The following is a 72,089-nucleotide window of genomic DNA, read 5'->3' on the forward strand; positions in this document are numbered from 1 at the left end:
ACACGTACTCCAATGACTAAAGCTTTTCTGAAAGGTCGCAGGGTAGCTGATGCGCTCCACATGTTTGATGACATGGTGGCTCGAGGTGTTCTGCCAAATACTGGGGTAATAACATCATTTATCGAGCCATTGTGTTCATTTGGACCACCTCACGCTGCTTTGATGATCTACAAAAAGAGTAGGAAGGCTGGTTGTGTAATATCCTTGAAAGCTTATAAGCTTTTGCTCGAAAGGCTCGCTAAATATAGGAAGAGTGGAACTGTTTTGGACATTTGGGAAGACATGCAGGAGTGCAGATACCAACCCCGATAAAGAGATTTACGAGTTTATTGTAAATGGGCTTTGCAACATGGGTAAGGTTGATGCTGCTGTGTCTGGTGGAGGAATCACTTCGGAATGGATTCTGTCTTGGGAGAGTTACTTACAGCAAACTGAACAACAAGCTGTTGGAGATTGACAAAGTTGAGACCGCATACAATTTGTTCAAGATAGTTTTTTTTAAAACAAACGCGGGGGAGCTTCCCCACCTATGATTATTATGATAGCAGCCTCCAGACCTCCACTTAAACCGTGGAGGTAGCAGTTAAGTTACAGGAGCGGAGGTACAGACGCCAGTGCTTGAGGCCAGCGAATTGGTCAGCATTAAGGCGTTTTTTTCCCCCAAATAACAAGATCATCACAAACTCTAAAATTATACGCCTATCACATGAAAATCAAAGATGCATGCATGTGCACTTACTAATGCATGGAACTATTGCCGTGCGAATGGTTGGCATTCCTGAGCATAACCACTTGACCAGTTTGTGTTTGGATGGTAAATCAACAGAAGAGCTGCAGAGAGTAACGCCATTGACGCGCACCCAGGTCATCCTGCAGCCAACAGCATGTGGCCTAACAGCTCAAGTTGAGGAGCAGAACGGTGATGGAGTTTGTAGAATGTGAGCTGCAGTACTTGAAGGCCAAAATGACAGCTTTAAGCAAGTACTCCCTCCGTACCCGTAAAGCATGTCGTTCTGGGCTCTTGGCCCGTTTTCGCAAAGCATGTCGTTGTACGCACGCGGGGTCGCGTTTGGACGCGTTTGCCCCTGGCGCTCGCCGCCCGTTCCGCTTCACTACGCATTAATCGCCATGCAAAATCACGTTCAAGCAAAAAAAAGCGTCAGCAAGGGGATTCGAAACCTGCCCACAGGCCTCGGGACGCAGCAGCCTAACCAATCCAGCTGCCAACGTTTGTTGTCTAGGGGATATGCGCAACCCTATTTAATGAGGGTAAACCGGGAAAAATACCCCCCTAATTAATCACTCCTTGGTAAGCACAATCATGTCCTAAACGACTTGCTTTACAGGTATGGAGGGAGTATCTTTTAATCTGTGAGTGTTGTAAGTTGTAACCCTTTCTTGATGTACCCCAGCTGGCACGTGGCAGAAAAAAGTTAGTATTAGTACTAACAGCTCGTTCGCTGATTGGTTTTTGGGCTGATAAGCCCGATTGATGCTGATTTGTTGTAAGAGAAAAATATTATACCATGGCTGATAAGCCATGGCTGAAACCAACAAGCGAACATGGTGTAAGATAGTAGCAGTCCGCATTAATAATAAGAGATGAAGCCTGACCGAGGTGCATTGACTTCATCATGACCTTTGTATTTTTCATCTTGCATTCTGTTCGCTTGGCTTATAAGTCGTATTTTTTTTCAGCCAACGAACAATATTTTTCTTTCACAACAAATCAACCAACAGTACTTTCAGCCATGGCTTATCAGCCAAGCGATCAGGGCATATAAGTACAATATTATTTACCTTTCTCGTCTTCATCTGTTTGCTTGAGCTTATTCAATACTACTTTTCAGTTATGAAATAGTGTTTTTCTTTCACAATATTTCAGCATCAGCATAAGCCAAATTTCAACATAAGCGAATAGGCTCGACCAAAGTATGTGACTTGCGCTTTGCTCCATCTGCCGTGGCACCGCACTCCGTTGCGTTAGCCGTGCTCTCTCCACTGCCGCTCATCCTCCCACGCATCAACGGCTGGACCTTCATGCCAGCCACCGACCCACCGTGAGGCCATGCTCTTCGTCATCCATGCCGGAAGCGCGATGATAGGCTTCTGCTCACCCGATGGTGGCGGCGAGCTCGATCCGCCACGCCTCCTGTGTCGCGCGGCGGCGCGATGCCAGGGAATTCGCCACTATGATTGACTGGAAAGAAAAAAAAACAATATGATTGACATAGAACAAAAATGAACAGTAGATTTCAGGTCATGATGGCATAACCAATTTTTTTTTGGTAGCTACAACTACAAGCCTACAACCTCGTGCCAAAAAAAAACACTAACCATGCATGGAAGATGTAATTCACAAACTCAAGCAGCGATGGACCGGACACCAGATAATAACTTTAATTTGTTGCACGGCCGGGGAAGATCCATGATGGGAGGCACATGCGTACCTTTAGCGGTAATGCTACTTATCAGACACCGGGGGGTTAGTCGATCCTTCAGACATAGCTCCTCTACTCATTCGCTTGCTATTAAAAAAATTCCTCCACTCCGCTTATCCTCCACTCATCCGCTGGCTCGCTCGCCTCTCGCCCCTTCCATCGCATGCGCCGCCTGCTCCCTCCATGGCCGACAGCGGCGCCCTCACCCACCTCGGCGCGCACCCTTCCCTATCCCGACGCGTTGCCATGCCTACCTCCCTGGTTGGCTGCGGCGCCCTCACCTACCCTGGCAGCTCCTTCCCCTACCCTGGCGCTGCCTCTCCCCTACCCCAACATCCTTCGTCACCTCGACGTCCTCCCCCACCGGAAGCCCCCAACGCCCGCAGATCCGGTGGCCCTCTCCCCCACACCGCGCGAGATCCATGGAGCACGAGTGAGATCCTTTGGAGGTGGCGCGGTGAGGGGAGTCGGCGGCGCTCCCTCACCTGGGCGAGACGCCCTCCCCACCCCCGGCAGTGCCCTCTCCCACCCGGCGACCGTGCTTTCCCCACCTCGGTGGCCATGGCGCTCCCTGCGCCAAGCTCTTTTTCTCCCTATGTTGCATATGTATGTTTCAAGTGTTTCAGATGCATGTTGCATTTGTTTTATATGGATGTTGCAAAAGTAAATCGGGGGATGTTGCATATGTTGCAATTGTTTCAGAGGTATGTTGCAAACGTATGTTTCGAGCATTTTAGATGTTTCAGAGGTATGTTTCATCTGTGTTTTCCGAACACATGCTACAAGTGTGTTTATCTGGATGTTGCATATGTTTCACACATACGTTGCATGCGTTTTATTTGGATGTTTGCGTATAGTTGCAATGGTTTTCAAGTGTTTTTCAGGTGTTTTTTCAAGTGTTTTAGAAGCATGTTTCAAGTGTTTCAACTGCCTTCAGACGTATGTGTGCAACTTTTGTATTTAGATGTTTCAAAAGTAGATCGGATGTTGCATTTCTTCTCCCCCACCTTCTGCTGCATCGTCTCTCTCGGCGTCGGCAGGGCATCTATCACTAGTAGAAAACAGACCTTTCATCCGAGGCCAAAATGGGCTCTAGTCCCGACATTTTTTGCGCCCGGGACTAGAGATACCTTTAGTCCCGGTTGGTGTCTCCAACCGGGACTAAAGGTCCCTGCCCAACGGCTACTGCGCTCGGCAGACCTTTACTCCCGGTTGGAGCCACCAACCGGGACTAAAAGTCCTCCAACCTTTAGTCCCGGTTGGTGTTACTAAAGGCCCCCCGATGGATTAGTTCAAAAGGGAAGCATCCCATCCATTGTCAGATGTGTTGTGTAGGTGGGGTGGTAAGCTACGCGCGAGACAATGCATGAGGTCTTGGGTTCGAATATCACGGGACGCAGCGGTGAGAGGCATTTTTTTTAAAGCTGGGAGGACCTTTAGTCTCGGTTGGTGTTATCCACCGGGACTAAAGGTCTAAAGGACCCTCCTTTAGTCCCGGATGCTTGCTCCCGGGTGGAGAACCGGGACTAGAGGGGGTTCTCCCCCGGGAGTAAAGCCCGTCCCTCCACTAGTGTATACGAAGCCGCTGCCGGGTCCTTTTGAATCGGAGGCACCACGCGCCCTTCCCCGCTTGTCGCTCGGGCGGCACGGGCCCCGCGTGAAGCACGAAACGGAGTGTAGCGTGCGGGCGTCCGTTCGGACGTCCTGGCGCTATCACCTCCGTTTGTTTTTTAGAATTCAAGGCAAAGGCCATTCACTACAGAAACCATCCATACAGTATTCAGGTGGTTCACACCATTCACTCTCAGTTCATCAACCGCAGAAACAAGATACAAGCGACCAGCGAAAAAACTTGAAACTCCCAAGAACGCCTGATGATGTGCAACCTCTAAGCTAAACCAAACACTACCACTAGAAGGATCATCAACCACCAAGGAGGAGGACAGTCTGCTCTTGAGATCTTCAGGAACTCCCTTGGACTTCCAAATCATGGCTTCTTTATACTTCATCTTGTCCCAGTCACTTCCCACTTGATGTAACCAGTCAATCTTGTAGGTCTTGTGGCCAGATTCCTGAGCTTCTCCAAGTTTTCTTCTCCTGAGGACAGAGCAGCAGCCCCCAGCCTTGAAGCATCACCCTGAAAACAAAGTTTATTTCTCAGTTTCCAGAGCCCCCGCAGAGCTGCAGCTGTGAACATTTTACAGACTACAAATTTACTGTTGCTAAGCCAAAGTTGGTCAATGGACAGAGAGTCCACCCCAATCTATTCCTATAAAAAATCTCAGAAATAATAGTCGTCCATGGCTGTTTAGCAACTACACATTCAAAAAACAAGTGATTACTCGATTCGTTATCTGAACGCACATGCGTATCTTAATCATTGCTTCTCCTTGTAGACGAAGAAGGCGATGAATCCTCCGGCAACAGTCGCGAAAGCCACGAGCCACACAAGCAGCGCCACCGTGGGTGGCATAACGGCCGCGACTTTGGAAGAGAAAGCGAAGGTGAGTAGCGTCGTCAAGATCCACACAGCGACCTTGAGCCGCCCTCTCGTGGACGAGCCGGCAGGTGCTCGCTCGTACATCCTCAGGCAGGCGAACAGTGCGAGCAGATCGGCATAGGAAAACCCGACGAAGGCAATGGCCATCGCATCTCCTTGCGACCGGACGATAGCCATCCCGGAGTTGAAGGTGAGAATGGTGAGACCCAGCAAGGTGAACCAGGGGACACTCCTGTCGCCTTCTTCGGTGCGGCGGACGTCGGGGTTGTTCGCCTCCTGATCCTTCAGAAGGAATTGCTCCCCCGAACTGTGTGGCCTGGGGACGGCAGCTTGAAGAGCGGTGGCCATGTCCGACTCCGACAAAAATTGAATAAAGTTAATTTCCCGCCAACAGGGATAAACTCACTTGCAAAATCTAAGCCCTTTGCATGGTAGTGCCGCTCACTGCGCCGATCGAGCTTCTTTATACTCTTGCAGACGATGCGATTGTGGACCTTAACTTCGATGAAGCTCAGTCCAAGGTGCCTTCGTGCGTGGCTTCGTCAGAAAATGAAAATATAAATAAAAGTAAAAAAGAAAAAGAAAAAGAGAAAAGAGAAAGTGCGAGTGGGCAAGGAAGCTTCCTCGAAGTTGCGCGCCTTCCACTACGGGATACAGTAGATTTGCCGAGTGTCAAGGGCACTCGGCAAACGCCCCAAAACACTCGGCAAACACTTTGCCGAGTGTTACACTCGGCATATAGCACACGACATTGATTTGTCGACAAACAGTAGTTGCCGAGTGTTTTTCATCGGGCACTCGGCAAACAGTTTGCCGACTGTCAGTAAACACTCGGCAAAAATAAACTCTCGGCAAAAAAAATTTGCCGGGATGGAACGGCGACGTCGATTTTGCCGAGTGCACAACGGAAAACACTCGGCAAAGTTTCTCAAGTTTGCCGAGTGTCAGCACGAAAACACTCGGCAAAGTTTCCCAAGTTTGCCGAGTGTCAGAAATAAAACACTCGGCAAAGTTTCCCAACTTTGCCGAGTGTCAGAAATAAAACACTCGGCAAAGTTTGCCAAGTTTGCCGAGTGTCAGAACTAAAACACTCGGCAAAGTTTCTCAAGTTTACCGAGTGTCATAATGAAAACACTCGGCAAAGTTGACAAAGTTTGCCGAGTGCCACACCATAACACTCGGCGAAGTTTGTAAACTTTGCCGAGTACCACACCTAAAACACTCGGCAAACAAGCTTGCAACGGTCAGATTTTATGGTCACTTTGCCGAGTGTCCACTGGAATACACTCGGCAAAGAAGGTTCCCAGAATGGCAGAAAATGGTCACTTCACCGAGTGTTTTACCTTGACACTCGACAACTCTTATCTTTGCCGAGTGTTACACTCGTCAAAGCGACCAAGGCCCTCCCTTTTTTAATAATCTGTCACATATCTCTCAATTCACAAAAAACCATGACAATTCACAATAAAACATCATCACATGCATAATTATTTGTCACAGGTATAATAAACCATCATCATAATTCACAATAAACCATCATCACATGTCACAATAAACCATCATCTCAATTTACAATAAACCATCATCACAAGTCACAACTAAGTCACAATAAGACACAATGCAAATGCAATCACTGCGTAGGCCTTTGGAACCTCTGCGACAAATTCAGGTCTTGAAACTGATTATTTGATACCGCCGATTGATTCTGCACAAAAGAGAAGTATTCAAAACAGTGTTAGCTTCCTTTTTAACAGTGTTAGACTTCATATTGCAAAGTGAATTTCAGTATCGAAAGGTGTGCATCTACAGCATACTGTAATTGTAATCACAACATTCAACACTAATGCAATACTTAAATTCGTGCTATGCACACAACAGGCTACTTGCATGTTAAAAATAAGGGAATTAGCAAGCATCCACATATCTATGTGCTGCTGGTTATCAACATTCAGATTCCAATGGTTATCAACATTCCATTTCGACCACAAAGCAATGGTTATCAACATTCAGATTCCAATGGCAGCACTTCAGGTGTTTTACATCACTAAGTTTCCCTATCAGCTGAATTCATTTTGTGTCCATTTACTGTTTAGCTTTTGGTAATTTGCTCCTGTTGTAAGTTATGGCTTAATATTGATGAGTGTGTTCTTAGGAGCTCCAGTTCAAAATATTCAACAAGGAAATCAGCTTCCATTCATTAATTCTTCTAATCCGGTCATGTCACTGGTGAGTAGCTCCGCCCTTCTTCTTTTTTTTCTTGTTTGGAGAACCAGTGCACCATTTATTGAACTGAGAAAAGTGGATTTGCCATTCAAGCTTAGGTGACGTAATAGAAGTATAATTTGCTATTCTGGTAGTCAGCAGCACCAATGGTTGCCTGACATTCTCTTTTGACATGACATCTATATTTGCATTTATATTTAAGTTTCACTAAGCATTTTTTTGTTTAAAGTTTTATCAACAGAAAAATTTTGGAAATAAAAGCCTAAATTGCTACTTGGAGTAGATGCTCTTTCAATTTAGAATGGTAGTGTAGGTTACATTTTTGGCTTCCTGTAAGACCAGACGTCAGCATGTCCTGATTTTTTTTATGTTCCTGTGTCCTCTAGGTTGAGTTTGAATATGAAATCATTATTGTAGCCACCATCCTTTCCCTAAACTAGTTCCCCAGGATTAGTTCACTCTAGACATGAATGTGTCAGCAGCAGCAATGAAGTCTAAGCTCTTTGCCGATCAAGAGGAACGTGAAGTTCAAAGACTAGCTGCTACTGTAATAAATCATCAGGTTAGTATGTGTTTCGCCATCTAATTTGCATGCACAGAGGATTTCAGCTGAATGAATCAGGATGAGGCCCTATTAGGTCCCACCGGAAGCGGTCTACCAGGGGGCAGTAGCACCCTGCCATCAAATCCAGCAGGCATGAGCCCCAGACCAGTGCAGGGGAGATGCAAAATACTTGCTCCAGTCAAAATAAATTTATATTTTGAACATGATCTTATTTCCTATGTATCCCTGAGTACTTTTTTCATTGAAAGCAGTAAAGGAGCTTGCTAACAATTTGGACAGCTTATTTAACACATTCCTAAAAGTATGTCAAATATTTTATGGGAGATATCAAGGTGTCAAGTGACTCACAGGAGTAGTTGTGGGTGGCTGAGGTGAAGGGAATAACATCGGTGGCGGTGGCAAAGGTTGACCCATACTCGATGCAAAATTCTGCATGTATTGGAATATTTGGTCCATCCTCAACCGACTTTCTTCGTCCATCCTCTGCCGCTCGGCCTCTAACCGCTCCACCCTCGCCTCCATCTCCTCCCGTTGCTTCTTTTCTGCTTCCACCTGGGCCTAAAATATTTCATCGTAATGTTACAATGCAAAGCTGAAGTACGTAAGAACCAACGAATGATGAATGGAAGAGAGAACCTGGAGAGCCTCTATCTAGAACTGTGCAGTGGTCGGCCGTGGGCGTATCGCTGGGCTCGAGTCCGTGCTCCTTACTCTGATCTGGGAGAGAGTGGGAGTAGAGGCCGTGTCGATTACGCTGTCGCCAATCCAATACCGACCATGCTTCTTGCCTCCTCCCACCCTCATCACGATTTCTCCATCAATATCCTGGGAGCTCAGATCGAACTGTGGCCCGTGAACCTCCCTTGCCATCGTTGTATACTGGGTGACGCGGCTGTGGATGCTTGGATGGCTGTATGCCTCAGGCAGGTCCTCCGGGTTGAAGTCGATGTCGGCCGTCGCCTTGCCCTTTTTGGACAGAACCCATGCCTTGAGCTGGGAGCAAGACTGGCCATCATGTGACGACGACTACGACAAAAATGCAAAATGATTAGAAATTATGCAGAATTGAGCGTTAGAATACAGAAATGAAGTTGCATACCCATTTTCCCCTATATTCATCAAGGCTCAGGCTGCCTTAATGGTGTGATGCACCTGGCATCTGCAAACGCTGCTCCCGGCAAGCAAGGTGGTGCTCCAACCACCCGGGCTGCAACCACTCATCCACCATCTTTTCCCAGCACCGGATATGCGCTCGGCACCACCACGGAGGCACCTACATCATCAAGCATGTGACTTATGAAAAAAGAAATTAAGCGTAATTAATCTCAAATAAAGTAAGTATCAACGTTCTTTGCTTACACTCATGAATTGGTCCTTGGTCAGGTTCATTGTCCTTGCCTCTTCTTTTTTAACCTTCATGGTTCTGTATTGAGCGTAGAACTCGATGATGGCCTGGACGCGCGCCTCATAGTGCATGTCCTTCACGAGCTTCTTGGCGGCTTGTTCAGAGACGGACTTCACCTTGGCCTCGAATCCCTCCTGGCATCTGTAGAAGTCCTGCATATAGAGGCGATGTATAAAGTTATTATTTCAAGAATGTCCAGTGAAGGTGATGTATTGAGCAATGTAGTGCGAGGAATACTTACCCACAGCTCGCCCTTCACCCGCTCCGCTATGTTGGTGAATCTCCTGCGATCACGATCAGGGATGTCGGGGGCGGCGACGTAGTGGTCCCACATGTAGGCCGGCTCCCGCTGTCCGGCGTACACCACCAAGCCAGGGAAGTGTTCCCTGCACAAAAGGCCAAGGATGCCGTTGACCTTGCGGTTGTGATCACCCCCACTGAGCTTAATCCAACTCCTGCACAAGTTAGGGTTTGGTGGCATGAAACCATACGGTGGCCGGGAAGGCGAGGCGGCACAATGCACGCGCAGGCGTGGGCACGACGAGGCAGGGGCATGGCAATGGAGGCACAGGCGGCGGCGCTGGTGCGCAGTCACGGCGAGGCAGTGCATGCGCAGGCGTGGTGGCACAATGACGGTGGCAGGCGTGGTGGCACGGCGGTACGAGTGAGGCGCGGGCGAGGCTAGGGCAAACATGGGTGCGGGCGAGGTAGGCACGAGTGTTGGCATGCCTACGCGGCGGTGTGAAGCAGACGCGGGCGTGGGCGCGGTTGTACGGCTGCGCGGCGACGAAGGCAGGAGTGGATGTGGGTGAGATGGCGCAGCGGTGTAAGGCAGGCGACGGTGCGGGTGCTGCTAGGTCAAGGTGCAGGTGCGAGCGATGGAGGAGCTAGCAGCGCGGGTGACCTAGGTGCGGATCGAGGCAAAACGATTTAAGGTGGGCCCCGTGAGACAGAGAAGATAAGGAGTTTAGATCCACTCGGATTCAACTGACCGGATGCACTAATGGCAACGACCGGACGCTGCAACCCAGAGTTCGATCGACAATAGAGAGGTCCAAAACCCCTCAAGTCACGACCGGACGCATCTGGTCCCACGTGATCGGACGCACACAGAGTCCGGTCGTTCCTGACATCTTCTTCTTCGTTTGACTGGTCGTAGAATCACCTTCACACCGAACGCTGGAGGAACACTGTGCAACGTCTGTTCACTCCTGTGCTGCATCTGTTCACCTCTTGTGAACTCACCGGATGCTGGAAGCAGAGTCTAGTGCAGCGTTCGATCTCCATTTTCAGCAAAACTTCAAAGTTCCTTCGCGCTGCCTTTTCCCAAACAAGTCCCAACTTCAATAAGACGCAAATAAACACCAATTGGGACTGATGTGAGAGACCTCTCCCAAACCCTTAAAATTTTCAAAATATTTTGCCTTAGGCTATAATTATTTTTAAGAAAATATGAAATAAAAGGGATGAGGAGTACCATGTGATCACACAATAGGGTTTTATGACCAATAGGAGCTTCAAATGCTCTCCCTATTTGTGGACAAACACAGCAGGTGCTCAAAAGATAATCGGAAAGAAACGACAAAGCAACATACATGCATATGCAATGTAATACTTGAAAGTAATTCTAGTTGCTTGTCAAGTTTGATCCAAGGTTAAGCTTCTTAACACATTTTTCGGCGGTTATCTTAACCATGTTAGACAAGCCCTAAGTGCATTACCAAAAATTAAATATGGTTTATATTACAATGCAATGCAAGGGATAACACAAGCTCATCTTCTAGTGAAGTTACTAAAATCAAGCACATTGAGCTCGTTCCTCAACCGACAAAATGTAGCCTCATATAGCGGTTTAGTGAAGAGATCCGCCAATTGATCCTCGGTCCTTACACCTTCTAGTGATATATCATTTTTAGCAACATGATCTCTAAGAAAGTGATGTCGGATATCTATGTGCTTGGTGCGAGAGTGTTGAACCGGATTATTAGCAAGCTTTACCGCGCTCTCATTGTCACACAAAATATGTACCTTTTCTAGAACTACACCATAGTCTAGCAAAGTTTGCTTCATGTAAAGAATTTGTGCACAACAAGCACTTGTGGCAATGTATTCCGCCTCGGCGGTGGACAAAGCAACACTATTTTGCTTTTTGGATGTCCAAGACACTAGTGATCTACCAAGCAAGTGGCACCCTCCGGATGTGCTTTTTCTATCAATTTTGCAACCGGCATAATCCGAATTGGAATAGCCAACTAGTTGGAATCTAGCTCCTTTGGGATATCAAAGACCAATGCTTGGTGTGTGCTTAAGGTACCTAAGGATTCTTTTAACGGCAACCATGTGAGCCTCCATAGGATTAGCTTGAAATCTAGCACACATACACACACTAAACATGATGTCGGGCCTAAATGCGGTCAAGTATAATAAACTACCAATCATAGAACAGTAGAGAGTTTGATCAACCGATTTACCTCCCTCATTTTGGTCGAGATGTCCATTAGATGGCATTGGTGTCTTGATTGGCTTACATTCATCCATATTGAACCTCTTGAGAAGATCCTTGGTATACTTTTCTTGAGAGATGAAAATCCCTTCTCTCATTTGCTTGACTTGAAAACCAAGAAAGAATGTAAGCTCTCCAATCATAGACATCTCGAACTCCTTCGACATCAATTCACCAAACTCTTTGCAATAATCTTTATTTGATGAGCCAAATATGATATCATCAACATATACTTGACAAATAAAGATCTCTCCATCAAGCTTCTTGGTGAATAGTGTGGTATCGATCTTCCCAATGGTGAAGCCCTTCTCAATGAGGAAATCTCGAAGGCGCTCATACCAAGCTCTTGGGGCTTGCTTAAGCCCATATAGCGCCTTGGACAACCTATAAATATGATTAGGATATCTAGGGTCTTCAAACCTAGGAGGTTGATCAACATAGACTAGTTCATTTATGAAACCATTTAAAAATACACTTTTAACATCCTTTTGATATAATTTTATTTCATGATGCGATGCATATGCAAGGAGGATACGAATGGCTTCAAGTCTTACAACCGGTGCAAAGGTCTCTCTAAAATTCAACCCTTCAACTTGAGAGAACCCCTTTGCAACTAGTCTTGCCTTGTTCCTCACAACAATGCCTTGATCATCTTGCTTGTTGCGGAACACCCACTTTGTTCCAATGACTCTTGCACCTTGTGGTCGCTCTTCAAGAGTCCAAACTTCATTACGGGTGAAGTTGTTCAACTCTTCACGCATGGCATTTATCCAATCTGGATCTTTTTAGGCTCAATGCAAGAAACAAAAGAGTGATGTTCAATAAATAAAGCAAGTTTTTGAGAGCGAGTCATTACACCCTTTGAAGGACTCCCTATGATGAGATCTTGTGGATGTGCTTGTAGTAGAGGTGAATTTCTTCTATCAACCACTTGAGGGGGAGGTTGTGGAGCATCAACATCTTGAGCTTGTGCCACCGTTTGATCATGAGAGACATGAGTATCTTAATTTGCTACTCTCCCATCTTTATTATCATCTTGTGGCATATTTGATGTAGAAGGTGGATCAATCACTTGTACATCATCTTCATCATCTTTGGGCTTGATGTCTCCAACCGGAATGTTCTTCATGGACTCCCTCAATGGTTCATCACCTACATCATCAAGATTCTCATGTGCTCCTTGGAAGCCGTTAGATTCATCAAATTTCACATCATATGTTTCTTCAACCAAGCCGATGGTATGATTAAATACTCGATATGCTTTAGACTTTGATGAGTAACCAACAAGAAAGCCAATATCACAACGTCTTTGAAACTTTCCTAGATGTTGCTGCTTCTTGTAGATGTAGCATTTACAACCAAACACCCGAAAGAATGATACATCCGGCTTCTTCCCATTGAGCAACTCATAAGGGGTCTGCCAAGAAACTTTTGAAGGAATAGGCGATTGGATGCATAACATGTGGTGTTGATAGCTTTCGCCCATAGAGCTTCGGGTGTATTGTACTCATCAAGCATTGTTCTTGCAAGTGTGATAAGTGTCTGGTTCTTTCTCTCTACTATACCATTTTGTGGAGGAGTGTATGTTGCGAAGACCTCATGCTTGATTCTAACTTCATCACAATATGCTTCAATGTTTGTGTTGTCAAATTCCTTTCCATTGTAACTTCTTATCTTCTTGAGCTTCACTTTAAATTTATTTTGTGCTCTCTTAGCAAACTTCTTGAAACATGAAGCCACTTCGGTCTTGTCATGAAGGAAGAACACCCAAGTATATCTAGAGTAGTCATCAACTATCACAAGACAATAGAGATTTCCTCCCAAACTCTTGTAAGTTGTTGGTCCAAATAGGTCTATGTGAAGGAGCTCTAGCACTTTTGTTGTTGACATATAAGCTTTTGTAGGATGAGTGTTTGCAACTTGCTTGTCAGCTTGACATGCACTACAAAGCTTGTCCTTCTTAAATTTCACATCCTTCAAACCTCTCACCAATTCATTCTTCATTAGCTTCTTGAGTGAGCTCATCCCAACATGTACAAGTCTTCTATGCCATAGCCACCCAAGTGATATTTTGGTGAATAGGCATGTCTTCAAGTTTGCATTTTCGGAGATGAAATCCACTAGATATAGGTTGTTGTATCTAAATCCCTTGAATATAACTTGATCATCATCTTTCTTTGATACAACCACTTTCTTCTCGGTAAACAAGCATTGAAAGCCAAGATCACACAATTGACCAACGGATAACAAGTTGAAGCTCAAAGAAGCAACATATAGCATATTTGATATTGAATGATCATTTGATATTGCAACTTTACCCAATCCTTAAACTTTGCCCTTTGAATTATCACCAAATGTAATCCTTTCTTGACCATCTACTTCTTCATCTAGTGAGGTGAACATACGAGGATCACCGGTCATATGTTGAGTGCAACCACTATCAATAACCCAATGACTTCCATCGGTCTTGTAGTTCACCTACACACAAGAGATCAAGCTTGTTATTTAGGGACCCAAACTTGATGGGGGCCCTTGACTTTCTCAACTAGTGACTTTGGAACCCAAATTTTCTTAGGCCTATTCTTGTTGGGTGGACCTAAGAACATGACTTTCATTTTTCCACTAGAATCCTTTCTAAACATGTAATGAGCATTAAAAGCAAAGGGTCTAGCATGCTTGGGCAAGGGTTGTGGTGGTGGAGTTTGACACTCATGGATAAGTGACCTTCTTGTCCACACTCAAAACATCTCTTTGGCTTAGGCTTTGACTTGAGTTGTTGTTGGTGTTGAGCTTGAGCTTTCTTCTCTTGATGTGCCAAGTACCCAATGCCACTTCTATCCATCTTCGTTACGGTGTTCATGAGTAGCTCACTTTGGAGATATTGGCCTCTTGTGAACTTGCTCAAACCGGTCTTGAGATGTTCTTTCTCCAACTTGAGCTTCTTGTTCTCTTCTTTAAGTTCATCATGATTTTTCTCTATCTTGAGTCTCTTGTTCTCTTCTTTAAGCTTCTCATTCTCAAGAGCTATATCACAATTATGGTCAAGGTTCTCTATCATAATTGTGTTGGTGGTTGATAGCTTTTTAAGATCTTTCTTCAGCTTTTCATTCTCATTCTTGAGGTTAACATAGTCATCATAGTTGTCGGACTCAACCACTTTCTTGCCTTTGCTACTAGAACCTTGCTCAATGCTCTCAATAATTAAGTCATCACATGATGTAGCTATATCAATCTTAACAACATTGTTAGTAGTATCATGTGGCTCATTGGATAATAAGTTATGAGAAATAACAAGATTGTCATGATTAACCTTGAGATTGGTGTACTCTTCTTTTAGCAAATTGTAGCTAGTAGTGAGCTCATTATGTATCCCCTCAAGTTTATCATGTTTTTCTTTAAGCTCCTTTTTAGAGGATTTGAGCTCCTTGAGTTTGGATGACATAATTTTATTTTCTTCTCTAAGCTCAACACTAGCTTTTTCGGCTATGTCACATTTTGCTAAGAGTGAGTCCTTCTCAAGTTCTAGCTTTTCATTTTTAGCTCTTGTCTTTCTAATGATTTTGGTGTATTGGTTTAGCAACTTGACAAGATCATCATAAGAAGGCGATTCAAATTCTTCATCACTATCACTATCATCATTGCTAGCATTATCATCACCACTACTATCATCATCATTTTGTACCTTTCGTTCACCCTTGACCATAAGGCATAGGTGTGTAGAGGATGACGGCGATGGTGTCGGTGAAGATAGTGAAGAATCAATTACAATAGCGGCCACCTTTTCGTTCTATTCTCACTTTCATCATCGGATGAGCAACTTGATGAATCAATATCTGTGAGCCAATCACCAACAATATATGCCTTGCCATTCTTCTTCTTCTTGTGGAATTCCATCTTCTTGCCATCCTTCTTGTATGGCTTGTTTTTCTTCTTCTCATCATCATCTTTATCACTTGAGTCATCTTTCTTGTCCTTGTACTTCTTCTTGTACTTGTCTTTCTTGGGTTTGTGGCATTGATGAGCTAGATGACCAAGTTCTCCACAATTATAGCAATCCATCTCGGAGATGGGCTTCCTTCTATTACTAGTGAAGAATTTCTTCTTTTTGCCATCAAACTTGACACTGTTCTTGTTGAGCTTCTTGAGTATCTTGGTGGTTCTTCTCACCATAAGAGCAAGACTTGCTTCATCAATTTCATCATCACTTGAGCTATCATGATCAACTCTTGCTTTGCCCTTCTTCTCATGGCCAGCCTTGAATGCTAAGTCTTTCTTCTTGGTGGAAGAAGAGCCATCTTGTGGTTAGATGTGCATGTACATCTCATGTGAATTGATCTTTCCCAATATTTGAGTTGGTGTAGCGGTGGAAAGATCACCTTGATGAAGCATCGTCACAATATGCCCATATTTTTTAATGGGGAGGGCACTCAAGATCTTTCTTACAACATCGGAGGGTTGCATTTGTGTGAGTCCAAGCTCATTGACTTCCTCTACAAGAACATTCAAGTGTGAATACATCTCATTAGCACTTTCTCTAGGAAGCATCTCAAATGAAATAAGCTTTTTCATAACAAGGTGGTAGCGTTCCTCATGCTCACTCTTTGTTCCCTCATGGAGCGCACAAATGTCCAACCATAGTGCATGGGCGTCCTTATGGTTCCGCACACGGTTAAAAACATCCTTGCAAAGGCCTCTAAAGAGGGTGTTTCTAGCCTTTGCATTCCATTTCTCGTAATTAACTTCATCGCCTTAAAGGTTTGTGGGATCCTTAGGTTTTGGGAAGCCTTGTGAGGTGGCTCTAAGAACTCCAACATCTAAGGCTTCTAGATAATCCTCCATATGAATTTTCCAATAAGGAAAATCATCTCCCTCAAAGATAGGAGGGGGTCCATCCCTGTGGGACATCTTGCTCTAGGCGGTTAAGCCTAATTTAGAGAGCACGAGGCTCTGATACTAATTGAAAGGATCAAGATGCCCAAGAAGGGGGGGGGGGTGAATTGGGTTAATTCTAAATTCTTTGTAATAATTAAGCCCTACACTTAGCCCACTTCACCCCTTGTGTCTAGAATGTGTTTCTATTGTTCTACCACACAAAAGTTTTGCGCCCTAGGTTTCAATCCTACTCTAGCATGGCAATTCTAGGAATGTAAAGACATACAATGAATTGCTCAAACGTAAATGCTTCAAAGTAAAGAGAGGGAAAGGAACGCATCGATGTTTTCCTAAGGTATAGGAGAGTCACCACTCCTCACTAGTCCTCGTTGGAGTACCCGCGCAAGGGTATAGCTCCCTCTTGATCCGCGCAAGGATCAAGTGCTCTCTACGGGTTGATTCTTCGACACTCCATCGCGGTGAATCGCCCACAACCACTCACAACTGGAGTTGGGTTATCCACAAGCTCCGTCGGATAATCACCAAGCTCCCAATCACCACCAAGCCGTCTAGGTGATGGTGATCAACAAGAGTAACAAGCACAAACTCTCACTTGACCACGACAAGCCTAATGAGAATGGTGGATGCACACTTGCTACTCTCCTTGCACTAATGAGGACCTTAATCTTAGATTCTCAAATCTCAATCACCTCACTAGGCTCTTGCTCTTCCTTGCACTCTCAAGGTGTTTCTCAGCTAAACAAATGGGCAAGAGGCCTTCCTTGGACGAGTGGAGTAAGTATTTATACACCCTCATTCAAAACATAACGTTTGGAGGCTGAGTCAGCACTCTGCGGGTTGACCGGACGCTCCGATCAGGGTGACCGGATGCTCTGGTCTGTTATACCAGCTACTGTGTTAGAAAGAGCCGTTATGCTCTGACCGTACTCTGACCAGCATCCGGTCAGCACTGACCGGACGCGTCTGGTCAAGAAAAATGCTCTCTGAAACCTTACTGATGTTGACCGGACGCTGGCACCCAGAGTCCGATCGCTTCACTGTTCAACGTCTGGTCAGTTACTGGATCCTGACCAGCGTCCGGTCAGCACCGATCGGACGCGTCCGGTGAAGAAAAACCCTCTCTGGAGTTGACCGGACGCGGGCACCCAGCGTCCGGTCAGTACCAGACGACTGCAGTTGATCAAATGAACTGACCAGACTCACCCTTCAGTGTCCGATCACAACCAGACCAGCGTCCGGTCAGTCATTTGACCCTCCATTCACTTCCAACTAGAAATTATATGTGAATGAAGTTTACTCCAATTGATCTTAGAGCTATTCCTGAGCTACCTAGTGCTAGGTTTGACAAGTGTGCACCACACCTAACCTATTAGACTCACCTAGGTCAAGCTAGTAGTCCATACCCCCTTAATAGTACGGCCAAAGGAAAAACAAAGTCCTAAACTACTATAAGTGTCTCTCCAACATCAAACGACACTTAGAACTAGTCCGTTCTTAACCTTGTCGTCCATCCTTTGAAAACCAAAACGATTTCGATCGACAGGGGCATGACAACCATGATTGCCCAATCAATTGCCATTACCATGACCTAACTCAAATTGCCTCTGCAAAACACACGTTAGTCATAGTAATCTCGTGTTGTCATTAATCACCGAAACCCAACTAAGGGCCTAGATGCTTTCATGTATTAGGATTCATATTCAGCACACTCAAAATCAGGGAGATCTATTTGGATTAGGATTCCTAGCTATCTATGTTACCTTAAGAACCTGTGTCTAAGTCGTATATATGTCATATAAAATAGGAGGGTTATAGACAGATGAACCGAACCGAGATAATTTCAACATTCACGGAGTTAGTTAGAGGAAGACCAGACAAAAAAAAATAGACCTAAATTTTGGCTCTTTAATATTAGGTATATATAGATAAATTTTGGCTCTTTAATATTAGGTATATATAGATAAATATAGATTTAGACTACACGAGAGTTGTTGCTTGGCTAGATGCAGCCTGCGGCAATCTAGAGGCATTATGTGAACGCTGCGATGGCAGCAGCATCGCTAGTAGTAATTTACATGCTCGACGAGAAAAGTTTAGGTATTTGGGAATCTAATCACATGGACAACTAACGTTGTAATAGATCGATGTAGCTTGGGATTTATATATAAATAAAAATGTACTACAGACAGCTAGCGCATATACCACATTAAGTCCCTAGCTTGTACCTCAGCTCGTATCCTATATATATACCATAAAAGCTTGTGGAAACTCACCGTGGACTCCCGCTGGGCATCTGGAACTCGACTTCACAGCTAGCATAAGGTCATCTTTGGCTAGGTACAATTCCCTCGTCCTTTTCCCTTTTATTTAAATATACAAAAGAGATAAGATATTTTCTTTATTTGGTGTCTATATATGTCTTCCTCCCAGTAGTCTTGTAGCGAGCTTCAATCTAAGAATCCACATGATTGCTCATGCTCTGTGTTCGACGAGAAAGTTAAGAGACGACATAGCGGGGCCTAGTTCTGTAAACTATCGGTGGATGAGATCGATTCAGCAGATTTTTTTTCCCGGCATTCAAATGAGGCAGATAATATATGTCCCGCCGGCAACCTTCAACCCGGCCGGCCTGTCCTCCGTGACAACCGCATTGGATCAGCCCTTATTAGCTTGGGCAAAAACCAGCCCTAATTAGCAGGGGCTAGCAAACGCGAGATTAGCACCTTTCATCCAAACATGCTACACCCCTCTGTTCCAGATTATATCTAGACAATATATATCTAGAAAAATCAGAACGTCTTATAATCTGTAAAGGACCGAGTATATGGTTTGTGAATGGCGAGTAGTCTATGGTATTTCTATGTAATGATGAAGAATGAGAATAACGTAGTCATCTATTATTGCTGAAACATCTGTTGTGGTGTCATCATCATCACTAGTATCAGAGGGAGGCATGACCGAGTGAGTTTTCAGCATAGGGGCAACTGAAAATCTGTCGATCTCTATAAGTTTTAAAGCATTAACAGCTAAGTTAACCATATCAGAATTTTTCCCTAATGTAAATCCCAGGGTTTTCAGGTTTCTAGAACAAACATCATTTGGCAATTAGATAAGGAAATTCTAGAAAGTGAATTGGGCATACCTGGCGGCAGAGGTGAAGGATTAGAAGGCGAGCATGGTGATCCTGAATCTCCCACCGTCCTTCCATCCAAATTTCTTGTCACTGCTCTACGCATTGCTTTCTTCGTCATATTTTCATCCCCAATCAAAGGCGTCGACTGAACCTTGTCTAAGTGCTGCGTTTGTACAGCACCAGTCAGGTTGGACGCCTTCTGTATGCTTGCAACAGAACCTGGTTGTTGCCCCGGACTGACCACATTGACCACCTCATCTGTTGCCTTAACTGACGGGTTCTAGGGAAATAATACACCCCTTGTAGCATCCCAACCTCGAGTTTGGGAAAACAAAGGTGGTTCTGGACCAGTGATCAACATCTCTGGAGGAGAGCGCACTGGTGGCGTTGTTGTGAAAACAGCGGGCTGCAAAAAATCGATGTGTGGGGTTTTTTTCCATCCCCGCTGCCACAGCCTTGGCTTTCGACCTCTTCCACTCTAGCTCTACTAGAGCCGGATCGAGGGGTGTAGCAGCATGAAGTTTGGGTGTGGTCACCTTGCTAGTTCAAGAATCCTTCGAAAATAAAGGCGCACAGATCTGCATAGGCACTGAATCACTGGCCCTTTAGAGCTCTTGGATTTCTTTGCCTTTTGGTTTGTCTCATCCTGTTTATCTACTCCTCCATTAGGACCTTTGTCATCTTCCGGAGCAAACAGATTATAAGGAGATGGTGCCACTGGCTCAAAATCTGTCGGCTCCAACGTAAAAGTCAAGTCAAAGCCCTTTGTTCCAAACACCATATCTGTGGAATGAGGCAACAAATCCCTGTTCATTATGTGCACCTGAATTTTGATGACACCTTTTTTTTTTTTCTGAAGGTGTACATGTCCACATCTTGCATTGCTCCGATCATTGAACCAACTGCCCAAAAACCCAAGTAGTGACGCCATTTGTGCGGAACCCCTGTGATGTGGACCCAGATCACATCCAAAGCATTGGCTGGAGTGACATCGCTATATTCTTTCCACACAGAAATATTCAGAGTCACGCCATGATTTTTGAGGCGGAGTTCCACGTCATCCCACCTGTGCAATTCCTCCTCAGACGGAAAAGTGACAAGAAAAACATCATCACCATGAGGTAGGGCTTCCCAATTCCAGTCTGAATGTACAAAACGCTTGAGCTCTTTCTGTACTAAATGTGCTTCCAATCCCCACCCCCTGTAATGGATACAAGAGCAGTCGGAGCCGGTTCTGGAGTTTCCAACTTGAAATCGAAATCAGGTACCTTTAGAAAGCCAAGTTCGGTTTTCCCAAAGCCGAACAGAGAAATATTGGGCTCCGGCATCTTGGTAAGCAGGCATTTGGATGCAAGATCTGCGCCCTTCTTGTTGCAAACAAAACAGTTGAGATCTGCCTTGCAGACATCATTTAAATTAAATGTCCATTGCACTTGCAACGGAAACAGTGTGGCGGTCGTGGCTTCTTTGCTTTGGTGTTACCTTCAACGACAGATTGATCGACCTTTTTGCCGGCACCGATCCTTCTGGAACCAACACACCCCCACCCTGGGCTTCAGGCAGTTGTTCTGTTCTCTGATGCTGGGGACGATTGACTCTGTTATTGGGCTGACATTCACGTCGTTGCAACCTGTTGCCATCTTGTCCGGCTGCCCGAACATTGCCCCTGTGTGCATGGAAGCGATCTGTGCTCCGAATCCCCTCTCTGTCTGGCATGTGGTGACGTCCTCCCGTTCCTGCGTGTCCAGGCAAATGGCGAGGAGGATCACGTCGAGCCGTCGAGGAGGATGATCCCTGGGCGGGTGGCTGCCGTGCGGCCATCTCAGCATACGTCGGAGAGAGGGGGCGGCGCAGGTGTCAGACGAGGCGGCGTAGGGTTGAAGAGCATATCCAAGAGTTTTCAATAAAACCTTCCAATTTAGGATTTTTGACAAAAATAGAAAAAAACTCATCTCCAAGAGTTTACAATTCCACCTCCTAATCTTTTGGCACTTGGAAAAAAATCACTAAACTCAGTGTGCTAATCTAGAGGTAGAAGGGCATGGGAAAGAATATAGAGCAGGAAAGAGTTACTGATGCAAATGTATAAGAGAGAAAAAATATATAAAAGTGATTATGATAATTTAGAAATAGTATATAATTTCTGATGTTAAATTGCCTTCTATATTTTAGGAGTGAATTATTGAAAACTGTTAGAGATTGTCTTATTTATTCCTACTAATATTTTTTTTGCGAGTTAAAAAACTCTATGATTTTATAAAGAAATTCTTGGGAGCTCTTGAGATGCTCTGAGACTGCAGCCCGCTCTGATCAAGCCCGCCTGTCACACGCGCTCGCGGTGGGGACAGCGCGTCAGGCTTGGTCCGGTCAGAACCGAGGGGCTGTGTAGGCATGTTTGTATTCTTGGAGAGCAGCTGCATATCAGAGTTGAAGGCATGTTGGAATATGTTGCCAAATACTATTGAGCCCTTTACTAAACGATAGTTGTTCCTTGGCTAGATACAACATGCGGGAATCTAGAGGCATTAGGGCACCCGCATTGGCCGGCTCATAAGCTAGCTCTAAGCATTCTTTTTATATTTTAATAAAAGAGAGAAAAAAGCTAGCTTTTGATTAAGAGCTAGATTTATACCCATATTCTAAGATCATGTGAGAGTGTCGTGTTGGCCTAATCATTTGCTAAAAGCTAAAACTATTGAAGTACTTGGCTTAGAGCTAGCAACTGACTTATATCATTTACAACCAGAATTTAAAACTTCTCCTAGTGATGTGGAATTCTCCTAGTATTTTATTATTTAATATTTAGTACAAACTTTTTCTACCAAATATCTCATAGTGAGAATTCCCATGTGTATGACTAGTGATAGTATTTTACTACTATTTAAAAATACTAGGAGAACTTCACCATTTTAGTAGTGCTTGCGGGTGGCCTTACGTGAACGTTGCCACGGCAGCAGCATCGGTATAGTAGTAATTTACACGCTTGACGAGAAAAGTTTTGATATATGGGAATCTCGGCCCTGGGTACTACTAACGTTGTAAAAGATCGAGGTAGCTTGGGATTTATAAAAAGAGAAAAATGTACTACATATTATTATTATTTTATTTTAAAATACTTCCTCCGTTCCTAAATAAATCAATTCCTAGAATTCGTGCCAGTTAAATTTTTTTAAATTTGACTAACTTTATAGAAAAAGTAACAACATCTATGACATAAAATGAGTACCTTGTGAAAATATATTCTATGTTAAATTTAATGATACTAATTTGATACCATAAATCTTAATATTTTTTTTTCTAGAAATTCAGTCAAAGTGCAAAAAGTTTAACTTAAAACAACTCTAAAAATCTATTTATCTGGTGACAGAGGGGTATACACAGGAGTACTACAGACAGCCGTACCACGCATTAAGTCCGTAGCTTGTACGTTGTATCCTATATATACAATAAAATGCTGTGCAAACTCAACGTGGACTGCTGGGGCATCTGGAACTCGACTTCACCGATAGCATTAAGTCATCTTTGGCTAGGTACATATACCTTTTTTTTCCTTTCTCCCTTTTCATTTAAATAAAAGAGATAAGATATTTGCTTTATTTAGTGTCTATCTATCTATCTATCTATCTATCTATCTATCTATCTATCGGGCCAGTAATCTTGTAGCGAGCTTCAATCCAAAGAACCCACATGATTCTCATGCTCTGTGTTTGACGAGAAAGTTAAGAGATATGATAGCAGCAGGGCGTAGCTAGTTCTGTAAACTGAGGGTGGATGACATGGACTCAGCAGATTTTCTTTTCCGGCACTCAAATGATGTAGATAATATACATTTCGCGACCGCGACTTCACGCGTGTATCATTAAGAAGAAGGAGGCCGAAAGAACGGCTTACACAAGGCAGCTATATGATCTAGGAAGATCCCATAGTGTAGGTACACGTACAACCACAGAGAAAGTGGTTAGTGACCCAAACGACAACAACATAGAATGAAAGGCGGTAGGGAGATGAGGGGCCGCCCGAAACGATGTCAGCGGCAAAGTATCCGCCCGAGCAACGACAACGGCAAAACAACTGTGGCAACACCGAGCAGGCTGGACAAACCATTGTGATGAGGAGCTTGAAGTGTCAACTCCGGCGAGAGAAGCGGGAGATTGCTGCAGAAGTGCCCCAGCGTTGCCTTCAGGAAGGACATTGACATTGACACACGCCAACAATGCTGGTAGAAGCACCCGAGAAGGTCTTTGGACCACAGCCTGCTCCCGACGCACATAGACTTCGATGACGCCTTCAAGAAGGGAGATGGTGCAGACGACACCACAGCCGCCGGCCCTGAGAAACTAGGCAAGGTTTTCACCCAGACTGTTCGTGGACAGACACAAGCCAACCATGGTACCCACAGCGGCGCATCGACAGCAAGGCCGAAGCCGCCAGCACGTCCACCAGGCCCGCCGCAGCCTCCACACTCCACCGGCTAAGGGAGGCCAGACAAGGCGCCAGCGGGTAGGAGAAGGTCGGGCATGTCCACCGGCCGACGCGTCCAGGCAAGCGGCCCGACCTGTCGATCCGCTGCCGCCCCCCGTCCCATGCCGCGCGACGTGGCCGCCTCTCCACCGGGCGAGACAAGGTGTAGGGGCAAGATCCGTCTCCGGCGGCCCCGGATCCGCTTGGCCGGCCGCTCAAGGTCGCCGGAGTTGGAGAGGGTAAAGTGGGAGGTGGAGAAGTGAGGGGGAGGGAGAAGGTGCTGTGGACAGCGCCATTTTCTTGGGTCCGCCACGGGCCGCCGCCGTTGAACGTTGGAGGGCGGCGATGGTGGCCAGTGGGAGGCAGGAAGGGTGGCCCTAGGCACCAGCGATGGTTGCCCCCCGAGTCGCCCGTTGGGGGGCGCTCGGGGGAAGGAGAAAGAAGTTCCAGGCCAGGATTAGGTTGCCATCACTGAATACTGACCTCTCGCCATGCAGATAATATACATTCCATCGACCTTTGGCCCGGCCAGCCTGTCGTCCATTCCAACCGCGGCGGGCCGGTAGAGAGTAATTCTTATATATATTAAGGATTTGTTCGCTTATTCGACCAGTCTTCTTGTTTGGATCAGCTATAGGTTACTTATTAACTTGGGCAATAATTGGCCCTAAATAATTACCTATGGTTGGCTAGCGCGCGATTAGCACCATTCATCCAAACATGCTACTCCCCGTCGTTCCAGATTGCATGACGTTCTAGCTTTGTATATGTGTATCTAGACAATATACAAGTAGTTGTGCATATATGTAGGAAAATCAGAATGTCATTTAGGGTCTGTTTGGTAGGGATCCGGATTCTTACACAAACGTTTCAGTTTCAGATTCTCTTATGAAACGTTATAGGTGCTGAATTAGAATCACTTTATGAAATTGTTTGGTTGTTAGCCGGGATTCTGTTTCTCAAATAAATGTTTTTTTACAAAAAAAAGTTGTATAAATAAAAATATACTTCAAAATTTTTTGATTGTTTTTGTGGACAAATAACAACCTAAATGCAACCTGTTTTAACTTGCACTAAAAAAGGATAAGTGGAAAAAATCTGATCACTATTGCAGGCGGGAAACCAAAAACAGAATCACTCGAAACCACCTCTAGGCCGTTTCGCTCCATACAGGTAAAAGGCACGGAACGCTTGGAAACGTTTCAGGCCAGAAACGTTCCGTGTTTTTCGCGTTTGGTGCCGTTTCTTCGGTTTCCGGCTAGAATCGGAACCGCTCCGCATATCCAAACGGCCCCTTAATCTGTAACGGTCCGAGTATATAGTTTGGGAATGGCGAGTAGTCTACGGTATTTCTATATGATGGACAATGAGAATAATGTAGCCATCTAATATACGCTGGAAGGAAAGTAAACACTATTAGAGAAGTGGGCTACAGTCCCGGTTGAGAACTTGCTTTAGCCTTGATTTTCCAACCGGGACTAAAGGCACTGACCCTGTTCGTTTGTCTTACAATCCGTACTTTTCAGCTTGTTTTATCAGCTTAAATAATATTTTTCTCTCACAACAAATCAACCAGATCAGTATTTTGGCTTATTTTTTCAGCGAAGCGAACGGGGCCACTGTTCTTTAGTCTCGGTTAAGGCAACCGAGAGTAAAGGTCCTCCTAGGCTAAACAAAATAATGTCTCCCAGCTCTGTAACTCGTGGGATTCGAACTCAAGACCTCATACATTGGTTTGCGCGTAGCTTACCACCCCACAAGCACATGTGACTTTGGATGTGATGTTTTCCATTTGAACTAGTCCACCAGAGGACCTTTAGTCCGGGTTGGTGTTACCAACCGGGACTAAAGGGTCCTAGTCCGGGTTAGTAACACCCACCGGAACTAAATGGTATATCTTTAGTCCGGGTTGATGTTACCAACCGGGACTAAAGGGTCAAGGCGCCCTTTAGTTTCGGTTGGTAATACCAATCCGGACTAAAGATATACCCTTTAGTCCCGGTTGGTAATGTAGGCACTTTAATTCGGATTGGTGTTACCAACCGGGACTAAAGGTCCTCAGACACTCATAAAACTTGGAACCGGGACTAGTGCTCATATTAGTCCCGGTCCCAACTCTAGCCGAGACTAATGTGCTGAACCGAAAGTCTGTTCTCGACTAGTGAAATGTGATATATGATGTCTATGCTATTAAATTATTACCTCCTTATTAATAAAAAATAAATGATCAATGGACAATGTGTGTTCCTCTTTTACAGTGGTGCCGTGCTTAATCGCAAATGGATTATCAAGTTAGCACTACACGGACTGATTTGGAGGGCATGATCGTCGATGAGAGCACGGAACCCAAGGCACTGCCATTCTCACTCTTGGATGAAATCACGGGTAGTTTCTCCCAATATCATGAAATCGGCAGAGGAGGATTTGCGGTAGTCCACAGGGTACATACGTCCTCCTCTCCTCCACCGGCAACAGATCTCAGCAGAGCTAGCGGTGTTTCTTTTTTGGCAGTTATAATTAAATATATATACATATTTTGGCTGCAGGGAATCCTTGGGACCGGGACGGTTGCAGTGAAGAAGCTGTCCAACGCATATATTCACGAGACTGAGTTCCAGCGAGAGGTTGAATGTCTGATGAGCGTGAGGCACAAAAATATAGTGCGGTTTCTACACTACTACAGAATAGACTTGTTGTTCCGGACGGTAACGGTCTTTAGTCTCGGTTACCGCGCCGGGACAACGATCCCGAGACTAAAGGTGGAACCTTCAGTCTCGGGTCATCGAGCCGGGACTAAAGAGGGACCTTTAGTCCCGGTTGGTGTTACCAACCGGGACTAAAGGCCATCCAGCCGAGTAAACCTGGCCGCACCCTTTAGTCCCAGTTGATAACCCCAACCGGGACTAAAGGTTCCTTTTCTTTTTCTTTTTTTATTTAATTTGTTTTCAGTTCAGTTACACATATTTGTTTAATATATAATATGTTTTTATGTAAGTATTCTACGCTGCTAATATAAATACACGCACGCATATAATTACATCTAATTCTCATCTCGAGCATTATTATATTCGAATAAAGTATGAAACTATATATATTATAGATATATATGTATATATACAATACTTTCATAATCTTGTTCTCGAAAATAACGATATCAATAAACATTTAATTTACATCATTAGTTCCTTAGATCAAAGTAGAACTCGCCGTTGGGATTTAGCATTTTTTCTAGAAGATATCCTGCTATTGACTCTTGAACTGCTTTCAGATGGTCTTTTTGCATGACCCTTCGTTTCAACCATTCAGTCTTGCATTTGAAATAAAAGAAAAAGTATTAATACATATATATATTTATTTAAAAATAAATAAAAATTGATATATACGTACTCTGAGGACATCTTCAGGAGTTCTTCTTATGTATGCAGTAATAAATTCACAAACGTAGTATCCACACAAGTTATTACCTGGTTCCTGCCGCAAACACCACTGTACGAGAAGAAGATTATTCTCATCATCTCACACGTAAATTGAAGTACGATATAGTAATTAAACACGTGGGGAAGTATATATAGTACAACTTACTGGTATTTCAACTACATTAAGTGGTGCCTTGTAATCCTTGCGGTGTTGCCGAATAAACTCTTTCCAAACCCTGTGCGACCAATAATGTACGATCATTAATAAATTATGGCAAAGTCTATTTAATAATAGTTGTGCGCGAGAGATCAAAATTACCCCTGGATAATGTCTATCATATCTTGGTATAGTGCTCGCTCTTTTCTCAATGAGTCCAAGATTACTAACTGACTTGAGTTTAACTCAATGACAATGAGTATCCAGTGAAACCTGCATTGGTTTATACACACACGTACATGCATATAAGTTGTATTGATATTACATAAAATGTGTAGACTACATTATTATTAACACTTACTCAAAGTTGTACGGGAAAAGTATTATTGTCTTATCGTGCTGCTTCACGAAGAACTTCATGATATTCGTCTGTGTTTCAGATACCCAGTGCTCCTTGACAATAATATCGGTTTTGAATACGATATAAGGATCAATGAAGCCAACACTGGTGTCTTGTATTCTTTGGAGCTCTGACATCTGGAATTTATATATAAATATAAGTTACATGTGAGGATAATTATATACACGTACGCATGGAAGTGAGTTTATTAAATAAAAGCAAGAATCACTTACAAACAAAAGGAGCTAATGATTGATTTGTCCAGAGCGTTCAAGTGGAATAGTTGATGCAATTCTTCGAAACTAATATGTAAGATGTCATCTCCACGGAAGTAATGATGGTCTCTAAATCTGACAAAGATCCACTGCTCACCCCTGCCACACGCCTGCATGTACCACTTGTTGAGCAAGTACATTTGCGTACCTAATTCATTCAGAGCCGCAGGGTTGTACAGACTTTTGCTAAATTTATAAGTCTTCCAGGTATCAACTTCCAGGTTCTGGATTGGAGCTTTACCCGTCACTTGATCCAAGGTTAAACCAGTTTGTTCAAAAAAAGCATTAAGGTCTTGAACCGACACTTCTCCAGAGTTGTCTGGTCGATAGACTTCTATGTTGGAACCATATTCATTAGCAACAACAAGATTTTGCATTGGTTGCTTCTGTTGTCCGAGCTGTGGGACATCCTTCCCTGATGCTCTTTTCCTTTTCTTATGTGCATCATGTGACTTCACGAGGGAGCGGTCATAGTCTGATAGTGGCGGAGGCTTACGAACTTCAAGCATCTTTTTCTTGTGAGCTTCGACCTTCTGCCTCAGCTGATCTCGTGGTATGTAAAATTACGACTTCTCCTTAAGCTTCGCTTGTCTCTGCTTTTGGATATCTATAAAAAAATCTTTCACTTTTTTATCTTCTTCAGCTGCTATTTGCTCATCAGTCTTTTTAGGAGGTATTTCTTGAGAAATAACTCTTTTTTTTGGGGTCTTCTTTGCCGCTGGGACCTTAGACGTCTTTGTAGTGCGTCGCTGTGGAGGGGGTGGGGACGGTGTTGGAGACCGGCGTGGAGGTGATGAGGCCGGTGTTGGAGTCGGCGTGGAGGCGTTGGAGATCGTTGTGGAGGCGGTGGGGCCGGTGTAGGAGTTGGAGATCGTTGTGGAGGCGATGGGGCCGGTGTAGGAGTTGGAGATCGCCGTGGGGATGAAGTCGTCTCGCCCCCCGCGACGCTGTGATGAGATGGGGAATGAATGATTGGGCTAGGCTGGGGGGAGACCCTGCTACAAAAACAAGCTGTGGGTCAATTATTTTTGAAGCCAATATAAAATTAATGGAAAAATAATATTTCATTCACTTTCATTCGTACATAGGGTGAGGTAGGGGAAGCGGTGGCGCCCTAGGAATGATGATGAAGCGTTTGCGCCATTGAATAAATGTCTTCTCTGCTTCTCCTAATGTCTTCTCCCCATCACCGCCTTCAATGTCAAGAGGAACATTGCTGTAACCTTTGAGCACTCTATCGACCGAGACGCTAACATATCCAGGTTGAATAACTGACCCATGGATTCTTGGTGTCTTCGTTCGGTCTATTGGAGATACAACCCCGACAGCCACCATGATTGATGCATTATTACCATCTAGAATGTGCAGCTCACATGTTGTTAGAGGCTCGGTAATGTCATCAATAGGAAAGCGCAACCTAGCGTCACCTTGAATAGCTGGCAGCTCCGTGGAAGCACAATTGCTTTTCATCTGACCAACGGGGCTAATGGTGACTCCCGGCGTTGATTGCGATTGCATTTGACTCATTGCTAGCTGCACTTGCCTCTTGATCTCCTCCTGCATTCTTGCCTCAAGAGATTTTTCTCGTTCACGTGATTCAAGCAATGCTTGTCGTGACTCATTAACAAATTGCTCCAATACACGGATTCGGTCTGCCTCCTCATCCTTCTTTCTCTAGCGGCTTCTGTAGGTATCCCTGTCTGCTGGGAATGCTTATAGCCATGGAACCACCCTATAGCCTCTTGTTCGACCACCGTGTTCGGGATTCTCTAGGGCATATGTCAATTCATCCTTTTCTCTATTGGGCTTGAAAACACCACTATCAGCTTCTTCCCTAGCACGAGCTAGTCTCTGTGTTGCTCTCTCAATTTTTTGGCCAAAAATTAGCTTGCCAGTGTCTGGGTCTAGGCTTCCCCCATGAGCGTAGAACCAATTCTTCACGCGTTGAGGCCAGTTCTTCTCTATTGTTTTAGGTATGATTCCCTTGGCAGTAATCTCTGCTTCTAGGTTTTGCCACTTGAGAATAGCACTCCTATAACCACCTGATCCCATGCGATGATGGTACTGCTTCTGTCGGGCATTCTGCCGATTCCTCATCACACGTTCCTCACTCTCTTGAGATGTCTTGTATTGTACGAAGTCATCCCAATGGGACTCCAACTTGACAAACGCCTTAGCATTGAAATTCGGTGTTTCATTCTTCAAGATAAACTTTTTATACAATGTCTTCTTCCAACTCTAGAACAATGTTGCCATCTTCTTCATTGTCTAATCCCTCACTAGCTCCTTCAAAGCATCATCTGCTTGTAATGTGAAATGCTGAGTGATATCTCTCCAAGCTAGGTTCTTGTCACGATCAGATACAAAACTAACATTAGGAGCGGATATCTTCTGCTTCCATTCACGAGCACTAACTGGGATCCTATCCCTTACAATGAGCCCATATTGATTGCCATATGTCTGAGCATGTGGTCCCAATGGTTTGCCGGTGTCGGTGTCGAATTATGATATTATGAAACGGCCCTCTAATGGCTTTTTTGGCCCTCGGACTTTCCTACTCTTGCCGATGGTTGATGTAGATCCAGAGACTGGCTACATGAGTAGAAACACAACGATTAACAACAAATATACGTACGCATGCATCTATAAGAGATGATAGATAATCGAATATACCTCGCCAGTATTTTCTTGCGCGACAATTTGTTGATCTTCAACCACCGGCATATTCAGGATATCCTCGTAATCAGCAAAGTACTGACTCGTGTCATCTACATCCACATTGGTGTCGGCGTTGATAATATTCGCCATTATGTCATCATTCAAGTTATCATCTAGAGCAACCATTTGTATCTTCAAGATAACACTTCAAGATAAACAATAATAAGGTATAGGCTTTAGAATCGAATAAAAAACACTTTCGATCCAAAAAACATGGAAATAAGTACATATATATATACACATAGAATGATACAATTTTCTCTCTCTCTCAACACATAGAATAAGTACGTGCATATGTATATATCTCTAGATATGCATGTGATAACACATAGAATATCTCTCTAGATACAATTTTCTCTCTCTCTCAACACATGGAAATAATTAAGTACATGTATATATACACATAGAAATAATTAAGTACATACATATGTATATACATATAGAATCTCTAGATAGAATTAATTACTAAATCTAATTAAACCTAACATACATACATAGATAGAATTACTAAATCAAAATTAAATCTAACACATATAGAGAGAGAGATAGAATAATAATTACTAAATATATAAAAAACTATAATAAAAAACTATCTAAAAAAACTATCTAAATAAAGTACTAATTAAATTTTAATACATTTAAATCTAATTAACATATATAAAAAACTATCTAAAAACTAAGAATAAACTACTAATTAAATTTTAATACATTTTAATCTAACATATATATCAAACACTACCTAAAAAAACTATCTAAAAAAACTATCTAAAAAGTATCATCTAAAAAATTATCTAAAACAGCCATGCATGGCGGCTGGGCGTGCTGGCCGGCCACGGGGCTGAGCAGAGCCACGTGGGGACGACGTACGGCGGAGACTCGACGGCCACCAGGCGGGGCTCGACGACGACGGCGGCGCGGGCGCGGCAGAGACGACGAGATCGAGGCTGGGCGGGGGTAGACGACGATGGCGGCGCGGGCACGGCAGAGACGACGAGATCGACGTTGTAGATCGAAAAGTAGAAGATGAACCAATCGATATATATAGGCCGGGACCCTTTAGTCCTGGCTTGTAACACCAACCGGGACTAAAGATCCTTTAGTCCCGGCTGGTAAGCCGAACCGGGACTAAAGGTCCAACCCTTTAGTCCTGGCTCGGCTTACCAGCCGAGACTAAAGGATCTTTACTCCCGGTTGGTGTTACCAGCCGGGACTAAAGGTATTTTTGGGCGCGCAATTCCGCCCACCCTTTAGTCCCGGTTCCTGGCCTGGGCCGGGACTGAAGGCCTAAAATTTTTGCAGCCCGCCAAAGTGTTGTTTTTTCATTAAGGATTGTAGATCTTGATGAGCTGCTCAAATGAGACACTAAATGACCTCAGATGAAAAATCTCTGAATACCAAGTTTGATCATCTCAGCAAGATCTACAATTGTTACATAGCTCATTTTCCTATTTGAGAAAGTTTTATGAAACACCAGTCACAAATTCTTGAATCTCATATAGACTTTCTAAAACAATGTCACACACTTGTGAAATTTGAACTACATTTTGTTCAAACTTTCTCAAATGAAAAAATGGCCTATATAAGTATTGTAGATCTTGAAGAGCTGAACAAACTTGGTATTAAAAACTTTTCAATTAGAGACAATCTAGGGTTCCGAAAACTAGTTTGTAGGCGTTGAAATTTAAAAATCACAAATTTGAACCGTCCAAACTATCTCAAATGGAAAGTTGACCAAAACAACAATTGTAGATCTTGATGATTTTAACAAACTTGGTATTCAAAACTTTTCAATTTGAAGTCATTTAGAGTTCATAATACTAGAGTCAAAGTGTTGTTTTTTCATTTGACCAAATTTGACTTGGTCAAACTTGCTCAAATGAGACACTAAATGACCTCAGATGAAAAATCTCTGAATACAAAGTTTGATCATCTTAGCAAGATCTACAATTGTTACATATCTCATTTTCCCATTTGAGAAAGTTTTATCAAACACTAGTCATAAATTCTTGAATCTCATATAGACTTTCTAAAACTATGTCACAACAGTGCATCGTTGTATCATGCGGGCACAACAGTGAATTTTTTCTTGATGTATGACCCTTGGTTATGATCTTGTCGTAACCATGGAGTGTCTTCATCATTTAACATGATGCTTGGATCTTTCTTCACTATGAAGGGTGGAATTCGGACATTTCTTTCATAATCTTCTGACATATCTGACTTGTCTTCAATTCCCACTATATTTATTTTCCCAGAAAGAACTATGTGGTGCTTTGGCTCATTGATCATTGAGTTGATGTCTTCGTTTTTTCCTCTCTTTGATTTTGTAGACATGTCTTTCACATAGAACACCTGACTCACATCGGCAGCAAGGACGAATGGTTCGTCTTTGTACCCAATATTGTTGAGGTCCACTATTGTCATTCCATACTCTTTGTCGACTATTACCCCTCCTCCGGTCAGCTTCACCCATTGGCACCGAAACAAAGGAACTTTAAAATTAGGTGCGTAGTCTAGTTCCCATATATCTTCTATGCGACCATAATATGTTTGTATATTCCCATTTGGATCTGTGCCATCTATGCGAACACCACTATTTTGATTGGTGCTCCTTTTATCTTGGGCAACTGTGTAAAATGTATTCCCATTTATCTCGTACCCTTGGTACATGATGATATGCCATGATGGTTTCCTAGCCAATAAATACAGTTGCTCATCAATATTGTCATCACCTTGACATTCTTTTCGCAACCAACCACTGAAACTTTCCATGTGCTGACGCCTAATCCAAGCTTCAGTCTTCCCTGGAAACTTGGATCGTAAGAACTCCTTATGTATCTCGATATACGGATGCACCAATGATGAGTTCTGAAGAACTGTGTAGTGTGCTTTATTGAAATAATCGTCTTCCATGCCAATATATGTTTTCTTCCCTAAAGTTCCTTTACCACTGAGTCTCCCCTCGTGTCGCGATTCGGGAACGCCAATCGGGGCAAGGTCAGGAATAAAGTCAACACAGAACTCAATGACCTCCTCTGTTCCATAGCCCTGGGCGATGCTTCCTTCAGGCTTAGAACGGACTTTCACATATTTCTTCAAGACTCCCATAAACCTCTCGAAGGGGAACATGTTATGTAAGAACACAGGTCCAAGAATACTAATCTCCTTCACCAAATGAACTAGGAGGTGTGTCATGATATTAAAGAAGGATGGAGGGAACACCAACTCAAAGCTGACAAGACATTGAACCACATCATTCTGTAGAGTAGCTAGTTCCACTGGATTGATTGCCTTCTGAGAAATTGCATTGAGAAATGCACATAGCTTCATGGTGGCTAGATGTACATGTGGAGGTAGAATTCCTCTTAAAGCAACTGGAAGCAATTGCGTCATAAGCACGTGGCAGTCGTGGGACTTTAAGTTTAGGAATTTCTTCTCTGGCACATTTATTATACCTTTATATTGGAGGAGAATCCCGATGGGACCTTGATGCTGCTTAGACATTCGAACATGCTGTCCCTCTCTTCTTTGCTAAGTATGTAGCTAGCAGGACTTAAGTAACGACGTCCATCATCTGTCTTCTCTGGATGAAGGTTGTCTCGTTCTTTCATGCCCTGCAAGTCCTGGCGTGCTTCAAGTGAATCTTTTGGCTTCCCGTACACACCCATGAATCCTAACAGGTTCACACAAAGATTCTTTGTCAGGTGCATCACGTCGATTGCGTTGCGGACCTCTAGGACTTGCCAATAGGGTAGCTCCCAAAAGATGGACTTCTTCTTCCACATGGGTGCGTGTCCCTTAGCATCTTTGGGAACAGATTCGCTGCCTTGTCCCTTTCCAAATACTACTTTCACATCCTTGACCATTGCGAGTACATCTTCCCCGGTTCGGTTATGAGGCTTCTTCCGGTGGTCTGGCTTACCTTTAAAATGCTTACCTTTCTTTCTTACTTGATGATTCAAAGGAAGGAATCGACGATGGCCAAGGTACATGACCTTTCGACATCTTTTCAAATATATACTGTCAAGGTCATCAAAACAATGTGTGCTTGCATTATATCCTTTGTTTGTCTGACCTGAAAGATTACTTAAAGCAGGCCAATCATTGATTGTTACGAACAACATTGCACGTAGGTCAAAGTGTTCTTGTTTGTACTCATCCCAGACACGTACACCTGGTTTGTTCCATAAAACTAGAAGTTCTTCAACTAATGGCTTCAGATAGACATCAATGTCGTTGCCAGGTTGCCTTGGACCTTGGGTGAGGATCGGCATCATAATGAACTTGCGCTTCATGCATAACCATGGAGGAAGGTTGTAGATACATAGAGTAACTGGTCAAGTGCTATGACTAGTGCTCTGCTCCCCAAAAGGATTCATACCATCTGTACTTAAGGCGAACCTTAAGTTTCTAGCCTCATTTGCAAACTCTAGAAATTCCCTGTCTATCGCTCTCCACTGGGACCCATCAGCTGGGTGTCTCAGCATATTGTCTACCTTACAGTCTTCTTTATGCCACCGCAACAACTTTGCATGGTCTTTATTTCTGAACAAACATTTTAAGCGTGGTATTATAGGAGCATACCACATAACCTTGGTAGGGATTTTCTTTCTAGGACGTTGTTCACCCTCGACGTCACCAGGATCATCGCGCCTGATCTTATACCGCGCTGCTTTACATACCGGGCATTCATCCAAATTCTCGTATTCATTGCCATGGTAGAGGATGCAGTCATTAGGACATGCATGTATCTTCTGGATTTTTAATCCCAAAGGGCAGACAACCTTTTTTGCTTCGTACGTAGTGGTGGGCAATTCATTTAGCTTCGGAAGCATCTTCTTTATGAGGTTCAATAAATTCCTAAATGCCTTATCGGATACACCATTCTTTGCCTTCCACTGTAGCAATTCCAGTGTTGTACCCAGCTTTTTTTGCCCCTCTTCGGCCGTCGGGTATAGCAACTTCCTATGATCCTCAAGCATGCGCTCGAACTTAACTTTCTCTTTTTCACTTTCGCATTCTTATTGTGCATCACGAATGGCATCGCCAAGAGCATCACCAAGATCATCTTCTGCCGCTACCTCTTCTTCATCTCTCCCCATTGTAGTATCATCAAAGGCACCATACTGAGCAATAATGTCATCAATGTCTAAATCTTCTCCTTCACCTTCTTCCATCATGACCCCGCTTTCTCCATGCTTAGTCCAACATATATAGTTTGACATGAAACCTGACTTAAACAAATGTGAATGAAGACTCATTGAGCTTGAATATTCCTTTAAATTCTTACATATGGCACATGGACAGCACATGAAACCATCCCGCTTATTTGCCTCGGCCACACCTAAGAAATAGTGCACGCCCTCAATAAAGTCTTGGGAGCGGCGATCGGCATTGTATATTCAATGGCGTGACATAATCTGCATTACACGACAAATTATGAAAACCTTGAACACAATTAAGTATTTTATTACACAACATAGATGACACACACACGGTTGATTAATTAACTAAGCCTAGCTACAACGTAAGCAATCCCAACTATCACTAAACAAACTAAAACTACAATGCACTTCAGTAACATAATTATTTCATGATCGTACGCAACTAAAACAGACAAATCATTCTTCTATTGAATATCAATGAGCTTCTCCTGCTGGCTCACTGCCTCATCATCAGCAGCCGCTACCTCAAGCGCACCCGAATTCTGCATGTATGTAGCATAATCTTCCTCCCAGTACCAACCATCGCATCCATTGCCATCCCACTAAAATTAAAGCCAAAAAATATTTAGTCAAAAATATACAAGAAAAGCAGGTCAATTAGCCATATATAATAATCAAATACGTAAGAAACTCACATCGCGATCCGGGCACTTGTAGAAAACACGACCCTTGTTGGGTCCCTGTCTCTTGACTCGGTACTCCATCACAATCTTCTGCTTACACTTGCCGCAGATAATGAGAGGGAGTTCTGGCCTCAGTCGTTTCGCAACCGAACGAGAGGCCGAGGATCCGGTACCAGTTGTCATCTACTTTCTATACTTATTTTTGCAAACTAGTGTAAATTTCACATTTTCTAAAATGATATATTTAAACAAAACTAAAATTATTTATTTATCTAACTAAACCATGAAATATGTACTATGTATAATAGTAAAATACCAAACTATCAAGTGATTTTACTATTGTAAATCATCATGTGATTTTGAGCTAAAAATGACATAGAAATCACATAGCTCAAAAACATGTTTCAATAAATAACCATCCGTACTAGTTCACCTTACTTACGTGATCATCTCGGCGAGGATTTCTCCACCGGACGGCACCGTACTTGGCCAAGGAAGAGCTCCGATTCTACGAGGAAGGCAACACGGTCTTCCACGACCGTTGCCGCTCTCCCTCGTAGAATCAAAGCTCTTCCTTGACGTCCGTTACCGCTCGGCAGAGAACATGCTCGGCGAAATGAACACGGTCCACAAGTTCAACTAGTACGGATTTTCTATAATTTTCTAACTATTTTCTAAGTTTTTCATTTCATGGAAAATTTAATTCTAAAAAATAAAAGACATGATTTCTAAGTAGTTCATTTTATGGAAAAAAATAATTCTAAGTGACCTGCTCGATATCGGCGAGCTCGCTGGCGATTAGGTTGCCGATGATAGTAACATTTGTAGATGACATTTGTAGGTTTGAAGTTATCAAATATCCATCAAATTATTGCTCAAAAACATGTTTCAATAAATAACCATCCGTACTAGTTGACCTTGCTTACGTGATCATCTCGGCGAGCATTTCTCCACCGGACGGCACCGTACTTGGCTAAGGAAGAGCTCCGATTCTACGAGAAAGGGAACACGGTCTTCCATGACCGTTGCCGCTCTCCCTCGTAGAATCAAAGCTCCTCCTTGACGTCCGTTACCGCTCGGCAGAGAACATGCTCGCCGAGATGAACACGGTCCACAAGTTCAACTAGTACGAATTTTCTATAATTTTCTAACTATTTTATTTCATGGAAAATTTAATTCTAAAAAATAAAAGGCATGATTTCTAAGTATTTCATTTCATGGAAAAATAATTCTAAGTGACCTGCTCGATATCGGCGAGCTCGCGGGCGTTTAGGTTGCCGAGGATAGTAACATTTGTAGATGACATTTGTAGGTCTGAAGTTATCAAATATCCATCAAATTATTGCTCAAAAACATGTTTCAATAAATAACCATCCGTACTAGTTGACCTTGCTTACGTGATCATCTCGGCGAGCATTTCTCCACCGGACGGCACCGTACTTGGCCAATGAAGAGCTCCGATTCTACAAGAAAGGGAACACGGTCTTCCACGACCGTTGCCGCTCTCCCTCGTAGAATCAAAGCTCCTCCTTGACGTCCGTTACCGCTCGGCAGAGAACATGCTCGCCGAGCTGAACACGGTCCGCAAGTTCAACTAGTACGGATTTTCTATAATTTTCTAACTATTTTCTAAATTTTTCATTTCATGGAAAAATTAATTCTAAGATCACGTAAGCCGCCGGGGACGAGGATGGCGCGTGCTCCAGCGAGGATGAGCGAGGCGTGATTTTGATGAACTAATTTAACTTTTGTTTATCCAAACATATATGCAAATCATCATGTGATTTTGAGCTAAAAATGACATATAAAATCATAATAAAGTCTAACATATAAAGTTACACAAGCATCTACATCGCAAAATGAGATAAGCTACTGATAAAACATAAGAGGATTAAGTTTGTTACCTCCAAAATCGAAGAGCAACACCAATGGAGGGGGAGAGAGAGCAAGAACAACAACAAGCTGAAGAACAGGGGCAGTGAGTTTGAATGGAATGGCTCGGGCTCGGGGAGGAAGAAATGAGCTGGATTATAGGCCGGGATAATTAGTCCCGGTTAGGGGGCCAAACCGGGACTAAAGATTAATCTTTATTCCCGAGGCATCACCCAAACCGGGACTAAAAGCTTTAGTCCCGCTGGTATTACCAACCGGGACTAATACCAGCCGGGACTAAAGATCCCTGCCTCGCGGACGACCGTTGGGCAGGGACCTTTAGTCCCAGGGGCAAAAAATGCCGAGGCTAATGTCAAATTGGGACATCGTTCTAAAGTCTGTTCTCTAGTAGTGCTAGGATATTGTACTGACACACAAGGGAGTATGCAGAGGTACAAGAATAAATATGTCATGGCAGATGTACAACAACGGTTGCTTTGTTTTGAGTATGTACCAAAGGGGAGTCTTCACGATTATATCACTGGTAGGTAAAACTATGATTTCCTTCGTATACTGTATATATGTTCCATTTGAATATTAAAATGTCTACTTGAATGATGGATATTTCTTTGGATTGTTTTCGTAGCTATTAGTAGTAGTTACTAAATCGAATGACCAGTCCAAAAAATTGCAAATCATCCAAACTTAACAGTCCCTGATGATGAGTAAGAACTTCAGCAAAAAAAAAAATTACTAAACCTTGCCCCGTTTTGCATGCTTATTCCTCTTTAAAGATGCGTCGTGTGGACTTCCATGGAGAAAGCGCTATCCAATAATCAAAGGAGTTTGTGAGGGTTTGAATTATCTACACATGAATCGTGTCATTCACTTAGACCTTAAACCTGCAAATATCCTGATGGATGATAGCATGGAGCCAAAAATTGCTGACTTTGGTCTTTCAAGGTGCTTTGATGAAGGGCAAAGCTTGGTTATTGCTACAAAAGTAGCTGGAACACTGTAAGCTAGTTTAGCCTCTATAACTGTTAATCTCTTTGCAAGTTAGTATAGCTGATTACTATGTATACTCCACCCCCGCTGCACATTAATTATATTGATATTATTCATGCAGGGGGTATTTACCACCAGAGTTCAACAGCCGTGCAGTCACACGTCATTATGACATATACAGTCTAGGTGTAATAATTATGGAGATAATGACGGGAAGGAAAGGGTATCACGCAATTGAGGATGTAAGAAATAACAATTTACTGCAGAAGCATGATCCACGACGACATTTATCTTTACACAGTTGTTTGGCAGCCATTGCTACCTATTCCTTTGTTATTTAGTATTTTTATAGGATTGATCATGCCGTAACATCACAATCATATGTTTCTTTTTGGTTTCAGTGTTCTAAAAGACAAAAAGATATTGTTCGCTAGTCTATTAGTTTCACAAATCATAACTCAAGATCACAATTTTTGATAGGTACTCGATAGTTGGAGGAACAGGTTGGAAGAATCACTTGAAGATACCGAGTTGGAACAAATACGAGTATGTGCTAACATTGGGAAGGAGTGCACTAAAAATAACCCAGTGAAGAGACCCAGAAGTGTACAACATATAATTGACAGGCTTAACGAAACGGAAAGGGCTGACGAGTCATCACTAGAGACGGTATATTTAAAAACCTTATGATCAAGCACATTTATGTATCACAAAAAGTTAATGTTTGATCTTTGTGCACATTGACACAAGATACATATTACCTTACAACATAATTCAAACACAAAATAAATGAACAAATCAGGAGGTAAAAATGATTCCATTTGTGAGTAGCACGGAAAGCTGACATCCACAAGATAATTTGAATTCTGAACTGAGCACATCAAGTAACTTGAATATGTCAAAAAATGTCTTCGACAGGTACATAATAATGTACTTCCTCTGTCCCGAATTATAAGACGTTTTGACATTTCTAGATTCATAGCTTTGACTATGTATCTAATATATATCTAGGTGCATAGCAAAAGTTATGAATCTAGAAAAGCTAAAACGTCTTATAATTTGGAATGGAGGGAGTACAACATTAATCATACTAATTAACCATGAACATATATAAGTATCATCTACTAGTATAGTCAATTCGTTCGGTAAGATACTTAGAAACTTCAATGAATTTTTTATTGCATAAAAACGAAAATTTCAGTTAATCAGGTTCTCTATATTGATAACAAATGATGGTTACAAATAATACTGCACTATTCATCACTTTTTAATACCAAAATTACATAAGAATTTTGTTGGAATTTTTCTTGTTTTCAGAACATTTATTTGTAACTTCCGTTATTTGTAATATCTGAATTGGATGGTATTATTTCAATATAGACTCTATGGTAAAACATAAGTTAACTTTTCATAAATCATGACTGCTGGATATTGTCTTACTTTTTCTACACATTCGCTACTGTTACAATAGAACTCTTAATATTTTCAATTAGGAACAAAAAGTACTGAACTGATTTTTGTAATATTGTTTAACCCTCTTGAATAATTAAATAGTAACTGTTCAAAAGGAATGTTAGAAATAGTTTTCGTGGTGTATATGAACTCCAACATGTATATATATTTTTCAATAACATGAACCGGGAACTAATTTGTGTAATATGTAGGACAGTAGGACTCCCACAAGAATTTAGAGTATTTTGAATTCCAGTGATAGATTTTTCAAAAGCATATTGTAACTAGTCAAATCCATTTATGTCATTTGATCCTAATCCAACAGTATTAATCCAAATAATTTGAATCAAGATCGGTACCTATTGTTTGATATTAGCCTACCAAAGTTGGATGACCAAGGAAACCCACCACGTGTAATGCCTTATTCCAAGATCGTGCTTGATCAAAAGTCTTTGTAAGGTCTGAGCAGGAACTCATGTAATACTCTGTACCATCCAGGCATGGAGCCAGCGGTGGGGCTAGGGGGGCTCCAGCCCCCCCTACCGCTCGCGAGCAAGCGAAGCCCCGTAGAGCCGCCGTCTGAAATTTCAGCTGTAGATGTATAGGTAGGAGGGGCTGAGATTTGCTGAACCGCTTTTCTAGCTAATTGCCGTTGTTTAGCCCCTCCTAAATTTTTTCCTAGCTTCGTCCCTGGTACCATCAATATCTACAAGGACGACTTGTCCTTGGACATATTTGTAAATTCGAGTAAAAATGAAATTGAAATATGAAGTCTAGATCGAATTTGCTTGTCTTTTCGTCCCACAAATAGTAGTTCTTTACTTTAACACATTGTGCCCAGTTTGTTTGATGGTCTTCTATAGTACATGATTAACTATTTTGGTGCATACACACAGATGAGACTGTCCATGCCCACTGAGCGCGGGTTGCTTCATGTCCATCAGTGCAAGCTTCAGTTCCCCATGTTCAAGCCACACAAGCGGATTTCCTGCCCATTGCGCCTAACCAATAATACAAATGATCTTGTCGCCTTTAGGTGTTTTCCAAAACATTCAGAGAGCTTTACCGATGGACTCTCCAAGCTCCAAGGCATTGTGCTCCAAGATCCACTAGCACCTTCCTTGTATGGATGGAAAAACAGCCTCCAGAGAACTTGGAAGCATTCGATGTGATCCTAGAGTGTTGTGTAGCGCACAAAGATCTATTAGTGGATGTGGGCGATAACTTTTTGCCAGAATTCAGACAACATATCGGAGGTAAGGTGCATCAGGTAGTGGTTGTTTGCCACCCAGCGGGAGAGAAAAATGTATTCTGAGGTAAGTTCTTTTTATGGTTTCTTTTGCACTGATTTTAGATCATGTACCATTTGGACATCGCAGACATCAATTTAGTCCATTCACGTTTGCACCATGTTTTGTTGTTTTATCATGGTCTTGATGCTATGCCTATTTACCGTTTGGCAGCCATTCCAATCGCGAACAAAGGTGACAGACTTCGTCTTTACAACACACACTTGCACACACACATATTGGTTATTTGTGCTAACTGGTTTTACCAACAATGGTTTCTTTAGATTTTTTTTTAGATAATGGTAGATTAATCAACCAGCTTCATCCTCCAAGAAGGAATCAGGCCATGAGTTCAATACAGAAAACCCTCAAATGTACCAGCTGACCAATACAACGATGGCAGCACCAAAACAGTTTTTAACCAAAACTAAACATAAAGTCTAAGAGCATAAGGCCTTCTGAAGAAAACAGAGAACTGTAGAGCTGCAGTCTCTAGCTTCTGGCATCCTTGGACAATAAACTCCTTCATGTCTTCACTTCATTGTAACAGCCCCCACTGCCGCAGCCAGTGCGTGGCTCTGAACACGACCTGTAAAATAGATTTTGGATTGCATTTGTCAAATACCACTTCATTTCTTGTAAGCCAAAGCGACCAGCACAATGCAGTAGCTCCTATAAGCAACAAGCTTCTAAATTCTCTCCCACTTTGTTTGTGCCGAGCACCAAAAATATTTCGTGTACTCGTAGGTGGTTTTAAACCAAGCACCATATGGATAGCGCGCCACAAGGTCTTGGCCATCACACAATCGAAAAACAAATGTTGAATACTCTCTAGTTTCGAGCAATAACTGTAATTTTGGTTTCCCCTCCAATTCCGTTTAGCTAAATTATCCTTCGTTAGAATTACCCCTCTCCTCAGAAACCATATAAAGATCTTAACTTTTAATGGAATTCTAAGACGCCAAATGTCCTGAGAGACTTTGAGGCCATTGTTTAATAGGTACACATACATGGATTTGACCGAGAACCTTCCATTAGAATGCAAGTCCCAGCAAAAGGAGTCCCTGCCATCCTGTAAATTAATACTCGCAATCCTACCAATCAGGTCCTGCCAATCAAACAATTTGTTTCCCACTAACGCTCTTCTGAAGGTGATGTTAATTAGTACCGACCTTAGAACCTCAGCCACTGTAGCCTGTTTCCTACTGGCAATATTGTATAAGGATGGATAAACTTCTTTCAAAGGGTCTCCTCCTAGCCAACGACCCTCCCAAAACCTGATTTGGGAGCCGTCCGAGACCTTGAAACTTCCTAATCTCAGAAACTGCTCTTTTACCCCCATAAGACCCATCCAGAAGTGAGAGTCCCCCGGTTTCTTAGTCACTTGAGATAAAGTCTTATTTTTAATATACTTGTTTCTAATAAGTTCTTGCCAAGTACCATTTTCATTCAAAAGCTTGAACAACCATTTACTGAGTAGACATTTATTTTGGATTTCTAGGTTCTGGATGCCAAGGCCCCTGGATGCCAAGGCCCCCCTGTTCCTTAGGTTGGCAAATAATTGGCCATCTAACTAACCTATACTTTCTCTTGTGTTGGTCATTCTGCTAGAAAAATCTTGATCTAAAATACTCAAGCTTCTTTAAGACCCCCTTAGGAACCTCAAAGAAGGAGAGCATGAACATAGGAAGACTGGACAGAATAGAATTGATCAACACTAATCTACCGCCAACTGACAACATCTTCCCCTTCCAACAACTAAGTTTTTTCTCAAATCTTTCCTCTATGTTCTTCCAATCTGTGTTATTCAATTTCTTGTAGTGCATAGGGAGCCCAAGGTATCGACATGGATAAGAACCTAATTCACAACCAAATAATTGTGTATATAGATTTTCCTCCTCCTTTGCCTTACCAAAGCAAAAAATTTCACTTTTGTGGAAGTTAATCTTAAGGCCAGATAATTGTTCGAACATACATAGAATTAGTTTCATGTTTGTCGCTTGCTCAATATCATGGTCCATGAAGATTATTGTGTCATCCGCATATTGTAGTATAGATAACCCATCTTCCACCAGATGTGGAACTACCCCACTAACCTGCCCATTTACTTTGGCCCTGGCAATCAAGATGGACAACATGTCCACCACTAAGTTAAACAAGACGGGTGACAAAGGGTCACCTTGTCTAAGACCCTTTTGTGTTTGAAAGAAAGGGCCCATCTGATCATTGATTTTTATACCCACATTTCCACCCTGCACGAAGGTTTTAATCCAATTGCACCATGTTTCGAAAAAACCTTTCATGCGTAAGGTCTGTTGCAAAAAAGACCACTTGACTTTATCGTAAGCTTTCTCAAAGTCTATTTTGAATAAAACTCCATTTAGCTTCTTCCTATGCATCTCGTGGATAGTCTCATGAAGAATTATTGCCCCTTCCATGATATTCCTACCTGGCAGGAAGGCTGTCTGGGAAGGTCGAATGATTTTTTGGGCAACAAGAGCAATTCTATTTGAGGCTACTTTTGTAAAAATTTTGAAACTAACATTAAGCAAACAAATAGGTCTGTATTGTTCTATCCTGTTTGCTTCACTACCCTTTGGCAGCAGGATTATAGTTCCAAAATTTAAACTATGCAAAGGCAGCTCACCCCTGTGAAAGTCCTCAAATAACGCCATTAAGTCACCCTTGATCACCTCCCAGAACACTTGGTAAAACTCAACTGGAAAGCCATCTGGCCCAGGAACGGAATTATGCTTCATTTGGAAAATAGCCCTCCTAACTTCAGCCTCGGTAAAGCCATCAGCTAGGATTTCATTTTCCAAATTTGATACTTGAGGCATATCCTTAGTTCGTGACTCATCCAAGAACATGGTGGGTGCCTTGGGAGGACCAAATAGGTTTTTGTAATAGTTGGTGATATACTTTTTTAGATTAGAATCACCACTAATTACCCCCACTTCCTGTTCCAAACGGAATATCCGAGTTTTCCTATGTTTACCAGACGCCACCAAGTGAAAGTATTTGGTATTCGCATCCCCTTCAAGTAAATTCCTAATTTTAGCTCGCTGGTACCATTTTAGCTCATCTTCTCTTAGAAGATCAGCAAGTCTATCATTTAACACATGTTTAAGATTTACTTCTTCTTCATTGAGATGTATGTATTCTGCTTTTTTGTCTAATTCATCTAACTTATCTAACAACGTTTTCTTCTCTTTTTTATATGCCCCACTAGTGTTCTTCGCCCACCCCCTTAAGTATTGTCGAAGCCGCCTAATTTTAGCCTGCCATCTTTCTGAAGGGGTGTTACGCACCTGCACATTAGCCCAGATCTCTTTGACCATGTCCATGAAACCTTCTCTAAGTAACCAACCAAGCTCAAATTTAAAGTAAGGGTGAGAGTTACTAGACGAAGGATTTCCAGTATCCATAAATAACGGCGTATGGTCCGAGATTTCTCTGGTTAAAGCCTGAACAGAGGATTTGGGGAACTTTAATTCCCACTCCGTGGACATTAAAATTCTGTCCAACTTTTCAAAAGTCGGGTTCTGTAGGTTATTTGCCCATGTGAATTTCCTACCCGAAAGGTCTAACTCCTTAAGATTAAAAGCGTCTATGATAGCATTGAAAAGAAATGGGCATCTGTCATTGTAATTAGAGTTGCTTTTCTCCCTTGGCCCCCTAATGATGTTAAAGTCACCCCCTAAAATCATAGGTAGCGACTCCTTAGCACAAAGGTGGGCTAATTCCGTCAAAAAACTTTCTTTAAAACTGGGCTGAGCAGCACCATACAGAGACAAGTAGCCATTGGAAGCCATCATCTTTGTTCCTGATCTTAAACTTAACAAAGAACTCTCCTTCTTCTATTTCTCCAATATCAAACGTGAGTAGATTAATCCCCAGCAACATACCTTCGGACCTGCCCCTCGGAGGTTTGACATGCCAAAGGAAATCCTTCCCTCCGCACAAATTTTTGAGAAACACCTGAGTACAGTCTCCTCTGCCCGTTTCAGACAGGGCAATAAAATCTAAGTTGTTTTCAAGCGTCAAGTCCGAAAGAAATTTAAATTTCTTCGGATCACCTAAACCATTACAATTCCAAAAAACACCTTTCATTTAGACCGTGGAAAGTATCTTTTTCCTTACTCTTTTATTTCTCTTCCTATTTTTTCCCCACTGATGTTTTGCAGGGTATCCTCCGAACCCCCGCAATCGCCATCAGATGGACCCTCAGCCATCTCACCACAAATATGGTTTAAAGCCAGGATATCAATATCATCTCCCCATAGTTCGTCAGAATCATCTAATGACAACGAAACTGCATCCCCAGTTTTTCCTACTTCCTGCCTCTTGGCACAACTAAGCCTATCCTTTTCTACAGCTTTAAGGCAATCTAATTGCACAGAACACGAGAATTTAGACACATCCAAATAGACCCCCAGCGAATTTAACTTAGCAGCGATAACTGAATTATCTAAAGCTGAAAATGAGTTAACTGAGGAAAAATTACCTTGCTTAGTTGTTTCCTCCAAGTTCCTTTTGGCCTTCAGCTTAGCAGCTTGCTGCAGTGAATCCTGGTCCCCCGCACAAGCATTTCTTTGGCTAGCTCGGGAAGATGTTACTACCGGCTGACTCCCAGATTTAACCGGAGTGTTTGGGCCATCAATCATCATTGCAACTGGATGAGAACCTTGTGCTAACATTTTGGGCTGACCTGCCGCCGGCCCCATTGGAACTGTCATCCACGCACCATTGTTACCATCACCCGATGTCTGAAGTACCACTGTAGGCTTATCCTTTCTAGTGACCACAGTAGAACCATTATCAGTTCTAGGAGAAAGAACAGCCTGGCGGCCTATCTTAGGAGGTGCCGAAGCAGACCCAGATTTGCTTTTCCCTTCCTCCACATCTTCCTTTTTGTTATTGTCATTACTTTTCTCCCCTTCTTCTTCCTTGTTTTTCTCTTCCTCGGCATCGCTATTTGGATCAAAATCCAAATCCATGTCAATTGGGCTCGGTGATGATTCAGCATCAGAGTTTTCCACCCTGAATTGTAATTCATACACGAAGTCCCCAATAACTATGTCCACTAAATCCGGGACAAGACTAGGATCAAGGACTGCCACCTGAATCCTGCCCATCTCATGTGCCTTCACAAATTTCATATCTACTTTCCTAGTCACCCCAAGTATAGAGCCTACTGCCCATACAATGGGAAATTCCAGGAGGTCATCAGGGAGCCCCTTGAACTGAACCCAAACCTTGGGGATCTCATATTTAAACACATTAGGATTGCTTTTGGTTTCGAAATCCATCTTTGCTACTGTGCATTTTGCCACCATAGTTCCCACTCGCACCATTCGCTCTAGTTCATCTGTGGAAGGAAAATTTGCAGTGAAAGTGTTTTCCCCTACTGCTTTCACCTCCCAATTCACATTGCCAGGTATGAGCCTCTCAAGTTCAGTACTGACCTGCATATCAGTCATAGTACCTCCTGAGATTTTCACCTTAGCAGTTTTTGAATCTCTCTTTTCCTTTTGTTTCCCAATATGATCAATGTAATAGAAACCCAATTTTTCCACCGCAAACCCATGTGGCACTGCAATAGGTTTAGCACCCTTTGTAAAAGGGCAAGCTTTCATGACATGCTCATCACTGTCATAGATTTCACAGCAGAGAACCTTTGAACACTCGTTCAAGACATGCCCCTTGGTTAAACAACGAAAGCAGTATGGAGTTTTGTTCTTTCCTATACCCGCATTATGCCTTGTCATCATACTATCACTCTGATTGATGGCCCTCATATGAGTTTCCTCCGAGTTGTTCTGCGAGTTCAGCATAGTACCTTCAGGGATTGGAGTTGCAGAAGTAGCAGCTGCCGCTTTCGCTGGTGCATTCGACGTCGATGATCGGGATGCCATCAGGTTAGCGCCCCACACCTCGCTGCCGCGGCCTCGGCCGACTCCGCGGCCACCGCAACCTCGTCCTGCACCGAAGATGTTGTTGTTGCCGAAGGCGCGTCCGGCAAAGCCGTGATGGGCGTGTCCACCACTGTCGCCCCGTCGGCCTCGCCCACCTCCCTGCCATCCCCGGTTATCACCCGGGTGATAGCTGGGGTTGAAGCCCGGGTGGTAACCCCCTCCTCCCGCCGTCTGCCTCAGATTGGAGCCACCGGCGCCGCCATGATGGGATGGGTACTGACTACCCTAGCTGCCAGTGGGAGGCTGATTCGCCATGGCAGAGCCTTGAGATGTCGTCTCTTTGCGTCCCTCTCTCACCACCTCCACGAAAGACCGAGTCCTTCGCCAAGCAGAGTACCGCTTGATTCTTGTTCCAACTCTAGAGAAAAACGCCCCAAGGCCAGGGCACGACCTGAATCTATAACGAGTGATGCCGCGGGCCGCCTCGTTATCTGTCGCCTGAGCACAAATAGCAGTAAATACATCTTGGCCTGAGATGAGTTCGCTGGAACTTGCGTCCCCTGACTCGCAATAAACCACACGGTGGCTTTTCAGCTCCGGGAAATCTGGGGTTAGTAATTGCAAATCTTTAGCCTTTTCAGTCCTGACTTCTTGCTTCGTATTCGAAAACTATGTAGCCCCGGCCACAGCATCCGACGCCCGCCAGCCGCCCATCATCCCCTCCCGATGCCCAACCTCCCATGCTTTCTCCAGCACGTTTCCTAAGGTTCGAGGAGGAGAGGTTCGTGGTGGAGGCAGCGGACCTTGCCAGGCCTCGGGGTAAAGTTTCCTTCGAACCATCAAATCAATGATCCTGGATGCCAATTGAGACTTCGGATACTTCCCTGGATTGGAACCACTGCCAACGATAGCAAGTTCCTGCTCTGCCTTGTATAGATCCTGGGCCTCAAACCCAGCCGCCGCCGCTTCTGCAATGAACGTCGTCGTCGATATGACCTCATCAGAATCAAAGGATCCGTCTGCCTCAGACAACTCCTCCGAGTCCTTACCCACCGCCCAAAACCTTCCAAATCCAGACTCCGGTCCATGTACCGGCTTTGGTCGATCAGACGAGGCCACTACCATCTGGACAATCCGTGACAACTCCAACCTTCCTTCCGCACACTTAACTTCAGATGAAACAGGATCATTCTCGTGTACTTTGGACGAGATTAGTCCTGACCGTAAAGCACGCTTGGTCGCCGGTGCCAAGGCCACCCGACGACCGAGACGCATCAGCCACGGTCGGCTCAGTCCATGGACAAACCAACCCAGCTGCGACGGACCACCACCCTCCGGTCAGCCGTCTTGTGGCCTGCCCTCCACCAGTACCTACTACCAACCAAGCAAGAGGCTACTGGCGTCAATTTTCCCCTGGAGCGTCCGTTTGGAGCTCCCTTGCCGCCGCCCCCGGTGTCCGGACGTCACCGGAGCACGTTGACTTGAGAAGAGTCCGGTTGCCGCAAAACTTCGAACACCCTGCCAGCAGAATCCGTAGAAGCCACTACTAGCTCCGATGGAACTCATAGGAGCTAGGTCGGGTCACGCGGGACGCTAGCAAATCTAAAGAGGTGCGGACGCCATGGCCGGAGCAAGCAGCAGCAGAGTCGAAGGTCGCCGGGGCCACGGTCCTGGCGAGGCGCGTAGAGAGGGCCGCACCAGGACGAGGCGCGCCGACGAGGCCGCGCCGGGGCCAGGAGGTCACCAGCGCCGATGGGGTGGACGGCGGGACCGGGTGGTCACCGGCATTGGAGCGGGGGGGGGGGGGGGGGGGGGGTGGACGACGGGACCGGGTGGTCACCGGCGTTGGAACGGGGTCCTCTGTTTTTTCCTCCGCCGTGACCTCGCACTTGACACCCGCCTCGGCAATGGAAATTCTTCGGTTTCTTTAGATTATATGCACCATTGATAGGAAGAGTTACTTGGTTTCAATGGACGTGCATCCAACGGAGCCATGGTAAGTTGCTTCTTCTTATGGTATTTTGTGTAGTAAATAAGAGTCTTCAATACATCGAATCAGGGTTTGTCTACATCATCGACTACAAAGAATTCTTAAACTACCTGCAGCAAACAATATCTTTGGTAGCTTGTGGACACAACTACGGTTAACACTCAACTATACACAAGCACGACCATGTATACATATGATGCATTACAACATTTTTTCCCCCAAAGTAAGGGGGGATCATATTAAGACAAGGCATAGTACATCCCAAATTACTTATAGGCACGGAAGAATAAAAGAAACAATCTATTAATTCCTTCCATTATCTTTTTCACTAGTATAGCTTTGGTCAACATAGCCAATGCTCCAGATAAGCCGGTCTGCGTCTCCATATGCCTTGTCACAGTTCAGCAAATAAGTGTGTGGCTTACCTTCTGGCTTTCTCAACTTTACAGTAGGTGCACCAGATAACCACTCATTTATGCTGAGTTATTCTAGATCCAATCACTACCGGACTCAGTGGCTTTGCCGAGTGCCAGGGGCACTCAGCAAAACCTAATTTGCACTCGGCAAAGGCTTTGCTGAGTGCTACACTCGGCAAAGGACACTCGGCAAAAAATGGGTCGGCAAAGGTGTCTTTGCCGAGTGTTTTTTATCGGGCACTCGGCAAAGCCTTTGTCGAGTGCCCGACACTCGGCAAAGTTGGAACTGAAAAAAACCCCAAAAAAATGGTGAAAAAATGGAAAAAAAATGGAAATTTTTTTTAATCGGTGGAGGCCCCCACCGGCCAGCGTCCGCCCATCTCCGGCATTTTCGCGCAAAATTCGCAGCAACGCGGCCGACGGGATTCGAACTCGCGACCTCCCCTGCGCACGAACCTCCTCTACCACTACACCACACTGTCACTTGTTTCTAGATTCCGTTTTAGTTCCTAACATATTATACTAAACCAAGTGTAAATTACTTGTTTGAGGCCCTAAATGAATTCAAATAAAAAAGTTGTAAACTACAAAGTTTCATAATTTTTCGAGATCTACACTTTTAGTTTAGGAAGTTTTTTCATCCGAGGTCGTTTACAAAATTTGAATTTCAAAATTTTGAAATTCAAACGTAGTTTTGCATGACAAGATGATTTCAAATCAAAAAATTGCCAACTACAATGTTTCATAACTTTTCGAGATCTATAGAGTTTATTTTGGTTGTTTTTCCATCCGAGGTTGTTTAAAAAGTTCGAATTTAAAATTTTTGAAATTCAAACACAGTTTTGCATGACAAGATGATTTCAAATCAAAAAGTTGCCAACTACAATGTTTCATAACTTTTCGAGATATACAAAGTTTATTTTGGTTGTTTAGTCATCTGTTCATCCGACATGGTCGTTCTAACATTGTTCACAAATCTTATATATCTCTCTTGTAGTTTCATAAACTCTTGTAGTTTCATAAACTACAAGAGAGATATGTTAGATTTGTGAACAAATTTACTTTCACTTTGTCATATGAAGAAAAGACCAAAACAAACATTGTACATCTTGATGAGTTATACAACTTTGTAGTTGAAAACTTTTTCATTTAAATTAATTTACTGCTTCAAAATGTGCTTTGAAATTTTCTTTGCCGAGTGTAAAAAAACACTCGGCAAAGAGCTTCTTTGCCGAGTGTCAAAAAAACACTCGACAAAAAAGTTTCTTTGCCGAGTGTCAAAAAAAACACTCGGCAAAGAGCTTCTTTGCCGAGTGTTTTTTTTCGCACTCGCCTGAAAAGAAACACTCGGCAATCCACTTGGCACTCGGCAAAGAGCCGATCTCCGGTAGTGATGCTGTTTGATTTTTACCCCATATGTGCCACCAATGCGGATTGGATTTATGTAATTTTATTAATTAGCATAGTGAAATTCGGGGGTGGCACATATGGGAAAAAAAATCAAACAGCATCACTACCGGAGACCGGCTATTTGTCGAGTGCCAAGTGGATTGCTGAGTGTTTCTTTTCGGGCGAGTGCGGAAAAAAAACACTCGGCAAAGAAGCTCTTTGCCGAGTGTTTGTTTTGACACTCGGCAAAGAAGCTTTTTTGTCGAGTGTTTTTTTGACACTCGGCAAAGAAGCTCTTTGCCGAGTGTTTTTTTTACACTCGGCAAAGAAAATTTCAAAGCACATTTTGAAGCAGTAAATTAATTCAAATGAAAAAGTTTTCAACTACAAAGTTGTATAACTCATCAAGATGTATAGTGTTTGTTTTAGTCTTTTCTTCATATGACAAAGTGAAAGTAAATTTGTTCACAAATCTAACATATCTCTCTTGTAGTTTACGAAACTACAAGAGAGATATATAAGATTTGTGAACAATGTTAGAACGACCATGTCGGATGAACAGATGACTAAACAACCAAAATAAACTTTGTATATCTCAAAAAGTTATGAAACATTGTAGTTGGCAACTTTTTGATTTGAAATCATCTTGTCATGCAAAACTGTGTTTGAATTTCAAAATTTTAAAATTCAAACTTTTCAAACGACCTTGGATGGAAAAACAACCAAAATAAACTCTGTAGATCTCGAAAAGTTATGAAACATTGTAGTTGGCAACTTTTTGATTTGAAATCATCTTGTCATGCAAAACTACCTTTGAATTTTAAAATTTTGAAATTCAAATTTTGTAAACGACCTCGGATGGAAAAACTTGCTAAACTAAAAGTGTAGATCTCGAAAAGTTATGAAACTTTGTAGTTTACAACTTTTTTATTTGAATTCGTTTAGGGCCTCAAACAAGTAATTTACACTCGGTTTAGTATAATATGTTAGGAACTAAAACGGAATCCAGACACACGTGATAGTGTGGTGTAGTGGTAGAGGAGGTTCGCGCGCAGGGGGAGGTCGCGAGTTCGAATCCCGTCGGCCGCATTGCTGCGAATTTTGCGCGATTTATGTAATAATTTTATTAATTACATAAACCGAGTGTGGTGCAGTGGTTAGAGGAGGGGACGCGCGAGGGAGAGGTCATTGGTTTGAATCCCGCCGGCCTCGTACCCACAAAAAAAATGCCGGGCCAGAAAAATGCCGGAGATGGGCGGGCGCTGGCCGGTGGGGGCCTCCACCGATTAAAAAAAATTCCATTTTTTCGGGGTTTTTTCGGTTCCAACTTTGCCGACAAAAGACACTCGGTAAAAATACCTTTACCGGCCCATTTTTTGCCGAGTGGCCTTTGCCGAGTGCAAATTGGGTTTTGCCGAGTGCCCTGAGTCCGGTAGTGCATAGGCACGTAACCAGAAAAGGGGTGGAATTTCTTGCAGATAACACCGTAAGGTGGAGGAGAAGAAAATGTAATAGTTTTAACAAATCCATATATAGCAATGACAATTCTAAACTTTTTTAGATAATGGAAATAATATAATTAGGCTTCATCCTCAAAATAAAAGAATCAAGCCACTTGTTACATAAAAGTTGCACACTCAAACATTCATACAACCACTTAATTGAAAGTTCACAGAACAATATAAAAGCGAAATGCCATCCATGAGGAGCGAAAATTGCATTATTGACACCAACTCTAAGGTAGAGGCGTAGAGCACGCATGTGCGATGGGCGACTTAGCAGCATCACTGCACTGCAACTGACTCAAGGAGTGGAGCCAATGTGTGCCCTCTAAATAAGACCAGCAAAAAGATTTTAGGGCGAAGAGAGAAAGTCTCAAGTCGCAATGTAATGCTCTATCTGATCACTCGTACTGCACTATAACCTTGATCTCATCAGAATTACTATTAGGCAGCCTCTTGCTGCTCCAAGCCTTTACCTCTCTCACTGTCTTATGCAGTGCCTGATTATCTTCTGCACCCTTGAACGTAACCTCCTTAAGGCTTTTCAAGTTCTCAAAGCCCAGAAGACTCCTGTTGTGGGTACCAAACTGGACCGTGAGCTTCTCAAGCCTTTCCATGGACTCTTGCTCAAATTTGATGACTACTGGATTGTCATCACGGCTAGGGGTCACCCTCAGGTCCCTGAGTGCACGAAATTTGTAGTCGGCCCTTGCAGCCAGCTCAGGATCTATGCACGTTCCCCATTCAATGTGAATTCTCGTAAGGTTTGGCAGCTTGTACAAGACAGGGTATAATTGGTCAGCATGAAGATGTAGGTAGCAGAGTTTTACTGTGGCCAAGTGCTTGTGCGACTCAAACCAGTCGGGCAATCTTGCCATGATACCAGAGATCCTTAGGGACTGGAGAAGCGGTGGTGGTTCTTCTAAATCAAGGAGGAAGTTTGCCTTGGCTGACTCGTAGTCATGGTCGGCGACTTTGAGCGTCCGGAGGGATTTTAACCTGCTCAGTGAATCTGCAAGGTGTTTAAGAACCTGTTGGTCATGGCAGCACAGGACGAATTCGATGTCTCGAAGCTGAGCCAGTTCGCCTATCTCTCGGGCGACCTGATCATCGTCGATGAGGTCCACCTTACGCGCAAGGCGTAACGCCTTCATCTTGCCAAGTCCCCTTGGCAGCCTCCAGAGAGTGTCCCATGCATTCTTGTTGGTGAAGTAGAGGTATTCAAGTGCTTCCAGGTTCGTCACGGACTGCGGCAGCTCCGGGATATTTGTGCCATATAGGTTGAGCGTCTGCAGATGCCGTAGCTTGTCAATTTGACCGGGCATGATGCTGACATCCGTGTACCTTAGGCTGAGGAACCTGAGAAGGAACAAGGCACAGATATGTTTCATGTGGTGGTTTTTTACGTACTTGCAGCCTTCCAGGTCCAGCACCCTGAGGAGGGTGAACTCGGCTAGCCGGTCGAGCAGCTTGTGATGGCGCCCATCAGCTCGAAACGTGCTCATGGAACGGATGTGCTTCACGTCCATCCCTTGGACGTTGGTGCTAGGTGCGTTGTCGTCGTCGTCATCACCATGGATGGAGATGCGACGAACAGTGTCATGCAGTATTGCCCCTCCAGACTGGCCTCCCACCAGGGTGACGAAGTTCTCCTCAAGGGACTTGGAGACGACGACCTCCAGCATCATGTCGTGGACGCGGCAAGCCCTTATGGCTCCATCGGAGCGGATGTTGGTGGGGTCAATCATGTTCCTGCCCATAAGTTCCTCGAAGTAGGCCTCCGCCACCTCCAGCAACGTGAGCCCCCTCTTCTGGGCGACCAAACCCTCGGCGACCCATCTGTACATCAACCGCTTCTTCTTGATCAAGTAATCCTCTGGGAAGATGCCGAGGTACATCATGCAAGCCTTGAGATGGTGAGGCAGGTGGTTGTAGCTGAGAGTGATGACCTGCCTCATCCCTTCGAGGGTAGGGTTGCTCTCCAGCTGCGAGCCGATCGAGCTGTGGATTCTCTCCCACATATCTATGCTCCCTGGAGATCTGTAGCTCGACAGGAGGCTGGCGATGCTGACGATCGCGAGAGGCAGCCCGCCACATTTCTTCAGTATGAGGTCCATTTTTTCTTTAAGCCCAACAGGGCAGGTGGCATTGAGGCCGAATACTCTGCCTACAAAGAGTTTCTGGGAGTCCCCAGTATCGAGGGGCTTCATTTTGTGGATATTACTGTCGTCTTCCCCGCCGCCGCCGCCGCCGCCGCTCGGTGGGCTGCATGCTTTGGCCACACCTTCCATCCGAGTAGTCACAATAATCCTGCTGTTGAGGTTGTTCTCTGGCAGCTCCGATCGGACAGCATCCCAAGCTGGTATGGTCCAGACATCATCGATCACAATTAGGTACCTGATTTGCATTGGTTAGAATAGATGACACATGGGTTAGCAACAAAGAAAAATAATATAGAGACAATATATGCACATGTTCAACTATAAGTAACTCTTCAAGCTGTGTGCTACACTACGGGAAACACGTGATTTGCCAAGTGCAAAAATCTTTGCCGAGTGCCAAATTTCGGGCACTCGGCAAAGACCTGCTTTGCCGAGCGCCGCACTCGGCAAAATATGACACTCGGCAAAGAGGCCTTTGCCGAGTGCCTGGCACTCGGCAAAGACCTGCACTCGGCAAAGATTGGTAGGGCTTAACGGCATCAAGCGGCGTCCTCTTTGCCGAGTGCCCCCCGTTTGGCACTCGGCAAAGAATTTATTTTGCTGAGTGCCAAAACTTGGCACTCGGCAAAATAATTTTTTTTTGGTTTTTTACCACAAATTTTTTTGAAGCTTTAGTACGCTACCACAAACAACATGTTTAAATTTGGGACATTTTCATTGCCTTTTGGCATATTTCTATAGTTTATTTTGTTTTGTTGAATTTTTTCAAAAAATGTAAGTTTGAACTGCAGGTGCATCGAATAATGGATTACATTCGTTCAAAAAATGTTATCCTTGTTTCTTAGTGTAAATTTAGGCTAAATCCAGGAACTGTCTCGAAATTTCGATCAACGTGCTCACGGGCAACGCCGCCAACTTGCGTGGGAGTGGTTTTTTAATTGTATAAAATGCGAACGAATTCCGAAAATCGTGAAACTTGTCGAGTTGTCGCCGTATCGTATGCGTATGCCGTGGAAAAAATTTGAAAAAGTTTCGAGCACGTTGTCACGTACGATGCTCACAAACCAGGACATCTCTGTGGAGATGTCCTGGTTTGTGAGCATCGTACGTGACAACGTGCTCGAAACTTTTTCAAATTTTTTCCACGGCATACGCATACGATACGGCGACAACTCGACAACTCGACAAGGTGCCGGCCTAGGCCCGTCGACCCTCATGCCGCTGCGGTCGTCCCCGCCATCATTGCCGACCCTCGTCGCTGCCATTCTCGTCGTGAAGGTATGCCCTACACCTGTAGTAGTTAGTAGTAGTACTTAGTAGTGTTAGTAGTAGTTAGTAAGTAGTAGTAGTTAGTAGTTAGTAGTGTTAGTAGTATTGTTAGTAGTAAGTAGTGATAGTAGTAGTGTTAGTAGTAGTAGTGTTAGTGTTGGTAGTAGTTGTAGTGGTAGTAGTACTTGTTGTTGTACTACTTCGATACTTTCATCTGAATGGAAAGAGAACTAAAGTACATGGCTCGTCTTGGTATATATATGTTTGTTGGCCTTCGTGCCTATGTTTGGTATATATGTGGTTGTTGGCCATTGCGCCTATGTTTCTTGCAGGTTTTGGAAACCTCCCTGTGCAGGGGAGGTGCTGCCGAAATTTTCAATGGATTCTAACCTATTGCATTTTTATGTAGGAGAAGGACCCGTGGGAGGGACTCGGCGACCCCGATCGTCTTCGTCGGTGCTGCTGGTCTGCCTGCACCGCAACGCCTCGCCACTGCACCGACACGCCACTGCCTCGCTAGCCTGACTCCACCGCCACCCTAGGTATAACCCCCTCCTCCTTTGCATGCATGTTTTATATGGTCACGTAGCCCAGTTAGGCGTCTCCCGTTCGAAAGAGATATGGTCGGAGGTATGCAGATCTTTGCATATCTGCGACCGTATCTCTTTCGGATTGTCCACGTATTTTGGACAGCCCGCGGATGCGTAGATGAGGTTAGTTTCCATGGTTCGCTCCGGTTCGAGACAGACTTTCGGCATCACCTCCCTGTTGTTCTCCGGATACACACTCTCCCTTGCAGGACGTGTATCGGGAGAACAGTGGGGAGGTGCTGCTGAAATTCTGTCTTGGATAGGAGCGGAGCATTGAAACTGACCTCATCTACGCATCCGTGGGTGGGATTAAGACATATCCTCACCTATTAGATGGTAGGAACGCCGTGCAGATGCAATTGCTAGTTATATTACTCGCTTACATATGTATATGCCAGAGGATGGAGAACCGTGATTGGATGTACACGGGCCACGCAAGTATGACCCCAGAATGGATGACTAAGACTAATGCTTTCTTGGAGCATTCATTTGGCGAGGCTGCTAGAGGGTCGAGTCGGATGCCGTGTCCCTGCAGCAAATGTGACAACCGTGTAAGAAAGAATAGGAAGAACGTGGGGGAAGATCTTTGCAAGTATGGATTCACGCCAAACTATACCTGCTAGATCCACCATGGTGAAGCCGATCGTATTAGAGAGGAGGTGGTGAGACCACGCCACGAGGCTTTTGATGGAGATGCGGGGGTAGCAGACTGGATGGATGACTTTCAGGAGGCACGGTTCGGTGAAGGATTAGAGGACGAGCCAGAGGAATCCGCAAAGGCGTACTACGATATGCTGTCTTTGGCACAGAAGCCCCTTCATAAAAAGACAATGGTTTTGCAACTGGATGCCATTGGACGCTTAATGGCGTTCAAGTCGCAGTGTAGCATGAGTCGAGACAACTTCGATGGTATGTTGGCAGTTGTTGGATCCCTGCTTCCGGAGGGTCACATTCTGCCGAAGAACTTGTACGAGTCATAGAAACTTCTTCGTGCCCTTAAGATGCCGTATGAACACATCCATGCTTGTCCGAATGGTTGCGTCCTATTTAGGAAAGATCACGAGAAAGCAACGCACTGTCCAAAGTGCAAATCCTCTAGGTATCTGGAGGTCGACACTAGTGATGGCAAGAAGGAACAGCTTGGTATCCCTGCGAAGGTCCTACGGTACCTTCCTATCATACCGAGGATCCAACGGCTGTACATGGCAGAGGAGTCTGCGAAACAGATGACATGGCACAAACATGGCAAAAGATACAATGCTGACAAGATGGTACACCCATCGGATGGCGATGCATGGACCCATTTCGATGGCATACATCATGGTAAAGCTGAGGAGGCTTGGAATGTACGTGTAGCGCTGGCAACAGATGGGTTCAACCCCTATGGATTGCTGGCGGCCCCATACACTTGTTGGCCCATGTTTGTGATCCCCCTCAATCTCCCCCCCGGCGTCATGTTTCAACCCAAGAACGTATTCTTGTCACTGATAATTCCTGGACACCCGGGGAACAAGATGGGTTTGTTCATGGAGCCTCTCATTGATGAATTGATCCTTGCTTGGGAAAAGGGGGTACTGACATACGACCGAGCTACAAAGAAGAACTTCACAATGCATGTGTGGTACCACTACTCCCTGCATGACTTCTTGGCGTATGGCATATTCTGCGCGTGGTGTGTTCACGGGAAGTTCCCATGCCTAATATGCAAGACAGTTGTGAGGTTCACTTGGCTGAAGAGGGGTGGCAAGTTTTCTTCGTTTGACCAACATCGCCAATTCCTCCCTCTTGACCATCCATTCAGACGAGACATCAAGAACTTCAGGAAAGGGGTTCAAGTCACCGACCCTACACCTCAGATGATGACCGGTGCCGAGGTCCGTGCTGAGATAGAGGCTCTCAAAGATGATAAAGAGAAAGGTGGTTTTATTGGATATGGTGAGGAACACCAGTGGACTCATAAATTGGGCTTGACTAGGCTCCCCTATTTCAATGACCTTCTTGTTCCACACAACATTGATGTAATGCACATAGAAAAGAATATCGCCGAGGCGCTTTTTGCAACACTCATGGACATTCCTGATAAGTCAAAGGACAACGTTAAGGCTAGACTAGACTTGACAACGATGTGCGATAGGCCAAAGCAAGTGATGAAGCCTCCTGCGCCCGACAAGAAATGGAGAAGGACTCCGGTCGATTTCGTCTTGAAAAAGGACCAAAGGAAGGAAGTACTGCAGTAGATCCAGACGTTAATGTTCCCTGATGGGCATGCGGCGAATTTGAGTAGGGGAGTGAACTTGTCCACTATGCGAGTCTTAGGGATGAAGAGTCATGACTACCACATATGGATTGAGCGGCTCCTTCCTGCGATGACCCGGGGATACGTCCCTGAGCATGTGTGGCGCGTGCTGACAGAGTTGAGCTATTTCTTCCGCCAGCTTTGTGCCAAGGAGTTATCTCGGGGCGTGATTGATGACTTGGAGAAAGTGGCACCTATGTTGCTCTGCAAGTTGGAGAAGATCTTCCCACCCGGCTTCTTCCTGGCGATGCAGCATCTGATTTTGCACCTACCGTACGAGGCACGAATGGGGGGGCCCGTGCAGGCCCGTTGGTGCTATACAATTGAGAGATGTCTAAAGATTCTTTGGAAAAAGTGTAGAAATAAAGCCAAAATTGAGGCTTCTGTGGCAGAGGCATTCATTCTGGAGGAGGTGTCAAACTTCACAACAACATACTATAAGGATGGCCTTCCCAGCGTGCACAATCGTCCCCCTCATTACAACACGGACGAGAGTTCATCGAACCTCAGCCTTTTCAAAGGGCAACTCAGAAAGGCAAGCGCATCGGGCACCAAGACCTTGTAGCATGATGAGTGGCGCACTATCATGCTGTATGTGTTGTTGAACCTTGACGAAGTGAAGCCTTATGTGCAGTAAGTTCTCAATGAGCTTGTTACATACTCCCTTGTCACTATCCTCCATCTATCGAACCCCCTTATATCTTGTTTTTTCAGGGAATTTCTGAAAAAATACTGGAGAGGGAATAGGGCTCCTTCCCTCAAGAAGAAGATAGTCTTCTCAAAGATGGTGTGCCCGATTTCATATCCTGGTTCGATACGAAGGTACCGTCCAATTTACCTCGCTCAATCTTTGACATCCCACTTTGCTCCTACGAGCGAGTAATGTAACGATCTATCTGGCCTCACCTTGCAGGCCCGCAAGGATGCGGAAATGGATGCTAAGTTGAAAGGGCTCGCCAAAGGCTTCACCTACAAGGTCAAGTCATTCACCGTTTATGATGTGAATGGCTATCGCTTTCACACAAGAAACTACGAGCGGAGTCGGCCCAATCGGAAAACCATGAATACCGGAGTTTGTACGCCCGGCACCGATGAGCGCGACTACTACGGCATAGTAGAAGAAATATACGAGCTCAATTTTGAGTGTCGCAAAGCTCCTAATCAAGTCGTATTCAAATGACATTGGTTCGATCCTAATGTCATGAGAACAGCCCCTGAGATTAGACAAGTCGAAATTCGATAGGATTCTGTCTATCAAGGAGAGGATGTCTATATTGTGGCTCGACAGGCCACGCAAGTTTATTATCTCCCATGGGCGTGCCAAAAAGACCTCAATCTTATCGGTTGGTACCTTGTGCAGTTGGTATCGCCGCACGGTAAACTACCTGTCCCAAACGATGAGGATTACAACTTTGACCCAAACACACGGGAGTTCTATCAACCAGAGGGCTAGAAGGGAGGTTTGACATAGACATGTTTTTGCTGATGGGCATGGAAGTAGACAATGACATTGATCAGGACGATGGAGATGAGGACGACGGAGAAGAGGTGCAAAATGCTAAGGACTTACAAATGCTTGAGCGATTACAGTTAGGCGATGACAATGATGACAACGATGGAGATGAGCCCGATTTACTCGACAATATTGATAGTGATGACGACTCCTATGATCCAGCCGCTGCCAATCGTGAAGAATATTTCTAATTCATGTAATACTATATTATTATTATTATTATTATTATTGCAATTATGTTTCGTTCATTTTGCATCCCTTTATAAGTACTTGTAATTTAACTGTGCTAATTGGTTTACTCTTTGAAATTGTAGGCACTCGACAAAATGCCGGGTGGAAGGCAGACCCGTCGGGGGGTCAACTCCCTCTACATGAGGGAGCGCTCACCACCCCACGTTGAGGAGGACCCCTTGCCGGAGCAGCCGACGAGGAGGACGAGGAGCGGCCACCCCCGCGGCCGTCCAAGGACGAGGGTGCAGCCGGCTGCCACCCCGTTGGTGGACGAGGACGACCAGGCAGTGGGCCTGCACATAGGAGGGGGTGGCACTTCCTCTGACTCGTCAGACCACGGGGAGGCGGCGATAGCGACACCAGGGGGTTCCACTAGCACTGCCTCTGGCTCTACCTCGTCGGGAGTCTACTTGCGCGGACCCTCGCAGCTCCCGGCGCGGCCGATCCCACTTCACCGGCGCCTGGTGATTCGACCCAGCGGCGGCAAGTAAGTATTATTTCACTACTATTTCATATGACATGTTGAAAATCGAACTGGAGACTAACAATTCTTCTTAATGACTCTTGCAGCAACTGGGAAGTTGTGTCCGGAACGGGCCGGCGCATCAATGGCACCCTGGGCCTTCTGATTCGACAGCACTACCCTGGCATGGCCACCTACGCCTCGGTGACTTCACCGCCCTGGACGTGGGACCACTTCTACGCCGCCGAGGACAGCGAGTTCGGCACCGTTGCGGCGCAGATCAAGGCCGAGTTCTGGGTGAGTCTTCATCGCACTAAATTGGTCAATACTATGCATTCATTGGTCGTTCTTGAAATAATGAAACGATACATGATGTCTGTATGCAGGACTTCTTTAGGTGCGACGAAGGGTTTGAGGACCAGGCGGCATGAGTGCAGGACAAGGTCTATAGGTCCCGACTCTCGGACCTGTACCACGAGACGTGGCTCCAGTGCATCATCAACTACAGTGCCGACGTCCTTGGTCAGGTGGTGAGGAAGGCCGATGCCAGGACCAGGACGCTCACCAAGGAGCAGTACCTCTTGGTAAGTACGAAACATTAATACTGACTCCTTCCATGAAGAATAGGTAGGCTTCATTTCATCTTCTGACATATCAATAACTTGATGGCATGCAGCAATGTCTTGATTGGTGCGCCAGGCACCGCCTCTGCTGGAAGACCATTGTGGACAGGTGGCTCTCAGAGGAGTGGGCGGAGAAGCACAACATCCGTCAGGACTGCTGCCTGTAGATGGGTGGGGCGCCACACCACCAAGGCAACCGGAGCCTCAGCGCGTACGCCCGGACATGGGTAATCTTCTTTTGTTTTTTCATCTTTATTTATTTATTCTAACGCTCAATTCTCATTACTTGTAATCATCTTTGTGTTTTCCTCGCAGTCCTAGGCGCACTAAGGCCAGGAATGCAACGAGTTCATGGCGTACGCCTTGGCACACAAGGGCAAGGCGACGGCCCCGGAAGTCACCTACAACCTAGCGGACGGGCCCGAGACGTACACCAGCGTGAGCGTCCACAGCAAGCTTAGCGAGTACACCTCGGTGGCCCGCGAGCGCCATGGGGAGGACTTCGATCCGGCCACCTAGCCCCTGGACACAGACCTCCTGATGAGGCTGGGAGGAGGGATGCAGCACGGCCGGTACTGGATGGCGGACAACACAGTCGACTCCGCCTCTGTTCCCATCCTCGCCGAGATTCAAGCAAGGAGCACGAGCTCCTCCCTCCCCATACGCTCTCGGCAGCAGAGCTCACAGCAGCAGATGGCGGAACTCCAGGTTAGTACTGTTTTATTCGTCGTTCATTGCTTTTACAAATCTACCTTGCCTTTGCATTGTTTAAACATTGCGGGTGGAATATTGCAGGCCGACTTGCGGAGGTTGGAGGCCCAGCAGGCGGTCCAGGCGGAGGCCCATCAGCTGGAGATGGAGGCTATACAAACCCAGAGGGCGGCCGAGACACAGATGCCGCAGGACATGTTCAGCTTCATGGCGAGCCTTCAGACCTTGCCAGGTGTGGTCGTGCCCCAGTCGCTGCTCGCTCCAGTTGTGGCTCCTCCTCCTCCTGTAGGGACTCCGGTGAGTATAGATGGTTGTTTATTCCTTTAGCTTGTGCGGCCCTCCTGTAGATACTCATGAATTCGCTTCTCCTTTATGCAGCAACAGTCGACAGGTTCGAACCCGACTCCTCAAGGTGGCCCTTCTCCACAGGCCGGGTGGACAACTGGCCCTCCTCAAGGTGGTAGTTCACACTCCGGGTGGGGAGGCTGGCAGTAGGTACCGTTTATTTGTTTCTTTTCACGTTGCATGGACTTGTGTTAGACTTAGCCTTATGTTGGACTACTACTAGAGACATATATATACTGTGATGGATATTGTCATGGATGATGCGAATGTATGATGGATTATGGACAATGGATTTGTATGTGATGTATTATGGACGGTGGATGTGTATGTGATGGGTTATGGATGTGTATGTGATGGAATATGGATGTGTATGTGATATATCCTATGCTGTATGTTGATATATATATGTGATTTCTTTGTTTACGCTGATGGAAAGCAAAAAACAAAAAAAAATAGCATTTTCTCCTCTTTGCCGAGTGCCACACTCGGCAAAGAGGGCTTTGCAGAGTGCCGTGACCATGGCACTCGGCAAAGCTGGGAAGCAGAGATCCAATTTCCCAGCTTTGCCGAGTGCCAGAGCCATGGCACTCGGCAAAGATTTTTTTTTTTAAAAAAAGAAAAAATTTCTTTGCCGAGTGCATGAGTATGGCACTCGGCAAAGAATTTTCATAAAAAAAAGAAAAAATTCTTTGCCGAGTGCCGCTGGGGTGGCACTCGGCAAAGAGGCCGTCAGAGTTGACGTCGGTTTTTTTTTGCCGAGTGCTGATGTGACACTCGGCAAAGGCTTTACCGAGTGCTCGATATGTGGCACTCGGCAAAGAAACCTTTGCCGACAGGTTCTTTGCCGACTGAGTGCGGCACTCGGTAAAGCCTTTACCGAGTGTATTTTGGGTTTTGCCGAGTGCCGCAGGCACTCGGCAAATTGTCGGTTTCCAGTAGTGCTAGTACAGGTAGTACAGAGATAGAGAGGAATGTCGTTGTTCATGCTGGAAAGTGCAACTGCTCGTCTGTGCCTTGTAATAGACTTGTTAGGAACTAGGTGATTCTTTGTGTTAGTCTGTTAGACGGCAGTTATTATGGGTGCTTGCACTAGTGTGTGCCATCAATGGATGTTAAAATGGCGGTCACTTTCCAAACCTTTGATTAATTTTGATACTTAATTATAAGAAAAATGAATTCTTCAATTAATTGAAAACTAGTCCTACATGCATGCATGTAAATTTATTATTACAGGACATACTCCCTCTGTCCCATATTATCTGTCGTTTCCGGTTTCTGTGCCATAAGTTTGACTCGATTTGTAAAAAATACGTACAATATTTGTATCTCCAAATAAATTTATTAAAAAACTAGATTCAAATATCTTTCCAATGATACTAATTATGTACCATAAATATTAATATTTTTGTAATATATATTTTATTAAAGTTGTTTCTCAAAAAGCGAAAGCGACAGATATTTTGGGACGGAGGGAGTAGTTCTTTGACGTTCATATTTTGCATTCATCTCCATGCCACTAACATCAGTTATCTCTTATGCAAAAGGACACATATACCCTTACCATTTTTATTCTTGCACATCTATATATATACCAACAGGGGCATGCATATAGCTAGGCTTGAATAATGTACAGCGGGACTCAAGGGAGCGAGTTCACTATTATTCAGGATTGATGACTTCATGCCAAATAAAAAAGCATAGTGATATCAAGTGTTTGGCAGCCAAGCAGCTGTGTTGCATGCACAGATCGAGTGAAGAACCACTAGGTGGTTGGGTGTGTAGTGGAACCTCTTCGCATCCACTGGCTTGCGGAGTTGAGTGTAGGGTACTTCAAAGTATATAGTAACGATGAGGTACTTCAAAGTAGGTGACAATATAATCAGCAGTGTTGAGTGTAGGGTTGCTTGTGCAGCTAGTGGCTCAGGAGTCAGGACACAACAGATTTGGAAAGTCATCAACGACTGAATGACACAACCCTGAACCCTCACCAATAGCCTCAGGAGTCAGGACAACAGATTTGAGTATCGTATGTAACTTCATGCGTGAATGGTGCAGGCCATCCTCACTGTAGTTCACAACTACGTTTAATTTGTGTATCTCTCTTTCTCTCTGCTATGTATTCACCATGGACCCAGCCATGTTCTGTAGATGCAAATGAGATTGAGAGCATAGGTTGAAGGATGCTACATAAGATCGACTAGAGCACATGGGCAATACATTAGAATGACAGGACGGAGGGATAATTGATGTATATGTTATCCTAATTGTTCCAAACAAGACACCTGCTGGTGACTAATATTTTTCACATTTAATTGTTTTGCATTACAAATTTTTTCGAGTGAGTTGATGGTTTTTTTTACAAAGATGTTACATTTAAAAGTCGGTACTGTTTCTGTGTTATTTAGATAAAGGAAGAAATTCGGGGTGCAGACATATTCTCGCAGGAGAATATGATGCATTAGACAACACTTACTATAAGAATAATGTAGCTATTGCTACCAGCACCAGCACATTTAAAACTAAACTTCACCGTCGTATACGGACTACGGTGAAAAAAAGTTTGCCTGGTTAACGATTGTACGTTGGAAATGTGGAGAAGGTTAGGAATGAGGTTGTGGATTGAGAACTTTCATCATTTGTCATATTGGTTTCTCTGAACCCTTGAATGTTAAGTGCAGTATAATAGAACAGGGCTTCGCAGCTCCATCATAGCTGGTTCATCTAAAACAAGCTGTATTGTGATAAAACTAAGGGACTCTTTGGCACGGCTTATACCGGCTTCGGCTTCATCTATTTTGCGTAAATCGAGGCACTGTAGCGTGAAGCCGTTTTGTAAGCCGGGGTTAAAATGAACTAGAAGCCGGAAAAAGCCAGTTTTTCTGGCTTCACCGGCTTTGGCTTCACCGGTGAAGCCGTTTTGGATGAGCCGTGTCAAAGGGGGCTTAACATCATCACAGCTGTGGCTTTTAGTGCAAATTGGTTGTCATAACAAATTATCACAGCTCAGTTTATTTAGACTCCGTTTGGATGCATCTAGCTAATAATATATTAGCTACTAAATGCTAAACCTCACCCATAACTCGAATGTGGTCTCTGGTGGTTTCGCCTTTTTTTTCTTTTTGAAATTTCAGGCGCGTGGTGTGAACTTTTCACAGGACCACAGTGGCCTATACTAACCTCAAACTGGAGTGAACGGAAAAAAAAAATCTTGAGCAACCAGTAGGTAAACCAATCGACTGCTAACTTTTGTGGTCTTAACCTTTTAAAGTCATCGTTAGCTAGTTTGTTTTCCCGGCAAGGCCGGGCTTCTAACTTTATAAAACAATTTTTCTCAGGGTCACGGGATTCCTTCACCTTGCCAAGTTTTTCAGCAGGACGGATGACCTTTCACCTTGCCAAGTTTTGCAGCAAGTATACAGACCTTTCACCCAATTACAAAGGACAGTCAAGGCCACCGGCGAGGTAGATTGGGCTATTTGGTTCATCACGGCCACAGAAACCATATTCAGAGGCGTCCATGCATTTTTTTTTTCCAGAGACAGCTTGTGTCAACCACCACTAAGAATGCTGTTGTTTTTTATAGTGGTTGGCAACATTAACCACCTCTAGAAATGCGATTTCAAGAGGCAGCTGGGCTTCTCAATAATCAACTCTAGTAATAGAGGCATTTCTAGAGGAGGATGGAAACACCACCCGTCCAGAAATCAGTTTATAGAGGTGCTGGAAATATGGACCGCCTCTAAAAATAGATGCAGCAAAATAGAAAAATCATAATTGTTTTAAATCAAATCGAATGATAACAAACTTAATATCAAAGTTTAGAGTTCGAAGAAATCTACAACTTTGTAGTTGATGACTTTTTTATTTAAAATTCATTAAGAATATCACGACTTTAATTTGGGTTGTCATATATTGATTTTTTAGCTTTTCAAACGACTTCGAATGGGGTGAGTCCCAAAACCAAAATTGTAGTGTTCAACTAGATCTAAAATTTTGCACTACAAACGTTTTTATTAAAATAGTTTAGAGGCCGAAATAGTCAATATATGGTTCGTGAAAATTAACACAAAAGGAAAGCATCCTATATACTCTACGATTGAACGTGTGACGTGGCGGTAAGGTAGGCTTACGCAAGGTTTCAAGTAACGAGTTTCAATCCATCCCCCACAGACCTCATGCGTGTATTCCACACGAAAAAAATGATATGGTTCTCACAAGATGAAACTAAAAACAAAGTTTTAAATCTCCGGAGATCGCCGCTGTACAAGGTTGCCGCTAGGATAGTTGACTTTTAGTGCTAAAGAATGAGAGGCGCTAATAGCCGGATGTAGCCGCGAAATCCGCTAAATAAGGTATGATTTAGCGCCGCTAACGTCGTCGCACCTCACTGTTCTTTGCCTGTCATCTATCGAAGCAAAACCAGGAGCTAGCGGGGACCTTCCCGCTGTTCGCCGTGGCTGCCGGAACTCCATCCCCAGGGCGGCAGGGCCGCACCAGGTCCGGAGCTGCAGCAACAACCACTCTGCTTGATGTCGGCTTCGAGGCACGCTGAAGCACCAGCAAAGCGGCCTGATACTAGCAGTCTAGCACCCTGCCTCTAAGCTGAGGCCACGCATCCGCCGGCCGCCACCCTGCTTCTGCTCGTATGGACTCCATCCTGGCAAGAAATTGGCCATCAAGATGCACTGTTGTGGGACGGGACCAAGGAATGGCATCCGACAGTGCGTTCAATTTGGAGAAGTTGGGGGAGGGCAGAGGTATCCGGAAGCTGGGAACTGGTGGCCTGGTGCCTGGATGGGAACGAGCTGCCATGGTTGTGAGCAGCTGACCGGATAAAGATTGACTTGTTTCACAGGAGGGGATAAGGTAGCATTTTTTATATGAAATACAATTGCAAAAATGAAAAAAAAGGAAAGCAGGGCACCGTCGTAGCGACGATATAGCGGGCGATTAGCAGCTATAGCTGTTTGGTAACGGTGCCGCTAAACTCTTTAGCCGGTGATTTAAAACTTTGACTAAAAATGATTTTGCTAGTGTATATTAAAAAGAAAGAACGGGGAATAACGTACGGGGTTCTATAGTGAGGAGTAGCACCGACCTCTTGTCCTTGAGATGGCGTTTTAGATTGCTGGCCAAAGTGGGCGTGTCCATGGAGTCGACGTTACCCAGGGCCGCCTCTTGTTGGATGCCCTTGTGATTCTTCACTTTGACGACCTGGTAAAGAATGCGCTTGAGCAGGTCAGGCATGTCCTTGCTTGCGTCAAACGCTTGAGACACGGACACGGTTGCCTGGCAGGTGAACTCCTCCTCCAGCCTTCGGCACACCAGCTTGGCCAGGGTCGTCTTCCCGAGGCCACCGAAGCCGACGATGGAGAAGACCTTGACCATCTTGTCGCCAAGCTGATGCTTAAGCCTCTCGGACATGGTCTTGACCTGGCCCTCCATGCCGACCAGCTGCAGCTGGTTGTCGTTGCTAGTAGGTTCGTTGGCCGCAGCAGTGACAGTGACGGCGACGTGGGCGAAGTAGGCTGAGGGGCGCAGCGCCTGGCTGTCCACGCCGTACCTCGCGCGGCGCTCGCTGATGGCGACCGCTCGGGAGCGGAGGGCCAGGATGTCGGAGGCCAGGCGGTGCCGCGCGGCGAGCGTGGCGAGCAGATGCCGGGCCGCGGCCAGCGCGCCGGCGCGCCGGCAGCCCACGCTGATGCGGCGCACGAAGAGGTCGATGCAGTCCTCCGCGTCGTAGGTGAGCTCGCGCACCTGCTTCATCCACTCCCGGACGAAATGGCTGACCGCCCCGTCGTCGGCCTCGGCGAGCATGCGGAGGAGGGCGTTCATGATGGCCACCTCATCCTTGAGCTGGATGACCTCACTGCGGACGCCGCGGAGCAGCCGATACTCGTCGCTAAGCAGCTGCCCGAGCTTGCCGACGAGGGCCTTCGCCACGCCTTCCCCATAGCTCACCACGGCGGCTTCCGCCATTGCAAGACGGACGTGTACACACAACAAGATCGAGTTGCATTGGCCGTGTGTACACACACACCACAACAAGAGAGGATTAATTTATACACACACTATGTCACTGTCCGTTTTGCTTATAAGACATGGTTGTATCATTGACTAATTTATTGTTCGAAAAAAATACTATTTATTGATTGAAAAAATATAGGGTATGTTCAGTATGACTGAAAAATACTGTTCCAATTAATTATTGTAAGAGAAAAATACTATTCTAACAAGACGTAAACAGTAATTTCGTGAGGCCAGCCAGCCAGCCGGCTACCAGTCAGTCGAACGCAGCCGTAACTTATAACTCAAGCGAACAGGCCAAAAAGGACGACCGCTGCTGTACATTAGGTAAAGGTCGACGACAACTTTAGACTTGGGGTCAGTTCAACGTACATAAAAGTGGTGTTGTGCATTCATACATCCATGTGGACACTGCACCTCAAAGATTGTTTAATATTTGGATAATTATTAAACAAAACGTCCATGGATCACAAATCGAAAAATGAACTGTTAAGTACGTCCTTGTTTAGTTCCATTCCAACTTCCAAAAAGTTGCTACAGTACCTGTCACATCGAATGTTTGCGGCCTGTGCATGGAGCATTAAATGTAGACGAAAAAAAAAATTAATTGCACAGTTTGGTGGAAAATTACGAGACGAACGTTTTAAGCCTAATTAGTCCATGTTTTAACACTATTTACCAAATAAAAACAAACATGCTACAATAACCCAAAATCCAAATTCCTACAACTAAACCAGGGCTACGATAGATGAGACTATTCAAATTTCACCTACGCTGGCTCTGGGGCACGCAAGTTCTTTAATTTCAATTAATGCAAAAGCCAGCTAGCCCCGTGCATGGTACGCTCAGGGCTCGTTCGCATGCATTCGTATTCATCTCACTTCATATGTATTAAGATAGATTGAGATGTAAGTTAGTTTAATTTTTTTCCTAATTCATACTGGCACATATGAATTGAGGTAGATCGGTACAAGTGCAGCTAAACACGTCCAAAATTAGTTCCTTGTGAATCTGAGCATGAGAGCCCTCTCATCTCTTGTGCAGTCTACAGTTCTACTTCTACACCACTAGTGGGCTATAACGAAGACTAGCAGTCAAAACCAGCTAAGCCAGTTTCTGAAAGGTTGGCTTGCGGAGAACCAGAGAAGTGTCCTCGAGTATATAAAACGTGTCCAAGTCAAGAAGAAAAAGAAGTTTGCCCCAGTTGTTGGAGATAAAACAAAACATGATAAACACAACAGTAAAAGGTCGAAACTCAATTAGAGCAAGACTAATAATACAGCCGGCTTGCTGGCTGTAATGTTCCTTGTAGCCTTCTCTCAGCCCACTCATATAATAGTTAGCTCTTTACAGTTAATACATGACCCATTTGTCTCTCACAGACTTTCTTGGTTCTTGTGCCTAAGCCGGCTGTAAGCTTACAGCCCGCTTCTCCTCTCTCTTCTCCCCTCTCTCCTCCACCTCAGCATTTAGTTGGCTTACAGTCTGCTATTATACTTGCTCTTATAGTAAAACGGAAGATGTGGATGAGGGCCGGGCAGTGCATCATGGTCATCACAGATCCGATTAGCTCTCTGACCGCGTTTAATTATTTGGCCCCAAATATTCCTCACGACGGTTGGGAAAACTTAAATAGTACTGTATCTAATTATAGTAGATAGTACAGTAATTAATTATATTTGGACCATAGGATGCTCGACGGCCTGATGGCAAACCGAGCCTAATAAGTCTACTCTCTGGTTGGTACTTTTGTAGTACATCTCCCCTCAGTTCAGTTTGGTCCCCGGCGCAGGCGCGGGCCCCCCCTCCTTCGCAACGCCGACCCCCGATGGGCCACGATGGTGGCTGCCCTCAGGTGCGGCGCCGCGTGCGAGCCCCAGCCAATCCCACCACCTACCTTCTCTGGCTCCATGCGTCCATCCGGCTAAATCGTTGTTTGATGTTTTCATGCAGAAGTTGGATTGGATGACCTGATTGCCATGGCCGAATTTTGGAGACGAGCACGAGCCAAAGTAACATGCCTGATTCTGTGCCACCGATTGCATTCATATGTATGTTCTTTATAACTGCATGTCTCTTTTAATT

General features: G+C 44.4%; 2 protein-coding genes, 1 long non-coding RNA gene and 2 pseudogenes across 3 annotated transcripts in view; 3 read left to right on the plus strand and 2 right to left on the minus strand.

The window, feature by feature from the left end:
• LOC136505878 (putative pentatricopeptide repeat-containing protein At5g43820) overlaps positions 1-586 on the plus strand; it is a 4,881-nt pseudogene extending 4,295 nt beyond the window's left edge.
• A 25,817-nt stretch (positions 587-26,403) lies between these two features.
• LOC136503960 (cysteine-rich receptor-like protein kinase 44) lies at positions 26,404-42,442 on the plus strand. The gene is made up of 7 exons (XM_066498869.1): positions 26,404-26,565; positions 26,671-26,793; positions 39,225-39,354; positions 39,605-39,827; positions 39,940-40,060; positions 40,299-40,487; positions 42,167-42,442. Exons 1-7 carry the CDS (start codon positions 26,404-26,406, stop codon positions 42,440-42,442), a joined length of 1,224 nt encoding a protein of 407 aa, XP_066354966.1.
• Positions 42,443-43,092: 650 nt separating this feature from the next.
• On the minus strand, positions 43,093-48,477 carry LOC136503961 (uncharacterized; annotated as a pseudogene).
• A 5,401-nt stretch (positions 48,478-53,878) lies between these two features.
• Positions 53,879-69,982, minus strand: LOC136505900 (disease resistance protein Pik-2-like). The gene is made up of 2 exons (XM_066501027.1): positions 69,076-69,982; positions 53,879-56,171 (listed from the first exon to the last, which is right to left on the minus strand). Exons 1-2 carry the CDS (start codon positions 69,954-69,956, stop codon positions 54,176-54,178), a joined length of 2,877 nt encoding a protein of 958 aa, XP_066357124.1. The 5' UTR covers positions 69,957-69,982; the 3' UTR covers positions 53,879-54,175.
• Positions 69,983-71,733: 1,751 nt separating this feature from the next.
• Positions 71,734-72,089, plus strand: part of LOC136506122 (uncharacterized) — an 818-nt gene continuing 462 nt past the window's right edge. Inside the window, exons 1-2 of the long non-coding RNA XR_010771405.1 lie at positions 71,734-71,859; positions 71,958-72,055. This is a non-coding gene — a long non-coding RNA (uncharacterized lncRNA). The remainder of the gene's footprint in view (positions 71,860-71,957; positions 72,056-72,089) is intronic.

The sequence above is a fragment of the Miscanthus floridulus genome, chromosome 14 (assembly GCF_019320115.1).
Source record: "Miscanthus floridulus cultivar M001 chromosome 14, ASM1932011v1, whole genome shotgun sequence".
Lineage (NCBI taxonomy): Eukaryota > Viridiplantae > Streptophyta > Magnoliopsida > Poales > Poaceae > Miscanthus > Miscanthus floridulus.

Excerpts from the sequence above, each read along its gene's own strand:
- LOC136503960 (XM_066498869.1), top strand. The coding sequence starts at position 26,404 with ATGGATTATCAAGTTAGCACTACACGGACTGATTTGGAGGGCATGATC. Across the intron at positions 40,061-40,298 it reads GGTATCACGCAATTGAGGAT|GTACTCGATAGTTGGAGGAA; the intron begins GTAAGAAATAAC and ends AATTTTTGATAG. Across the intron at positions 40,488-42,166 it reads ACGAGTCATCACTAGAGACG|ATGAGACTGTCCATGCCCAC; the intron begins GTATATTTAAAA and ends GCATACACACAG.
- LOC136505900 (XM_066501027.1), bottom strand. The coding sequence starts at position 69,956 with ATGGCGGAAGCCGCCGTGGTGAGCTATGGGGAAGGCGTGGCGAAGGCC. Across the intron at positions 56,172-69,075 it reads CGCCATCTCAAGGACAAGAG|GTACCTAATTGTGATCGATG; the intron begins GTCGGTGCTACT and ends AATGCAAATCAG.